Source organism: Diadema setosum, chromosome 2, assembly GCF_964275005.1.
Source record: "Diadema setosum chromosome 2, eeDiaSeto1, whole genome shotgun sequence".
NCBI classification, from domain to species: Eukaryota; Metazoa; Echinodermata; class Echinoidea; order Diadematoida; family Diadematidae; genus Diadema; species Diadema setosum.
In genome coordinates this window covers 13,014,008-13,086,096 of record NC_092686.1, presented here as the reverse complement: position 1 = coordinate 13,086,096, position 72,089 = coordinate 13,014,008, and the positions used below count along the sequence as shown (strand labels likewise).

The 72,089-nt window shown below is 37.0% G+C and overlaps 1 protein-coding gene and 1 pseudogene across 1 annotated transcript; both read right to left on the bottom strand.

Annotated features, from left to right (window-relative positions):
• Positions 1-24,956: 24,956 nt before the first annotated feature.
• LOC140238504 (uncharacterized) lies at positions 24,957-32,248 on the bottom strand (annotated as a pseudogene).
• Positions 32,249-34,545: 2,297 nt separating this feature from the next.
• On the bottom strand, positions 34,546-55,251 carry LOC140238495 (folylpolyglutamate synthase, mitochondrial-like). Its single transcript, XM_072318404.1, has 12 exons — positions 55,201-55,251; positions 54,328-54,441; positions 43,562-43,677; positions 42,893-43,100; positions 41,516-41,577; positions 40,864-40,966; positions 39,372-39,539; positions 38,857-39,019; positions 38,207-38,284; positions 36,830-37,056; positions 35,662-35,731; positions 34,546-34,862 (listed from the first exon to the last, which is right to left on the bottom strand). Exons 1-12 carry the CDS (start codon positions 55,249-55,251, stop codon positions 34,546-34,548), a joined length of 1,677 nt encoding a protein of 558 aa, XP_072174505.1.
• Between the last annotated feature and the right edge of the window lie 16,838 nt (positions 55,252-72,089).

Sequence of the window (72,089 nt, the reverse complement as noted above, 5' to 3'; positions counted from 1 at the left end):
TTTTTTTTTCCAAGGTACGCTATTAGGAAAGGTGATAGTGATGATCATTATTCTAAGGACTCATTGGGTGTTATTCTGTATTATTCGTTTATTATTATTCGTTATTTCGGTTACAGCTCGTTATTCCGAAGGTTCGTTATTCCGAAGGCTCTTTATTCCTAAGATTCGTTATTCCGAAGGTTCATTGTTCCGAATTTCATTTTCGGATTAACCAATCTTCGGAATAACGAACCTTCGGAATAACGCCACAAATTTTCGGATCAACGAACCTGTAGGTATAGGGAATTTGCGTGTTTCGGATTAGCGACCCTTCGGAATAACGAACCTTCGGAATAGCGAACCTTCGGAATAACGAACAGCACCCGTTATTTCTAAGATCAAAGTAGGTGCCTAGACATAAAATCCTTTGACACTACGAACCTTGACTCTTTTTTTTTCAGAATAACAAACTTCTGTAAGAGCTTAAAACTTAAAAAAACAAACAGAAAACAGAAAAAAATTCCTAACTTTTCTCTTCACTGATGTACCGGTTGTAACATTGCAGCTTTCACATAATCCCTGTGCACATTTTGGTTTGATTGTCCTTTAAACATTAGTATAAACATGAATAGACATTATGTACATGTATGCACAATTTCATCTTGTTGTGCAGACGCGAAAAGGACGATGCTTCCGAAAAGATGCTTTGTGTGGCTGTGAATTAATCACGAAAAGCACTAAGTTACCATAAAACTACCTGTACTCAGTCATTAAAAGAATGAACATTTTGTACAGGTGTGATGCATAACTTAACACACACACTCACACGCACAAACACACACACACACACACACACACACACACACACGCACACACATACGCCTACATACCAACGCTGCTGATTACTTCTTATATAAGCCGTTGTTCAATGTAATTTGTTAAAAAGTCGTGTTTATGGCCGCAGCTGATGGAGCAAGACCAGGAACTGGCCATTAAGTGATTACTAGTACATTGCTTCACGCAATTGATTTACTCCCGGTATCAGTATATCAGTTGGAAACAACAATTCGCCAGTTGTTTTATGAAGAGCATAAAATAATCCAAGATCAACAAATTCAAAGTATCGTTTTCTTTTCAGTTCAGCCTTTGTATGCTAAGAAATCGGGCAAAGTGTGCACATTTCTTATACTGCATCAATTTTACCACGAAGTCGCGACAATGGTAAGTCATCGCCTTTGTTAGAACGTCCTGGAGGCCGATTGTAAGATTAAAATTTGGGTTTATAATTTGTGTTTGTTTGTTTGTTTGTTTGTTTGTTTGTTTGTTTGTTTGTTTATTTGTTGTTGGTTTTTTGTATTTAGAGAACGTACTTTCCATAATGGAATTTGAATTGTCATCTTGATGATTCGGTAATACATGTATTATGTTAAACGATCTCCCCATTCCATCTTTAACAGCAACCTGCGTCATAGTTGAAATAAAAGAACAAAATGTCTAGCACAATTAGTTACCTTTACAAGTAAACTGGAGACAGTTTTTTTTTTTTTTTGTATTTCTATGAAGAAATCCTGTGTTTGTCATTATAAAAATGTGTGAGAAAAATGATGCTGTGAACAGGTGGACACGGTAGGCAAACAAACAACAACCTTCTACTTCGTACTGTTGTCGTTATTTCTGTACCACTAATCCTAACAGTGTACTGTATGCTGCAACACATTATTTTCAGTCACTGCTCTTTGCAGATATTGTCTATTTATTTGTTTTCTTTATTCCAGCGGACCACCCTTACATTTGTCATGCTGTTTGTCAACGCCATGTTGGGTATTTATGTCTATGATATATTTTACGTATACTAATTCTTATAAACGCCGTTACGTCTTTTTATAATTACTATGACATTAAAACCAAACTAAAAACCTTAAAAAAAAACCAAAAAAAATGGGCATGACTGGAAGCATTTAGCCTAATGAATGTGACACTTACATGTTTTCAGTTCATGTCACGATATTGTCATGGAATTGCATTTTTCATTTCAGAACTGCATTTGTTTTTCCTGTATAGAGTTGATTTACTTAAAGTGTGCTTTAACCAGTTGAGGACGGGCTGATTTTGCTATACAACATGCATTTCCCATAGACACCTGCCCGACTGCACTTGGGACTCGTCCTCAACGGGTTAAGCAATTTACTTCCTACATGATACACCGGAAACCTTACCTCATATGCTAAGTTTACTTTGTTGGAAATTATCTCATTTACAATGCTATTTGTTTCATTTAACAATTTTGACAGTGCATCACAAAACCACCAAAAAGTTGCACGCCCCGTTTTTACACGAGAACTCAAAAATAGATTAACCATGTCACACTTGTCAGTCTTGTATATTTCTGCTGAATTTTTAAAGAGCGATTCTTCTTTTATAACTCACGATTCTAAAGTGTTTGGGATTATGAGACGAATTGGAAATTGTGTGGGGTTTTTTTTTCGGTTTTTAAAACGTTGTCTGTTTGTTTTTAGAACACAATGTAGTTTCATTACGTATCTTGTTGAGAGGCGCCTTTTTATTTTTTTAAACCCCTTTACACACTCTTCAGTTTCAACTCTAATAACTTTTCAACAGATGAATGAGATGCAACGAAGAGATACGAGCACTACCGACTTTGTTCAAAGTGAAGATGAGAAAGAGGACAGAGAAAAGAGTGGTCCGAGTAATGATAGCTTATCAAAAATCATTTGGAGAATAAACGGAAGAGGTTGTTGCACTGTTAGTGTGTATACTGAGCAAAAGTTACTACTTTTTTTGACACTTCCTGTACTACGTTTCTCTCCTCCCAATTAGATGTCTTCAAAAAGTGTTCACTATTGATTTATACATCAACATTTCCATCCAAATAACTATGGCACCAGTAACTGCTTACAGACGCACTTTCTTGTAATTTTTCTACTGCCCGCTATCAGTAAATGATAAATAGGTCTGGACCTGGTTACATTCGGCTTAATGTGTGAAAATAATCCATGAGTGAGTGAATAAAACCAGTTTCCTAAAGATTCGGTGCACGTGGGGATTCATGGAGTGGGGTGGCTGGCGCGATTCGGAAATATTTAAAGGGCCCCTGAAATCCAAATGCATGTTAATCAATATTTGTGTTGATTTGTGATACCCTCAACGTCACTTTTGGAGTGAAACGAATATCTAGAAACATTCCATATATTTTTAACGATTTTTTTTCTATTTTTCTTCAGATTACTTGGGAACGCCCACAAAAAAATCCTTCCAAACCAATATTCCTCAGATGAACTCATCTGTCAATCATTGCTAAAGTACTGAAATGTTTCTAGATATTCGTTTCACCGCAAAAGTATAATGTTGAGGGCATCATAAATCAGCACAAATCAACATCCATTTGGATTTCAGGGGCCCTTTGATAACCCCCATAATGAATTGTGTGCACCTTTATAACTGATCTACAATTGTATGTGTAAGTGCGCACACAGCCACAGAACCTTTTAGTCCATGGGCCAAGAGGCGAAAAATTGGTTATTGGTACCATCTCAGGTGGCAATACCTTTTTGGTGTCATTTTGTTTGTTAGGCATAGATATGCTTATCAAGCTATGATAGCATTTCCAAATGAGTAGCTTAGTCCTAATAAATGAATTTTTAACCAATTTGGTCTCGTTTTTATATCCCTGTACTTCTGAATCGAGGCTAACCGCTATAGAAACAAGAGCACGGTCTTCTGTATGTCCATGGAGCTCATGGTATGTCCACAGGTGTTCTGTTGTAAACGCGGTGCGCTTAGTATTTATTCAAGGCGGCGAAGGGAATATCCAAAGGGTGGTGCTGTCCAGAGCTAAACGCGGTGCGTTTAGTCTTTATTCAAGACGGCGAAGGGAATATCCAAAGCCTATGATACAGTGTATATCCCTTTATCTAAAAAACAAACAAAAAAGCAATTCCTCGTGGATTTTGCCGTATTTTTGATTATTCATCATTTTCCGGTGAAAACGCTGAGGTGAAAACACTAATGCCACGCCAATGTAGCTTTATTTCTATTAAACAATGAACCGGTACACTACAATACGTAATAATAAATACTATTGTAAATGAACAGGTACACTACAATACGTAATAATAAATACTATTGTAAATGAACAGAGTGATTTTTGTTAAAAACTGATGTATTTGTTGAGAGGGTAGTATAAAAACAGTATAGATAATTCCTTTTATTAGTAACTTTAGATATGATAACGGTACATTGTTTTGTTTTGTTGGGGTTTTTTTGCAGTGTTTACCAGAACTGATATTGTTGTTAATCAGACAAAAACACACACACACACACACACACACACAGAGAGAGAGACACGGAAACAATTGTCATACAATTTGTCCATGGGCCAAGACCCGAAAAATGGGTTACTGGTACCACCTGAGGTGGCAAGTTCTAGTTGTGCATTTTATATCTAAGGAATATTATTTTGCTATAAAAGTATAATAGCATTTCCAGAGTAGTAGCTTAGTCATAGATTTCAGCCATCAACCCGACCAATGCCACATATTTTTGACGCTCTTTGACCAAAGACAGGCAGAGTGTGACCTTTGAAAATTTCCACTAGGAATTGTTGTTGTTTTTTTTTTTTTTTTTTTTTTTTTTTTTTTGCTTTTTAGATAAAGGGATATACACTGTATCATTAGCTTTGGATATTCCCTTCGCCGTCTAGAATAAAGACTAAGCGCTGTGGACATCATAACCCTTGGATATTCCCTTCGCTGCCTTGAATAAAGACTAAGCGCACCGCGTTTACAACAGAACACCTGTGGACATACAGAAGACAGTGCTCTTCTTTCTATAGCGGTTAGTTTCGATTCAGAAGTAAAGGGATATAACAGCGAAACCAAACGGGTTAAAAATTCATTCATTAGGACTAAGCTACTCATTTGGAAATGCTATCATAGCTTGATAAGCATATCTATGCCTGACAAACAAAATGACACCAAAAAGGTTTTGCCACCTCAGATGGTACCAATATCTGGCCTGGCCCATGGACTATTTATGGAGTCGACCGTTGGCAAGGAGCGTGGCGCCATGAGCTTCGCTGCTATTCGTGGTTTTTGAATGCACCTTGTGGGGCCATGCTATATGAATCCCCATGATACCGATCCTGAAAAGAAGGCGGTTTGATGATAAAAAAAGAATAAATAACCATTCTTAACGCATTATGATAAATTTTCATTTCATTAAATCATTTTTAATTTATTCATTTCATTTTTTTTTACTTTATCCATAATTATAAAAAGAAATGATGTGCAAGAAGGAACAAACAGACTGAGAGCCTTGATAGTTATGTGTGTGCGTGTATGTGTGTGTACAATGTATTTTTTTTTTTTTTTACGAATACAATTTTAAGGGAACAATCTCGTTGCTTTATTTACAGTGTATGGTGAATACTCAAACAAGTACGATGTGAAGAATACCTTCCCAAAGTTCACGCACTGCGAGATCATATCATTCGACGGCGCCAAAATCCAACTAATCCCAAAGCTAATTGATCTACCAGCTACTGTCTCCCCCAAGTGTTACTATGGAAATCCAGGGATGTGCACCGAACCTGAACAATGGACTTGTCGCATTCCAGGTAATGTTTACGGTTGGAAGGTTTTCTTAGTGTTTTCCTGTAGTCATGGGAATCATGGGAATGTTCAGCTCGTCCGCTATTTTTTTTTTTTTGTTCAAATTCAAATTTAAATTCAAATTGTATTTTCACTTTTTATCAACAGAATATACAAAGAAATATGAAAAATCTGACTTGCGTGTCGTTGAGAATATACCATTATAGCCAGCAAGGAATAACAACATGTTCATGTCTTCGTGATCATTACAAAAAGAGACATACAATCGTATTTATACACTCTGCGAAAAAAGTGGAGGTACCCACTCAAAATTGTATTATGTGAGTACCTCTGAGGGAAGGGGGAAGGAGGGGGGAGGTGAAAACCTAACAACTATTTTTTTTTTTAGTAGTCTCCTCTTAATCCCACGAAAAAAAGAAATGTAACGTATTCTCCGCATACCACTTTCTGCTGTAATTTTCAACGTCCACCTGGCCTTGAGGTGTTGTAGTTTTCAATGAAATAATTCGTATTTGCATAAAACAACAACAAAAAACAAACAAACAGGCGTAATCTCGTTTTACTACAGACTGGATCACTTCTATGCTCCTTGATGATTGTGAATAAAGGTCCACATCTGCTTCCGTACTTTCAATTCTGTTGACATTCTATTGGTATTGCAATCATGTTTCTTTGAGGGTTGAAATGCATTAAAAAAAAGTTAACATAAATTACATCAACGTTACTGCACAAGCACAATTTGTATTGATATTTTAATGAAACTGCGTTGTCTTCATGGTTTATAAGTTGTGGATGCAATTTTCATCATAATAACTAGTATATTGTGCCGTGATAATTGCAATTTCAAAACGTTTTCATGCTCTATAAGTTTTCATATTCAAAGCGCTAAAAGCGAAGACACTTTTAAATAAATCCTCAAATCTCATTTTATCAAGTCAATCGTAATTGTATATGTTTTGCTTTAAACATATGAGAATGTTCGTTATCATATTCTATATCTTAACTCAACTTTTTGGTTTGTAGCTGAATATGAATTATCGTTATGATTATTACCGCTTCGTTTGTTACTTTTTAACATTACACTAATCTTTTTTTATGTGTACCTTCCCTACGAATCTCGCTTTTCATCATGCACTATGTGAAGGTTTTGTATTCATTGAAAAAATTTGCTTCATTTCATTTGATGTGCTTGACGATTCAAGATTCATTCTGAATATCCATCATATGAATATGCATATTGTACCCCGCCACTACTTACTAATTCATCATATTGCGTATAGCGAAAACTTTTTTGTAACCTTTTACTAAAGTGTGATATATGTAACAGACAAGATGAAATGATACGTGCTTTGATTTGATTTGATTTATTCTCTGCATGCCATTTCTTTTCAAGTACATTAAGTTTAATTCTCTCATTCTGCATTTGGAATCTGTAAGATCCATTCCGAATAGTATTTTGCTTTGATTTGGGTAATTGTATTTGAAAATGAACTTAGAATTGATTTGTATGGGTAAAGCAGCTTAACAAAACGACAGGCTTGATTTTGATTTTTCCAATAACGTTTATTCATGTATAAGATTACCGTAATGTTGTAGTTTTGGGCACAAAATGATTAGTGTGATTTTTCTTTCTTATTTTGGGTGGAGCATATCTATATGGACAGACAGACAGACAGACACACACACACACACACATATAATGTACTAGGAAAGGAGGCTGTGAAGTACAGGGTTTATTCAAGCGCAATCTTACCAAGCCGTGTTCTGTGCAATGAATGGAAAAAAAAAAAAAACCGGCATGCCCATCTCCATACAACCATAAAGAGAGTACACGATTAAGATGAAATATATTAAGCTGATGTTCTATTAACACATTATACCCATGACTACTACCAACTTTCAAAGTACTGGCTTTATCTTTTCAACAATTATTAGAGTTGAAAGTGAAGAGTGTGTAATGGGTTTTTCGGAAATGAAAGGGGGCCTCTCAGACAAACTTAATGCACCATTCTACAAAAGAGTGTCCTAGAAAGCTGCTAAAAACACAATTTTCCCGTTCGTTTCATGATCCCAAACTATAGAGTAGTATAGAAGAACTAGTCCTTCAGAAATATGAATATGTAAAAACTGACTAAGTTGGCCCATTTCACCTATTTTGAGTCCTCAAATAAAATCAGGGCGTGCGAATTTTTGTTGGTTTAGTGATACGATCGCTTATAATACATGGGTGTATACATTTTTTTTTTCAATTTTGAATTTTTACTTTAAGGGAAATAGGTGCTTTGTAAATTGAGGAGTTCATTTGGGAAGATTTTAGCTGGAAGTTTGACATGTTTGATGCCGTATTTGTATGCCGTATTTGTCATAAAAGACATTACAATTTTCCATTAATTTTGACAATACAAACTGTATGTGTATTCCAATGACTATTTACACTTGCACTGCAAATTTAATGAAATAAACAAAATACAATGAAGTGGCATTTCCTGGCTGCTGATATATCTCGAGTGTAAATATTTGGCTCGACCAATCAACACACTTTTCTGGGTTGATCGCCGGTATGCATTGCGACCTGTTCAGTTAAATGTGCTTTCCATTCTTCTGTGGTTATGCCTGCTCTTTCAACAGCTGGACGGTCGTCAACGCTACTCTTCAGTAAACTTATTAAGAACTACAAATTTGATTGCTTAAAAATGCTCTTCTACACATTAGGACTAACTGAACTTCAATTTGCATTGCATCTTGTAAACGCGTAAGACTTTTACAGAAATACTAAAGTGAATGATCAAACAAAATTGATATTACGGACCCAACTCCATGGGCTATTTTTTTTTCCTCACTCTAAATAGCCGGATTATCGATTTAAATGACATATACCGGTATAGGAGGAAAAACAGTTATTGTTAATATCAATTATTACCTATACGAGGTAGTTTTGCGAGGCAATTACAGTTGTTATTTTGCAGGGTCGGGAGTTCAGCGGGCGATATTAGAGCATATTACGAGCATCCGGGGTTTTACATATACAGTGGGATCCCGTTATAATGAAATCCTCGGGACCGGCAGTTATTCTTTCGTCATATCGGAATTTTGTTATAACCGAACAAATAAACGATAGAAATACATAGAGTGGATGACATTGCAGCCCAAATTTTTACTTCGTTATAACCAGAATTTTGTTATAACCGCGTGTTCGTTATAACGGGAGTGCATTGTAAAACAGGGAGGTGGGAAGAGAGATTCCACTCCTTCTCTTCCACTCCTTCTCTTCCCACCTCATGTAAACATTCGACCACGAAGAGAAAACATTCAAGGACGTCGCTGCGTGTCGATTACACGCACCGCAGAAGAACGCCGATAAATCAACTCATACAAGGTCGACCACTTCCACTAGTTCCAGCAGCACGACGCGTCAAACAATGACTAACTTGCACAGTGACCATCAGTTATTACAACTCTCCAAATTGAAACAGAAGCAAAAATAAAGTGTAAAAGCGTTCAGATGTTTGAAGTTCGCCTGTTACAACTACATATGTATCTTTGAAGTTGGAGTTGAATGATATACAATGATGAACAATTTTTCAATTATTCGACATGTTGGTGATGATCTACAGGTAGTCAAATGTGGCTTGATCTATATCATAGTGTATAGCTGTATTCACATATTTTCTTAATTTACCTAGGGGATAGGTAATAATTATGATATTGACTGGCCTTAAGGGAGATACCAGATAAATATTGCCCGCACTGAAAGAATATTGCCCTCGTCTTCGACTCGGGCAATATTCTTTCAGTTTGGGCAATATTTTCTGGTATCTCCCTCGAGGCCAGTCAATATTATATAAATATTGTGAGTTAAATTTTGTGATATCATTGCTATCATTTACATGTCTAATAAAAACAAAATCCAGAATATGCACACAATTGGGGTACACGTACTTTACTTAAAGTGCACAGTTTAATCCTGTAATATGGACGGTGTTTAGTCAAAATATTTGTTGGTGTATTATTCATGCTTGAATCTAATGGGGAATCAATTTAATCCCACAGATTGCTTGAAAGAGCCATGCCAGAATGGGATATGCGAGGAAACCAAGACTAATTTCGAGTGCCACTGTACTGAGGGGTTTGCCGGTGACTTCTGTGAATTTGGTAAGAATAAACGAAACTCTTTCCTTCCATCTTGAGATACAACTGTATGTGGTCGATGTTGTTTACATCTGAATTAATCATTATCTTGATCTATAATACTAAGTCTTGCCATACAAGAGGCGCAAAGGGGAAAACAAGGATCATCTTCCCCAAGTCCTATTTGCAGTTAATACAGAAAAATGCTAGTATTCCCTGTTGTTTTGTGCTCTACATGGGTATTCAGTTAAATCAAGCTCTGCAAGCACCTTGGCAGCCTTGGACAATAGGTATCTTTATCAGTCTAATGAGCATATTCAGCTAATAAGCGTATAATGTAATATGTTGCTAATTTTGCTCCAGCAGCCTGGAAACATATACAATGTATAAAACGGTTTCTTTGAAGTTCTTTGACGTATAGCACTGGGTGGGGGTCGAACTCGGGTTCTCCGATTGGGAGGCGGGAGTCTTATCCACTATACGCCCCACAACTATATGTGACCTACAGATGAAACTTAGATGAAATATAGATGAACATTTAGATCATTTTTTTTTTTTCAATAAATAATTAACATACGCCGGTTGTCTGTTTCCTTTGAACCGAAACAAACGATAAAATTCTACAACTGTAATCTTACTGTTAAATTCATTGACCAAATCATTCGAATCTCTCATGTCTAAGAAAAGCGAACAGCAGATGGAGGGAGCTTTTCGTATATTGTTGGAATTTATATTCAATCTTAAATCTTAAAACTTCAAGCATTAGTTACTTAAATGTCCATTTAAAACTCAATTCAGCAAAAACCTTGTACCTATAGTGATGGTATAGTATTGGCAGAGGTAAAAATTGGGCTTTAAAGTTTTTGGGAGATACCAAGGAACCACTTATGAAATGATACAGAACATACCATACTAAGAGATATTCAAAGTTTATTAGATGAAAATCAGTTTTGAAATGGCTATGAAATCAAAACACAAAGTAAAACAAAGCGATACTAATAAAAGGTGGGTCCCGACTTGTATTAGAATTGTTCTATTTTAGATATCTCAGCCATTTCGAAACCGATTTTCATCAGAGAAACATGGAATCCATCCCGGAATTACACACTCATTCATTTTCATTAGAGGTTTCTCATTATCTCACCAAAGAATGTTAGAAGCATGCAGGAAGTTAAGTCTCAATCAAAATTATACGATCCCTTCAACATCTTTTCAAGGTCATGACTATATTTCATATGGTACCTTTATATCCTGACCATTGTACCTTTGCAAATTAGCTCATTAGGCTAGTGACATTTTAGACACTCCCATCATTTCCAATTGCAAGTCGGCGTTATACAAGTGGAAATTTGTCCTTCTTGAAAACTTCAAAATGTCATATTATCGCTGCTTTCAGGTTTCCTGAATTTACTAGCAACATGTTGCATATTACTCTAATTTACATGATACACATCACTCTAATATGCTAATTAGGTTGATAAAGATAACTGTCCAAGGTTGCTAAGGTGGCAGCCAAGCTTGATCTACTTCAATACACTTATATGGACCATGAGTCATTAAAAAATCTTTCTCTAAAGAACCTTTCTGTGCCTTGTAGTCAAGCACATCTTCCGGATTATTGGCTATAAATATGTATGCAACTGAGCTAATAATGCTAGTTAAGATATTCCAGAAATGACTTTGTGAAATGGTAAAAGGCCTACAATTATGAGAGGAATTCACATTTTATTTAATGAAAATCGATTTTGAAATGGCTGAGATATCCATAAACAAAGTGAAACAACAATCCTAATAAAAGGTGGGTCCCACCTTTTATTGGGATAGCTTTGTTTTGGATATTGCAACCATTTCAAAACCAATATTCTTCAAATAAACTTTGAATTCCTATGAGATTTACATGCTCTTCCATATTTCACAAGAGGTTTCTCATTATCTCAAAATATCACCATCAAAAATGCTGGAAACCTCAAACCCCATCTCAACTAAAACTGTACCATCCCTCTAGGACACTTGCATCATTTCACAAGGGAAACTGTCGTTATAATGGATTCCTGTTCATAGAAGACCCTTGAAAAGTTGTCCCCTCGACTCAGCATAACTTGCATGTTTCTATGATATTAATGTGACTAACAAAGGACATGACGAGGGAACATGCAAGTTATGCTGGGTCGAGGGGAAGGTGCATTCCAATGTCTTTTGTTAAACATTTCAGCACTTTAGTAATGATTGACAGATGAGGTCATCTGAGGAATATTGGTTTGGAAGGATTTTTTGTGGGCGTTCCCAAGTAATCTGAAGAAAAATAGAAGAAAAATCGTTAAAAATATATGGAATGTTTCTAGATATTCGTTTCACCGCAAAAGTGATGTTGAGGGCATAATAAATCAACACAAATCAACATGCATTTGGATTTCAGGGGCCCTTTAATATAATAGTAGATGTTGTAATTGTCTTCCATGGCAAGAAGTCCCTTTTGTTGTGGTTTGTGCCTTCTTCTCATTCTTTTTACAGGTATATAAATGAAACAGTATAGTTTATGCTATCATGGTAGAATGCGGATTTGTTTTACAATTTACTGCTACAAGAATTTGCCCACAAGCATACATGACGGCACCTAACCTTCAAAAGACAAACCTACCCTGTGATGAGTGACTTCTTGATTTTTTTTTTCCACCAAGATACACCACCAAATATCTTGGAAGAGTCAACTAGTGAATGGTCACCTGAGATCACTGATGAACGGAGCACCTCTTCTCAAACTCAAACTGTTGCAACTCCGACAGCTGAAGCTCTTCTCGAACCAACTGCTAGAACGGTGTCTGGAACAATACCTGGGAGCCAGCTAAGTACTCACTTCGGGTCGACGACGAAGTGGACGTCGACGATTCAGACAACCCCGAAGGAGACCGTTACCTCTAGTACAGGGTGCGCTGATACATCTGCGGCTGTTGCAACGTCTCATGTGTCAGCAGGTATGAGTTAAATTATCAACACTCTGAATGTTCTTTTCTCTTGAGATTTCAAAATTTTCTCTCGTTTCTATTTAAACGCTAAGTAAAAATCAGTTCCACTTATATAACTTCTCAGTGTTCAGTCAATAATTATATTTCTACATAACTCTACCGAAAAAAAAAAGAGAGAGAAATGGGAAATGGAATAGGTCTTGTCAACATTGGATTAACGGAGAGAAATGTTCAAACACAATATTATGATATCATAACCAATGAAAGGGGATTGCAAATGATTCTTTATAGCTATGGTTTAATAGCTCTCTATGTGGATTTTTAACGAGTAGGTAGGGAGTAAATCTTTAAGCCATGCAGTTCCCCTGGCACCTGGTATATCAATGGTGAAACAAGTAGTCAAAATCACGTGAACGATGAATATGTTAAAAAAAAACACAACTCTATTTCTTCTCTTTTTTGTGTATGAAATGAGTTCATGTCCAATTTGTGCTTCCTGCAGTTTTGTTATTAATGAAGGTAACAAGTTACAGAAAAAAAAAGGGTGAAACGATTAATAAGAACAGTTGATGTTTCTAGGTAAACCCTGCAGGAACTGCAAGGCGTTTTATAAACTACTGCATATTTCGTACGTATATTTTCGTATCTGATGTGCACAAGTTCATTTCATGTACTTTCCTGTGTACATCAGATAGTACGAAATATATGGTAGCTTATAAAAAACGCATATTTACAACAGATACTCACTTGATGAAAGTTATTTGACTCGTTTGCAACTGTAACAGTCAGGGATGGTAAAGCTACCGTCCTTATTCCAAACGGGTATGTGTTCATTTTGTGTCATTTCTAATTACTTGAAAGGTTGAAATCAATTTGGAACTTATTTAAAGTTAAAATGAAGATATACAAAAGGATAGCCGATTACTCAAATTTAACTCACAAACAAATTTACGCGGTGTCGGATATGTGAGAAGCTTGTATCAGAGTTAGTTGAGAAAAATAAGAGAAAAGTGTCACGGGCACATTCATGCATTTTGGTAAATCAGATAAAAAAGTGCAGCGTAATATGTATTTTCACTGTTACAGGAACATCGGCACATTCGGTCTTTTTTTTTTTTTAATAATAGTAATTTAGAAATGACACAAAATGAAGACATACCCCTTTGGAATAAGGAAGGTAGCTATAAAACATCCCTGACTGTTACATTGAATATATATTGACTCACAATAATGTAATGTCCTGCCAATCCTTACTCGAAATACGCGTATTTTGAAAACTTGATAAAATGTTATAAAAAAAAGGTCTTTTTAAATTAATGATATCAATTTAATCTCTCCATGCACCATAAATATGATGCATTTACATGTATGCTAGAATCGCATTTGTGTTTTTAGTGTTTCTAACTATACAATGTTTAATGTATGTGCCTCCGAATTCTGCCTGTTATGATAATAAGAACGACATAAGGCTCAAAGCCAGTCAAAACAAAGAAATAAATGCGTTCATGTTTACTCTCTCGCTGTCAACGACTCACAATAATGTAATGTCCTGCTAATTCTTACTCGCAATACGCGTATTTTGAAAACTTGATAGAATGTTATGAAAAAGAAAAGGTCTAAATCTACGATCACGTTTTAATCTTCAATCATTGCTATTTCTATTTGGTATGTGTGTTTGTATTGTTCATCTCTTGGGGCAGACTCCATTGAAATCACATGCAAAAAACAGAATAGGGCCCATTCGAAATGTCCTGCAGGGAAAGCCTGGCCAATCCCTGTCAGCAAGTCTTACGTCCTTGACATACTGAATGCAGTGAGAGATCGGTGTAGTGATCACGACCTCATCTGGTTGGACTGCTCGTGTTGCTGGCCGTCGGATCAGACATCATGGACCTGGGGGGACTTTGGAGGACGAGGTGACTGGCGATGCGCCGGGCATCCTCCTAGCCGCAACAGTGTTCTGTTAAGCAGTCTCATTGGTAAGTGCACTTGTTCATATTGGAGGCCTATAATATTTTCACGCTCAAAGCGAAAGTGTCAAATTTGTTCTTGCAGGTATGGGGAGATTAGGTTGAAACTTATTAGACCTCTCAAATGCGAGACTGTATGATAGAAGGTATAATATATTACAGACTATAGCTTCACATCCTTAAAGAAGCCGATGTGCAGCTAATATCTATAAGTTCTGAAGGACATTATTAGTAAGTGTTTTCAAGTTGTTTATGCTTTTAAAACAAACTGCGCGTTGCTATTCATGAACTATGGTATCGCAGGTCTTTTAACACTGGTTGTTTCGAAAACTATGCGTTTGGATGTAATCATAAGATCAATCTCAAGTAAGATTTCTATGTGGTCTATTCATAAAGCTGGGGGATGCAATTTTTCTGAGTGTGATCACACTATAGGACCTACCGCTGCCACCAATGTTTTATATCATTCGGATAAGACTCGTTAATAACTGTTCCCAATAATCTTTATTATTATGTTATCTGAATGGATAGTGATTGGATTAAAGTCATTACTACTTCTTATTTATCCGTGTATTTATTTTTCAACATATCGTTGGAAATTTTGCTAACTGCATCCGCCAAAGAGATTGCCTTTTTGCCACCGTGGAATGTGATGTTTGACTGTTTGCAAAATAGTTCAAACAGAATGAACAGTTTGGATAAGTACTATTCTAAGGGAATGCTGAGAATGACACAAATATAGATAATCAAAATATTGGTAGTGATCTGGATCACCGTCTGGGTTGAGGATTTTTTTCATTTTTATTCTGTTGTTTGTTTGTGTGTGTGTTTCTCTTTTTTTTGGGGGGGGGGGTGGAGTTCATAAACATGATACTGTATTGGTAGACTCTGAGTCCATCATGAACGCGAGATGGCGCTCTTGCTTTTGCGACCGTCATAGGAATTGCACTTTTGGCCAGAGAGTTGAGCAGAGACGGCTGGTCGGCCAATGCCGCAGTGACAGTGTATTTTGATGGTCACGACATCGAATTATGCAGATGAAATGAATCCAGGACTATGATACACGATGAAAATAACAATATGGGGTGAAAATGATCTGCAGCTACGGGCGGTCAAATTCTGAGCTCAAAGTACTTTTCAATTTCAGATGGTTTTGCTTTTTGTTTGACTTTTTAAGTTATCATCATGCCGTAATTGCGCAGAGTTAGAGAGTGCGTCTTTCATACGACATTGAGCTCGGACCGGTAATTTAATGTCATAATCCTGTTGTGGGCTTGAGTGTACATGCTTTTTGCGTTCCGTAGGATGGTGAGATGGGAAGTTCACTGTTTGTGGGTGCCTCCGGAGCCATGACTGTTCTCCGTGCTCTTGAGTACCTCTCGAGAGCGTGTGATTTGTAAATGCTTATGTGTGTATATATCTGCTTGAATGTGTATGTAGAAACAATGAAGAGCTTGCTTTCAAAATGCTCTAAATCCATTGAAAATTAATGATGGATTTAGGGCCCTTTGAACGCAAGCTCTTTTCATATATAGGCCTACACTCGGCAAAAAAGGGAACACTATTTTAATTCTATTTTTCTCATAGAATCTTTGGCTATATTTCAATGTATTATACATCATATTATGAAAGCTAATTAAATTGGCTATCAACTTGGAAAGTAAATAAAAAGGAAAACTTTACGCATCAGTGAACACATTGAATTTTGTTTTTTCTCTACCAAGGCCCAGAAACAACAATTGCAAAAATGAGCAAAGCTGTCATTCCTGCGTAAATGCTCTTCCATGTAACAATAATGAGAGAAAAAAAAAGACAAATTTAAAGATAATAAAAAGTTTTGGTACCTCAAAAGTTTCCCTGAATTTCCTTGTCTTAGTTTGTGTTTCAGGTTAAAGTACCTTTCATATAACTAACACTGTGAGACTTACTCGCCCCAAAGTGCTCTCTTGTCTTAGTAATCATGCAATTAACTGCGACCAGCAGCCCCATACGCATAGCGACCAGCAGCCCCATACGCATAGCGTAATCGGGCTTCGCATTGTAGCATTTAGGATCATGACAGATTTAGTATCGCGGGTACATGTCAAGTTAAAATCCCAAAATTTTTTTTCAATTTGAAGACTTACCAATCAAGTTGAAGTATTGAAAACAGGCTTAGGGCAACGTTTGGTTCTGCCAATAGTCCCTTTCTGTTCGAATTGATGACTGAATGTCACTCGGTCGAGAGGACCTTGGGAGAACTACGTACACTGAATACTACAGCCAGTGCATGAGAACACATCACATGCATGCACACAGATTTCAAATCCATGAACGGATAAGATGTTTGTGTGCGCATGCGCTGGCCGTAGTATTCGGTGTATGTAGCTCTCTCAAGGTCCTCTCGACCGAGTCACATTTAGTCATCAATTCGAACAGAAAGGGACTATTGGCAGAACCAAACGTTTTCCGAAGCCCGTTTTCAATACTTCAACTTAGTTGGTAAGTCTTCAAATGAAGAAATTTTTGGATTTTAAATTGACTGTTACCCGCGATACTAATTCTTTCATGATCCTGAATGCTACAATGCGAAGCCCCATTACGCTATGCGTATGGGGCTGCTGGTCGCTGTTAGCTATGCGTATGGGGCTGCACGGTGCTGGTCGTAGTCAGTGGTTTCGTACAATAGACATACATTGTACATGTACTATAATTTTCGCTGCGGTACCACGACGGCTCTTGTTTTAGCATTAGTGAGGTAAATAAAAAAAAAAAAACGAAAATTGATGCCTTTCAATAGTGTCTTCTGTTCCCATACAGAAGAATACTTTTGAATATATGGCGTTTGTGAGGTGAACTGAAAAAAAAAAGGAAAATGATTAATCTGTATTGAAGTTAGGCATTAATGTTATCCTTTTAATGGTTTCTTCTGTTCTTATTCGAGAGGTAGTATTTTTTCCATTTTTTTTTTTTAATTTTCATAATCTTTTCATATGTCCTCCTCCATCAGACTGGGGCAGCCAAGTTAACAAGAGATGTCTGGCCGTAGAGCTGGTTGATGGCGCCCCACGGTTCTTTGCTCTCAAATGTCGCAGAAAAGATGGAAATGGAAAAGCTCGTAAAGTTTGCATGTGATCAAGGAGGCTCAAGAGAATGGTGTCTTATTGTCTTACTGTCTTATTCTGTCTTACTGTCTTACTGTCTTATTCTAAACATTTTCACATGATACAGCTCTGATTTACACTTTCGCACAAATTTCTGGACGGGGTTGACTTTTGTTTTACATGCTTTATCATTAAGTGAAATTCCATTAAAAAAATAAACATAAGCAAAATATGGCCAATGTTATGATAACGTTCAAAATGAATCTTCAGATTGCTCAGCAACTAGAAGACGGCGGCGTCGAACATCGATCATCAAAGGCACAAGTGCTCTTGTGGAATTCTTTTGTACATCAATAGAAATATGACAACTGTTTGAATAATTACAGCTAGTTGGAACTCCATGTATAAAACCTCCTTGGCCAAACCACTATGACCCCTTTACAGTGCGAGGTGCGAGCCAGCCTTCATTTCAGTGTAAACGCGCAAAAGGCCAAATGCGGGGCCAAAATTGGCCGTGCATTTGGCCACGCTGTGGAGGTGGTCTCGGCTGCGGCCGAGCCCCGCCTTTTCTCAGTGTAAACGCAAACTGGGCCAAATGCGCGGCCAATATTAGTCTGGCTTCCAAACCCTTTGCGCGTACTATTTCGTTATTCAGGATATTAACACCCTCAATGTCGAAAACTAGTATAGTTTAAGGTGGTTTTGTGCTGCAAAGGAATTTTCCTTCGGCAATGGCCTTTGCCATAACGGCGACTTCGGGGCTCGTCCGGAACGCCCTAGCCCCGCAATTTTGTCCGTTTACACTGCCGGGCTCGGCCGCGCTTTTAGTAGTAATTCAAACCTTTCAATATTTTGTCGTAGTGGCGCTCTACTTGTAAACAAACAGACGACGTCGCCGTTCTGTCAAAGGCCTTTGCCGAAGGAAAAATCCTTTGTAGGACAAAACCACCTTAAACTATACTAGTTTTTGACGTTGAGGATAGCGAAATAGTACGGGCAGAGGGTCTGGAAGCCAGACTAAAATTGGCCGCGCATTTGGCCCAGTTTGCGTTTACACCAAGAAGAGGCTGGGCTCGGCGGCGGCTCTGCCGCGTCCGAGACCACCTCCAGAGCGTGGCTTTTGGCCTTTTGCGCGTTTACACAGAAATGAAGGCGGGCTCGGCCGCGGCCGAGCCTCGCATTGTAAACGGGGTCTCAAGGCCGTGTCACACCTTTCCGGGCAAGCTATGCATTCTGTTGCGTGTAGGGATTTTCCAGCATACCGAGAATTTCTGAGGGCGAACAAGGATTTGGGCGGGTCAGTGCATGTGACTTACTTGCTGGGCGCGTTCTATTTAAATTCTACTTGCGGGTATACTGTGTGACCTTTGTACCAGTCGCGTGGGGGCTGACAACTCAGTGATGAAGGAATTCCTCTGAAGGAATGACTGACGTCCCAAGGAATGTCATTATCTTGGCTGCATACGGGAACTGCGAAGTACCTGCGTGGGAGTTGCCTGCGAAGTGCTGCCGCTAAGGGCTTCCTACTGGCGCTCTGCGTGGACCTCTCCGGGCATTCCCGCGACTCACCCGGAAAAAGTTTTGGTCATGCTCAAAACTTGGCTGCGGTTAAATCGGACTTGCGTGAGCACCTCCGGGCAAGTGCAGGCGAGATACGCGCTAGGTACTGTCAGGGGCGGACCAACTGCGGAGAGCTCCAGGGATCAAATTTGTTTCCCCGCAAGTCAAGCCGCAAAACTTCCCCAGATGCGGTATAACAAGGCCTTGAGCATGCTCAAAACTTGTTCCGAGTGAGTCGTGGGGGTTCACTCGCAGAGGTCCACGCAGAACACCAGTAGGAGACCCTTACCGGCAGCACCTCGCAGGAATTGGCTCTCACTCAGGTCACACGGAATGCACGCAAGTAGAAGCTAAGTAGCACGCGTGCATGCGCTAAACGTTCGTGAGAATGTCTCACAAGGTACGCGACCAGTTTGCGATTACGTCGTAAAATGATCGGAAAAACTTCGCAGATTTCGCGAAACATATGCGAGACATTCTCCAAAGTTTCGGGTTCTGGTTGGGGTTTCACGAACATTTTGCGAACATCTCGCGTATCTTGCGAATGTCTTGCGCATATGACGAGGCTTTAAAGACACTTTCGAGAACAAATCACGAGCAAATCACGACCAAGTGTGCGGAAAAAAAAATCTCAAAAAAATTCAGTTTTTTTTTTTTTAATTCTCGCCGAAGTAAAAACGACATTCGCGAACAATTGACGATGCTTCCGAACCTCACTTTCGTTTGGCGGTCTTTTGCAGATTAAAATACGAATGCTGGATTTTGCCATTCGCGTCCTTCGCAAATCGTTCGCGTGGTCCGTGAAATCCCACCCTTACCTGACGATATACGTCCGATTATCTTTGAGTTTGCTCACCACGTCGCGATTTGGAGAGGAGCGAAATGTTCATTAGTGACTATGATACATGACAACAATTTTGATGTTATCTTTTACCATGATACATGATGCGTCCGTGAGATGTTTCTTTTTGAGTGTGTCTGACAAGATAAAGGGCTAAAAAGCCCGAATGATTATTACTCTTTTTGTAGCGTTTGGAGGAGGTTGAGTGAAGATCTTGTGTGTTCAATAATACGATTGCTCAAAGTTAAACTCTCAATGATATATCACGAGGGGGATGTCCAGTGGCGGTGGGCTTACCGCTAGGACCATATAAGTGGGAGTATATGTTAATGGAGTGACGTACCAGTGTGTAGTTATAGTTATAAATTTGTTTGTTTTTTTGCGCACACGTCTTCTCCTTCCTTCATATTTTTTGGTTCATGTATGTGACTGGGTAGTGCAGAACCGTCAAATAAGTACTAGAAATTCCTGATAGGAAAATTCCTACGGTATCCAGGGAAGAATTGAATTCCCATGTGAGATGTTGCTCGTATTATACTTGTCACTAGTTGTTGTTGTTTTTTTTTTGTAATTCCCTTAAAATGTCTCAGTTCTCTGCTCATTTGATAGTATTCTTTGATGAATTTAGCGATAGTGATTTAACGATTTTAACATATCCTTTCTCGAGTGATTGATCATGTATATAGGTGTCTGCTGCCTGAGATTTTCTCATTGGTCACTCGTCGGAAGCAAAGTTTTCTGCTTACGACCACCCACCGAAGTGGATCTGATGAATCTGACTTGTGTTGGTCGACCATCAGGTTAGTGTTAGACATGCCGGGCGTTATCCGGTGATGTTCATTCGCGACATGTCTAACGCTGACCCTATAGTCGGCCAACACAAGTCGGATTCATCAGACTGCGATCCGATAAACTTGGTGGGTGGCCGGAAGCCACAAACTCTTGTGCGTCCGACGAGTGACCGGTTGGAAGAAATTTCTGTGAAATGGGGTATAATAAGATGAAGATAGCAACATCTCGTTCATGTTCTTGTGATACAACATGTTTTCTTTAACAGTATTTAATGTATCATGTTCTGCGTGTTTCACTTAAGTTACTAGTGCAGTACCTCAGACCCTGCGCAGCGGCCATGCATACAAGTACATTCCTTTCACAATTCACTGTTCTTGATGATTATTATGCAATGGGCCTACCACTGTCTGTGGTAATGCCCAAATTTCCTAAATCATGCAACTACATCAGTCATCCGTCTATATATTTCAATTTAAATCTTAAAATGTAAGTTCATTTTAAGAATATCATAAAAAGAATACTGATTGAAATCGGGCTTACATTTGAATATTAAAAACACAAGAAGCAAATTTCTTTATTCATTCAGTTATTCATTTATTTTCCATCTCCAACAACACATGTAAATACTATTCTTTTTAACAGAAGATAAATGCATATACTGACATGACATAGTATGATAACTGAAATTCATAAGTATGTCATTAATACGGAAAGTGAAAAGAAAAGCAACCAGAAACATTTTGAAAATATTTTAATGCTGGAGATGGGAAAGAATACTTAAAACAGCCTTGCTTGTACGGTGTATTCAAACATGATTAAAGACATTTTAATTGGCCTGCAATTTCTATCAAAGAAAATCCAATCCAAATCCAGAATCCAAATGTAACTAGCCTTAAACAAATACCCAGACTAATCCTACCACTAAGTCGCTGTCATGCAGAAAAGAAAATAGGAAAAAGAAGAGGAAGGTTGGGAAGAGAAAGACACAATGATAATCTATGTCTATGACCAATAACATATCTCATGACATATCTTCAATCTCATGACATATCTTAAATCCAAGGCACACGCTCATAAAATCTGGGGGAAAAAATTTCCAACATACAGTATTGGAGTGAGGCACATCACATGTCATGTACAGCCATCAGATTTTTTTTCTATACTTCATGTCATCATAGAAATGCCCAAAATATCTTGACTTCTTACATCTTTACCATTTTTTAATTGTTCCTAAAAACATTGCTGATGCAGTAACCTGGTTGCAAAAAATAAAAAAATAAAACAAAATAAAACAAATTAATGTATTTACATGGACCTGGATTTGACTTTAATATCAATAACAGGGAAGTTAAACAGGTTGGCTTCAATTGTGTGTACAACATAAATAAAATACAAAATATTAATAAACATACCTGAGATTCTATATTGCATAAGCATTTGACGATCATTTTACCAACATTAGTCATGAACTGTCAAACAAAATAAGGTCGATGACAACTAAACTGGTTCATTCGTTCTTCTTTAATATGAATGCAAACAGTGTTTTTTCGTTCAAAACAAATGAAAATAAAATATTTGATAAGATAATTTATCACGATAAGATAACCAACAATCTATCAAACATTTTGGGGCGTGTTTTTTTTTAATTAGTAGAATCGTGATAAATTTATTACCTCTGCAAAGTAGAAAAATAAAAATTAGAGTGATACACATTAAGTGGAGGAGAAAAAAGTATATAGGAGTAAGAGAAAGAAACATTTGATCAGAGAAAGGGAAAAAGTGGAGAAAATCCATAGACAAACATACATGATACATGATTAGGCAGGTTAGAAAGCACATCGACGGAATTATACACAAAAACAAAATTAATAATTTTATGATGAATTACATCATATCATTTTCACAAGCTTTGTCAATGATGTGCTAACAATTTCCAACTCTTTTACTGATGCATTGCCAAACGTGTGTACAAATTACAATAACCAAATCATAAAGCGCTTACACAGGAAGCCTTTGCTGCTCTTTAAAAAAAAAAAAAAAAAAGTGAAATTTTTATGTGGGTTGGTTGATTGCTTAATTTTTGCATTTTCAAACACAAAGGAAATAATGTATACAGATAATACTGCAACATGATACTTGAATAACATGGCATACACCTAAAACATAAGGTACATTACATTATATAATGAATTTTGGCTTAACGAAATAGTAAACAAATGTCTATATAATTTCTTACAAAAAAAAAACTTTTTACGATACTGTCATTAACGATTTGAAAACGATTCACAGAAAAATACGAAAGACCGTCATCAGATGTAGAGGCAGGCTGATTTCAATGGTCTCCTTGAAAAACAAATTGTATGACCTTAGGGTGGATAAGAGGAAATGAGCAAAGAGTAAGATGTAAGCAAGTAAAAAGAGTAGAGAGCAAGATACATAGAGAGCGAGCTGAAGAAATTTAGGTGCATTTCAACATTATTTTTTAATTTGTGGAAACAAGAGAATAATGTGTCTGCAGTTGTCAGTGATTAGTGCATGAAATAAGGAATGATTACTTGTATAGAGCAGAGAAAAGGAACAAGGAAAGAATGACTTAAATGTATGTACACATATATGTATTTATATATACTTATAAACATAGGAACAGAACATACAGCATACGTGATGCAGCAGCTTGGTTTGAAATTATGTATTGTATACATGTTCAGTTGTTAATTAACACTCATTTTCATCGTACAGTCAAGCGATGTACTCAGGATCGTTTTTTAAACTTATGATGTTCTGTAGAAGAAAAAAATCTTGGAATAAACTGAATCGTAATGAATTGTAATTTTATTGACATAATTCATTATCACTGTTGTTCATAGCGCCAATTTCATATTCAACACTAGCTAGACTATATACCACACATTAATCTTGTCGCATCTTGAAGTTACTTAAGTTACTTATATATACATTCAGCAAAAAAAAAAAAAGAAAGAAAGTAGACACTTTTTCAAGTTAATATTTCTCATAGTAGAATATTTGGCTAAAAGTTATATACCATGGTCAATGAAAAGTCAATCTTTATCATGAGTAAGCACCTTCGTTTTTCTCTTCAAAGTCACAAAAGTAAAAATTGCAAAAATTAGCAAGTTGTCGGTAATGTGTGCTCTTCGTAAGTGCTTTTCCATGAAACAATAAGAAAGAGAACGATAAACACAATAAAACACATTAATTAAGTTGCAAAATTAAAGCTATGAACTCTATGATATCTTTGAAGTCCAAAAAATTTGATAAAGGCTAAAATAACTTAGGAAAATGAAGAATCTTCTGCCAAATCCAAATTCAAAGCAAATAAGAGAAGAAGTAATATGAAAAAAAAAATGGTAGGAATTTCAATTGAGATCTCTCAAATTATAAAAAAGCGTAAATAATCTATTTTTGAATTTGTCTCATGAATTCTTGAATTACTAAATCAAAAGAATTAAATAAAGACATTCTGCTCATTTAATCATCTTTGACAGAAAACTCGTATTTTCCCCTTTAGTTTCCAATTGATTTTGTTGGAGGTTATAAAGAGATAAGAGAACGAATACTTAATTTTGCAAAATTTAATTCATGTCTTCCATTGTGGTAAACTGGTCTTTAGTTATCATTATCATCTTGAAGGGCATTTCCAAAGGAAAGACAACAGTGTCAATTTTTGCAAATATTACATTTGTGACTTGGAAAACAAAAACGAATGTGTTCACTCATGCGTAAAATTTACCTTTATATTGACCTAGTAGTCTGATAGTCAATTAAATTACCTTTAATATGGTATATAATTCATTGATTTTCATCAAAATCTTCTATGAAAAATATGAACTTGAAAAAATGTTTACTTTCTTTCTTTTTTTTCTTTCTTTTTGTTGTTGTTGTTGTTGTTGTTGTTGAGTGTATAATATGCTGAGAACAGATTTCGGTCAAGTTGTACACTCAGTTTTAATCAGGAGTTGTCGACAAGCCCGTCGTGTTCAAAGAGAACACTAATAAGTCAGAGCTACGAATCGCAGCACGATGGACCCAACAACTAGAATGATGCACACGACGACACCTAGTGTAGAACACGCCCGAGACGTGCTCGCAGCCTTGTTCGCTCCTTCTGTGTCGCCTTCCATGTATAAACGCCTAGCCTGTGGAGTTCCACAAATCCAGCGATTTGGGGAGGGGATGATTATGATAAGGGGGGAAAAAACATTGTGAACGAAAAGAGTGATAATCTTGAGATGACTGGAATAATGATGATGTACGAAATGGAGGGAAATATTTCCAATGAAAACTACTTTCTCTCTGGCATTCCTAAACCTTTGGTAATTTTTCTCTTGAAAGATGTGATACCCATGAAAACTTGTGTTCGCGCGTTTTCGAGTACATGCGCATATCTATTTGTATGCTCTTTGTTATCAGTGTACTTGGATTCATTGAGTAGTGAAGTCATGCAAGCAATAGCGGTAATATCGGAACGTTTTGATTTCTCCCCTCCAGTCAGTGCTGGAAGAAAACTGTTTAAACTCAGTTTGTAATGTTTAATCAGAAATACATAAAATCGTACTTACACGTTGTACTATAATACTTTATAACTTGTACTTCTGTCACCTTCTGTACTCTTTTATACTTGTATACTTCGAATCATGTAAGGCCTTTTGTTCGATTAACATAAAGTGAAAGAAGAACTGAAATAATTTCTATCAAATCCCATAGGCGTACACTCTAAATTCATTGGATTAAAAAGTAATCTAATAGACCATGAGAAAATCCAAATAAGATTACTAATTTCAAATCTAATGGATTTAATTTCTAAATCAATTAGACTAAAAATTATAATCTTATGTGGATTTGTCCCTCCTCATAGTCTTATTAGATTACTTTTTAATCCAAAGAATTTAGAATGTATTTGACTTGGTTGCTGAAGCATAATACAGTCGTAATACAATTTGCTCAGATCCAACATGACTGACAGGAAATTACATTGGAAAAGCACAATGTGACCCTAAAAAATTACAATAGATTTTAAATAACAAATAAGATATTCTTTTTTTTGGGGGGGGGGGGGTTATCACTCCAATATTGGGATGCATACTGTACATTAATTTATTTCAGTCGCCCACCGTTCTAGCATTCCTGACGCTTTGATAAATCTACTCATGTTTATGTTTCAGCATATTATAAGAAAAGCATGTAGTTGAACAGGTTACGGGGAAGTCCATTTTGATGTAGACATAAGACCATTAAAAACAAAAATTAGATTAATAGATTTTTAAAAAAAAAATCTTACCTCTTGAGACTTTATAATGGCTATCAGACCAAACAAGAAGCAGCAGCAAATGGTAACAGTTATGGCGCACTGCAAGTTATCATTTGGCATCGGCTGCACTTGCCTTATGATTGTCGTACCTTCCGGCGTGGTCTAATAATGTCAAACAACCAACAAGAAAAAGAAGAAGAATAGGCCGGTGACGAAGACCACATTAAGATAGAGAGTCAATAACACCGCACCATTTTGATTTCCAAAGAATGGGTAATCAATGAATGGACCTCAGCTTACAACTATCAATATCAAAAGGAAATGTAACGCACCCCCCCCCCCCCCCCCCCCGGCGTATAAATGAACCCTACGTACTCTGAATCAAGAAACTATACATAGCCGGCGGAACGTTTTCAAACAAAGTGGGGGGCACTTCCGGGTTTCTTCAGCTCACAAGAAGAAAAAAAGAGGTCTTCAACGCAAACTTGTGATTGATGCCACTTCCGGGTTTCTTCACCTGACAAGAAAAAAAAAATCTTCAGCGCAAAAACAAAGGCCTTACCGCGCTCACACTTCAAGGTTTCATTCTGTTTCTAGTGCCACTTCCGGGGTAAAAAAAAAAGGGGGGGCGCCCAAAGTGGTGACATCCTATGTATGGTGCAAACACCCCCCCCCCCCCCCTCTTTTCCGCCGGCCCTGCTATACGGACTTAGTGCCCTTTAATACTGTTGGAGAGGTGAAGAAAATACGCGAAGTTTCTGAGGAATTATTTGTTGAGTTTTTCTTTTTATGACTTCTCTTAAATCTGGAAACAAAATCAAAACAAACATATCTAATTGATTCGCTGATATAGCACATAAGTTGATTGAAATAAAAAGGGTTATGTTTCCTCATGTATTATTGCGTTTGACCGCGATTAAACAATATTGCCTTGCCAATTACCTTATTCATGACAATGGCCGATTCGGTATGTAAATCAATTAAGGGTTAATAATTATGTTGCTGCGTAAAGTAACATGCTTACAATAACAGCGTCCTTCGTTCCAGGTGGAATATTCATATTAGCATGACTCGTTTGAACTGTATATTGCACATGAGCAGTGTTAGTTCCGACAGGCATGGTGGGGTATGGAGCAGGTGGGTACGGGGCTGGTTTCTCGGACCCCGAAGGATATGGCAACTGGCCATGTTGTGGATTCGGGACTGGTGGCTGAACAGCCATGGATGTTGCAGTGATAGTAGCCACACCACCATCGAGCGCTTGGTCATAAGACGGCGGGGCTGAATTCGGGAAGCCGGGCATGAAATAGAATAAGAAACTTACATGTAAGTTTAAAAAAACAAACAAACTAATGATCAATTAAAAAAAAAAATGTGTAAAGTACTTTTGTAAAATGAGAAAGAATTACCTTATTTTCATTGAAGTTTTTTTTTTAAATAACATGAATTTATATGAAATCTCTAATGATTACAACTACAGTGGAGAACAATTCTGAGATTCAACCTTATCCAAAGGGAGAGTGGCAAGAATGGCGTTATAAGAAAGAAAAATGAAGAGCGAAAAGAATAAAAGGCCGCTTGAACAGTGTTTTAAGATATTCAATTCAGTGAAATTCAAATTCTATTTTCTTTTTAAAGAACATAGACATTTCACTTTCTTTGGTAACAGAGAATAAGGTTTCATATGCAAAACAAAGTAAACTGAGAAAAGTATGAAATAATTGTTGAACCGTATAGTAATCATACGTTGTCATGAAAACTGAAGTGATGAAAATGAAATAATGATACGCAAACTTCGAAAAATGGAGGGACCCACTAAAAATACAGATATTGTAAGTATTCAAGCTACTTGACTTCTGACGACGAAAAAGAATGCATGTTTTTGGTATAGGAGGTAAATCGTTGTGACACGATTGACCAAAAACAACAACAAAATCAAACTGTTGATGCCTCTCTTATAGAGTAGACAGTTTTTTTTTTTTTTTTAAAGTTCATGATGAAACTAAAAAGTTTTCAGTCAGACCAGTTTTCCCCCTTACTCTGATGCTTTATAATGTTTGACGGTAATCAGGAACTGGAGTCAATTTTGATAACGGGACAGGCGGAAATTTACAAAGTAGGCTCAAATTCCTTGTCATAAATCAGACCGGAGTCCACAGACACAATAGATGTGCTTGTTTCCTAATCCATCCCGCTCCGTTATCAGCAAGCAATATTTTTTTTAATCGCTTTTTTTTTTCATTTTGTCCTTGTGCACATGTGATTGAGACTATCATTCTTTTCTTGAAACTGCAAATCTATCCAACAATTTCTGTTTTCCTCTCTGTTTCTTGAAGAACATTCCTTTGATTTTCCTGATCGAAGTGCATTTCTTTTCTTTCTCCTTCGGCCGAATAAAAATCAAAGAAACCTACGATTCACGGACACAAACCTGAAACTCTTTTTTACAGTAGAGTTGATTTGTCTACAATGTATTTAACATCACAAGCAATATCAGGCCATCATTTAAGTCTGCATTTCCAATCTCAGAATGACGGTTATAGTCCGTGCCGATACTACTTTATCTAGATCACAATGTGATGAAGAGAGAATGAAAGAGTAATTGGGTCATATATAAAATAACGGCATGACTAAATGTCCGTATAACAGTGTATATAAAGTGGCACTATTGCCCTTTGTCTTGTGGAAATTTGTATCTTTTTGATTCGCAGTATGGATTATCATTCTGTGTCAAAAACTTCGACATTTTCATTCTGAAATCCCATTACCCTAGCTTCTTATAGGTCATCCTTTCCCACTGATCAATCTTATTACTGTCAGGCACCTGATGTGCCCCGCAGGAAATCAATGAGAAGTTATTAATCAACTCATAGGTTCAGAAGGCTCAAAAGTGCTGAGAGGTTTTTTGTTTTTTGTTTTCTTCCTTTAACAAAAATAACTAACTGTTGTCTACCTGCTAACACGATGGACCTCAAACATTAGCCTATGTTGATCATAATCATGTTTGTTTAAGTAGTCAATCAGACCAGCAGGTGCGGGACTTCGTCCTGCGAGATGTTCTGCACATATTGTGCTGAGGTAAATTTGAGTATATTTTATTATTTTCATATTTCCATTGTAGTTTCATATTTCCACGATATTTCCTTTTCCAGTTTTGTCAGAGGCAAGGTGTGAAAAATACATTCTATACAGCAAATTAAATCCTAAAACGGGGAAAAGGCAAATAATATGTAGGAACTATGACTATAACCTTCATCCAAACTTTTCCCATGATAATGAAATGGTTGACCGTCATTGTCTGCTAATTATGCATTGATCAGCTGCCAATAGTCAAATTGTTAAATTTGAATTAATCTCAAACTTAGAGATTGATTGATAAATCCATAGTCTTTCTGTCATGTATTGATAATTAAATGATAATAAATTGAATAATAATAATTGTAATAAAGATAGTGATAATCATTATAAATGTAATAATACATGGTGGTTATAATCCGCCGATTCTACAGATTGTGAACACTTATGTCTCAGAGTGTGTTTCCTCTAAAATATGCTGCAATTACTTTTTTCTTGTGTCACATTTCAACCTTCTGTTGTAGTTTTTTTTTTCTTATTCATTGCACGAAGGATCGTGGAAAAAGGAATCCACTGTTGAATCAAGCCGAAAAAGTTGATAATGCTCCTCGTGTGCAACGAAAAACTGCGGTCTGCCTGTCGTAGCAAAAATATTCACCTTATCGAAAATATGAACTTGAATACTCTACTGTAAAACCCCAAGTTGACTAAGAGTGGGCAATTTAGATTTTATTATTCGTTTCTCTTATTCTTTGCAAGATAAGTAATTTGAGTTAAGTAATGATAATTCCCTCCGCAATATCAAGCTGAATGAATGAATTGTTATTTCCTTACTAACACTATAGTTTCTTGGAAAGCTGTGACTCTTACCTGACATGACTGACAAAAACCGTTGATAACTCTCCGACAAAATGGACAGTCCAAACGATTTGTAATGTTGTCAAAAAGTCATTCAATAGAGTGACTGTTCCGGTTGATCTGCTTTTGGAGTGCCCGATTCTGAGCAGGAAGAAGACTACCGTAACAAATTTAAAAAATGAACTCGAGAAACACTAACTCACAAATTTATAGTTCCATTAAAACATGGAAAAGGCGTGGTGAGCACTTGGCTTGATTTTAACATGCAGGTTCCCTCCACTTTTAACATACTATTTTGCTCACCCCTGAGCTGGTTCCGCATAAACACCTGACGGATCTAAATTGTGTTGAATTAGGAACCCCTATGCCTTTATGCACTGTGTGTGTATGTGTAGAGTGAATGTGTGTGAGAGTTTTATTGGCTTGTGTTGTGTGCTTTTTATCGTTGCGAAGGGACGTCGCAATGAGGGCAAATTTGTTCCTTGAACTTCAAATTTGACTAACCATTGGTCTGTTTGTTGATTCCTTTTTTTTTCTCCGAAATTTTGGCCTCAGAATAAAAAAGGGACGTTCCCTTTGTGTCTTAACAATGTCTCTTTTTCTTCTTTTCGGTATACCCTATGTAATCTACATTTTTGGCCAATCATGCACCCTGTTACTAGTATATAAAGATTTTTTTTTTTAATTGCGATAACCATAAAAAGCTGAAACCACAAGATCAAATTATTGTCCAAAGTTCGTGTCGCTATTTCTGCATATGACGCAGTATATACATGATGGGGAGCTATATACCCAAAATGATACCCACATGACACTATTGTTCAAGTTTGATCTATATGTTTTGTATTTCTATTCATATGTCTGTATGTGTGTGTATATATATATATATATTTATATATATACATATATATATATATATATACATACATACATATATATATATATATATATACGCTTGATAGTTTAGGTATACTCACTTAAAAAAAAAAATGGTCTATAAACTCACTCCTTGGATTTTACCTGAAATCATATGTATAAGCTTCTTTGTTAACCAGTCTTTCTAATCGTGCGAAAATGTTGGTGTATCATTAACTCGTTACTCACATAAACTGCTTGCAGAAACGATGCGCCATGCAATCAATATAAACAAGCTTAATTCTGCATTGCTACAAGCGGAACATTCACGTCATTTGTATAATACTGTTTTGGCATGGGTAAAAATCAGTCCTTTTGACGGTGCAACTTAGGCAGGCAGGGAAATGATTATGTTTTGATTGATTGGTTGATTTTGATTTATTTCTGAATTTCTTTTTCATACATAAATGTAATACAAAGTCAACTGAACGAACTAATTGAGCACAGTGTAATTCGAATCTGACAGTTAATACAGATATTACTCATTCAAATATTCAACATTTTTCTAACACGAAGCAAAATGAAAACAAACAGGCATCATTTCATGCATATATGCAAACAAAGGTTCCCATGTATCTGCCGTTCAAAAGACAAATAAAGCAACTCCGGATATAACAGAAATACAGGAGACCATCATCATACTAGTAAGCAAACGCTTGACGAGGATAATTGCCTCAGAAATTATTGTCTAAACAATACGACATACTAAGAATATTCGTCGAAAATTTGGTCTGAATAGATAGCACTGTTGGAGTGTCAAAATGCATTACCACTCTACTTCGTCATCTCTTATATATATATATATATATATATATATATATATATATATATCATTATTCGTATGATAAATGCGGGAGTTGATCCTGACCAAAACGTACGCAGTGTCTCATTGTGAAGCATAGAGGGCAACGTCCGTCTCTTATATCTGTATATATACATGTATATATATATATGACACCATCACCAAAAAAAAAAAAAGTAATTCTCCCAGCAAAATTTTCTGTCTGTCATTTTTACACTGGCTTAAGATTTGCTTAAAGGGGAAATCAAGGAGATTTGTATATTACAATATGTAGTAGCATCGAATTTGTGGAATTTATGCATGCTTTCTTCTTTTGTTCTGCTCCCTTGAGTACCCACTCATGCATCTTATGGTGCAGTTACCAGATCAACATCCTTGTTCATTGTGATTTGTTATATATTTTAAAAAAAAAAGCATTCCTATTCCTCATCCCAATCACTATAAATTGTGACAACAAAACAAAGAAAACAAAGTGACAAGAACATTTCATTGATAAAAAAAAAAAAACATTATCACGCATGAAGGTACCACCAAATAGGAAACCAAGTAAAAACCCAAAGAGAAATATGGATTGAGTGAAAGCAGCAATATTAGTACAACACATCAGTGAGAGTTTGAGGAAAATCTGACAATCGATGCAAAAGTCAGGAATTTTTAATGTTTTGGTGTTGGAACCGCTGTATAAGGAGACTACTCGAGTTTATGTCATCATGTGTATACAACAATTATAAAGAAAATATAGAGAAAATTCAAAATGCTTTCAGTTACAGCATGGCCCTACCTTCTGCAAGCTCATTAAAATGTACATTGTTTGTACACGCGTGCACCCATGCATTATATGATTTTTCTGCCCTTGTTCTTCCCTTATTTTGGAGTATTTGTGGGTTTTGAGGGGGTTTTCGCTTCAGTTTTTGTTTCTGCAATGGTCATTAAGTACTCGATAAAGAACCTAAATTTGGCAAATCTTGGATACAGTGTACATACGCAAATTATTATCACTCAATATAGATTAAAATGATTGCATGATGTTTTTAGTAACAGTGTAAAAAACACACCTTAATCATGTCAGGATTAATGATATCGAATAACATCAAGTTAATTTCTCAACATTTTGCGGGCTTCTCATTACATTTTAACCTTTACTACTTACCCTAATACAAAACGAAACCACAACAAATCAATACAAAGGAATACTCACGTTAGCAAAGGAAAACTAATAAATGTGTCTCTATATTGAAATGTAGCCCAGTTTACTCTTCCTGTCTCTCTACTTGTACCTGTTATATTTTCTTTCCCTCGGACTGGAAATCCCTTGACGTATAATCATTATATCAAGGCTTTGAAATAAAACTATCGGAGTTTCGTCCTCAGCATTACTAACAAACAAATACAGTGTACTGTTATTCTACAACAAGAAAGTAATTTTTCCAGTGAAAAAAAGGGGGGGGGGAGTAAACTTATACAACTTTCAGAACTCCTTTCATAACATACTAAATGTAACAGGGTGGGGTTTTTTTTGTGTGTGTGTGTGATGTGCGTATTTCTTTTTTTTTTCATCTCTAATGTAAAGCATCAGATAGACAATTTACAAAAAAAAAAAAATCCCTCATAAAGTGACATAATAAATCGTTCTTTTTGCTGTTTACATAGTCACTTTATCAATATTTCATGAAAGTAAACATACTGCTATCAAGACAGTCGTGATTAGCATTTACGAGCAGAATCACTGAAAAACCAGCAAAGAAAATTTATAAATTACGTGATCCTTTTGCCTACAGACAACCAATGTCAGTGTTTCAGTAGTGGAGATGCACAATCTCGCCTGCAGGGTCCATGCAAGCACAACATGGGCTGGTCAGTTTTTAACAGGCTGAATTCTAACTGTACTGCAAATATTCACTCCTCCAGTCAATGGAGAGGAAGAATTAAATAAAAATGCAATACAACTTAAACTCATACAACGTCTCTAACTGAGGGCAATGGACTTTGGATGGCTTTGAGTTTATGGTCCAACTAAATGTTGTTTTATGCTCGGTCGTTTAACATGTTTCACTACAGGGCCTTTAGTCGCCAGTTGCAAGTTGCACATCGTTCTCTTAAACCGTATGGATTTTTGAATTCTTTCCAAGAACCCGTCAAATTTCATTTATGGCTTTAACAACTCACCTACCATTTATAACGTCTTCAGTGGACTAAGTAAGAATTACTGATAATCAGCAAAGAACATGTGTATGATTATCACAACTACTGAAACAAATTGATCAATGTGCATTATGCATTTTTGTCTGAAATCCTCGCTAATAATAGTTGATGCTCTATCACTGCAGACACTGTTGGCAGTCTATACCATGAAAGCATCCTTTTGACTATTTGTGCAATTTGTACGACAGAATAGATTTCTTTCTTTGTGAGAAGTAGATGCTCTTAAATCCATGTCTAAATGTAGCAATCCAAGAGCATGTGAACTATATTACCCCATATCACGTTAATAGATACTGAATTGTCTTCAAGGATTTCACAATATTAACTTGCAATACCTTAGTACGCACTAGTGCCGCTGTGGTAGAAGCATTTCTACTAAGAGGATCATGCTAAAAACGATTCGCCAGGAAGCCTAATCACCTCTGTTTATTCTCATGTAACAGTAAGCTTCTTGAAATTGGTTCATTTATCACTAAGTTCAAAAGCGGGATCCATGGTGCACGATTTGACCAACGATGTAGAAATTCCCGGTCACCATCACCTGCACGTGGCCTGCTACGTCGAGTCGTCCTTCGTCATCGGATTCGCAGTCCTGCAATGGGGGCAGATCCCGAAGGTCCTCGACGGTGCCCACGGCCCATCGGAGGGCGGCCGGTATCGAAGAGGCCGTCTTCACTATAGGGCGCTTTTTCTTTCCCAGTTTATCCAAGGCTTCCTCGTAGTAGGTCTTCAGTTTTTCAGTGTTTTTCATTTCTCCCTCAAAAGTAAACTTCGTATTGGCGGCGTAGAAAGCAGCTAGAAAAAAAAAAAAGCAAGCACGATCTCATTTTTGCGGGACATTATGTGATTTTTCATTACTTCATCCTTCATAAGGGCTAACAAAGCATCATCCAATATTCAGACAAATAAACATAGTACGGTGTTTTGTAATACTTTGTAATACTATACCCTCTTAACCAACAAACGTTGTTTTGGCGAGATTTTCATAGACAATTTTTCCCATATTCAATTTTTACGGATAGCTATACGCACATTGAAAGTAAACTCTCCTAAAAGTGTGATATTAGTAACATCATTTCTTGAAACCTTGGTGTTATAAACAGAGTTAAGTTCTACGTCCCAATTTTTTCCTGTATACATGTATCTTCACGCTGTTAAACCTTCCTTCAAACGTATATTCAAATAACTTGTCAATAAGTTTTTTTTTTCTTGTAAGGAGTTTATATGTGACGGAAGTTTATACAGAAAACAACCAGAAATGGTGTGTGACGGCAGTTTTACTAAACAGTCGTTGAATGAAAATATAACCGAAGTATTTGACAATATAGGTTAGAATCTGTATAATCATATTACGCATGGAAGGTATGTGAGAAGAGTTTAACACTTCATGGAATCCTGATTACCACTTTTCTTTTTATGTGTTATCTTGAATCACGCTTAGTAGCCAAACATGTAGCGGTTAGGTTTTTAAAGAAATAAGGAAGCACATGCAATTTCATACAATGTGGGATTTGGTTTGTTGTAAAATTCATGTGATTGATGAAGATTCATTTTAAGAATGAGTTACGTCAGTAGAGTTTTTTCAACAACTTACGATGAGCTTCAGGCAGCGTCCCAGCTATCATCCAACTTGGACAGAATATGGTAGCGTCGAAGTCATAATCCTGTAAAACATACAACAATAACATAACACCCAGTTTAGGGCCGGCGCGAAGAGGAGGGGGGGGGGGGTATTGGGTTGCATCTCGGTCGGTCACAAATTTGGTTCTTAAACAGAAAAATTAAAATAACAAGCTCACAAGAACACGCATTACATATGCCGTGGAAAATTAATATCTATACCGAGTGTCTCTTTACCTTTTCGAATGTTCTACCAATAGAAGAATCCAAGAAAATTAACTGACATCAATGAATAAATGAAATCTGCCTTGAAAACGTTAACAGTTTCAGGAAACAATAAGCTCTGTGTGATTACATTATGTAAATTCTAGAGTATTTCCTTTTATTAAGTGCATCCCATGGGCACAATCATACGCTCTGTGTTAAGGACTAAAGAAGCGTTTCTATAGTTTTTATTAAATCATTGTTATTACTACATTTGTATATTATTGTATTATCATTAAACATACATAAACATGCACGCATAATTATGTACATGTGTTTTTTCATCTAGTTAAATAGTTACATCGCGCCTGTTTTAAATCTGATTATACAAGAGGTAGGAATAACCTTTGACAATAGCAAATTATCCTAAAGGGATGGTATAGTATTGGTGGAGATGAGGATCGGGGTTTTAATTTTTTGCAATATACAAAGAAACCATTTATGAAATAGTAGAGAGCATACCATTCTAAGAGGAATTCAAAGTTTATTTCATGAAAATCAGTTTTGGAATGGCTGAGACATCCAAAAACAAAGTACAACAAAGCAATCTTAATAAAAGGTGGGTCCCACCTTTTATTAGGATCGCTCTGCTATGGATATCTCAGTCATTTCATAACCAATTTTCATCGAATAAACGTTGAATTTCTTTTGAAATTACGTGCTCTTTCAAATTTCATAAGAGGCTTTTCATTATCTCACCGAAAAGAATGTGAGAAACCTGAAGTTAGGTCTTAACCGAAACTATACGATCCCTTTAATAAGAATGAATGAATCGTTTTAATTTCCATATCATGTCTGCCTAATTTTCTTGACATAATCTCTACGACAACTCCCCATCTCAGACCCGTTTGCTAATTTGTTTCTTCTTTTCATCTTACTGCAAGTTTTGTTAGGACGCCTTGGGTCTTGTCCTTGGCTCTCATGCTGAACATGAGCACGCGGGTCACGGGTACACCCAGCCTCTCCCTTTCTTCTTCCGCAGCTAAATGGAACCATTCTTTGCACGAAGCAACGCTCATCTCATTGCTCGCGGTGTCGCAGTAGAAGGTCACGTGGTTCCAACGCACAACTTGGTGGCGGCCCGGTAACGAGCAGTTCTTTAACCCTGAGGAGATGTAAACACCCAACTTTTTGCAGTAATACGCACGTCATAGCGTGAAAATTGCATGAGAGCCAGGATCACTCCTTTTGAGTTTTAAACGCGTGATCACATATGAGATGTTAATACTGTCCGTGATCATTAGAATTTTATTCCACATGTTGGTTCTGTTACACAAAAGATAAAGAGGAGAGATCGGCTAGTGCATTTCAGTGTTAATGTCCAATTAATAAATTGTCTTTTAACGTCTGAAGAAGACCGTGATACATCGACGTTTCGATGCAGTCAATGAAATACGTTGACTATTAGTGATATATTAATACTGAACTCTTCTTGCAAATGATTGGCAGTTTTTTCTATCCTCTAGACCTCTTTCTTATATTCATAATTTAATCTTTTTCCTGTCATCTTACATTATAGTTATAGGCCTATGGGTATTATGTAGCAAGATCGCATCGTTTTGAAGAAAGCGTTCACGAAGACCTCAGCATTAACCGCTGCCCTAGAAAGCGCTGATTGCGTCCGACATTATGTATTAAATTAATGACGAAAGAGAAATATTGGCCTCAAATAGATATGAACATAATGATAATAACAACATTTTTCAAATTCAATGTAGGATAGATTTAACTACAAAAGATTTGTATAGATAATCTACGTAGTATTAGCTATGTTGGTTTATGGCCCTTGTAAGTTTACTCATTTTTTTTTTATTTAAGTGAAATCAAGGAAAGCTTTTCTTAAGTCCCCTTTCTCCTCTGCACCCTTGCCTTCGCCTTCCCACCCCCTTTGGGAGTAAATCCATGAAAATAGCTTTCTAGTCGTTTTATTAGGAAAATGCTGTCATTTTGTCAACGATCATTGCGTATGTTTATTGTGACGGCCCCTGTGACGTGGAATATGTTATGAAAGTAAAAAAAAAAAAAATGGAATAATTCACTACACTTTTTATGTCTAAATGATACATTGAATTTGTTTGAACATTTGATTTTCCGTTGAAACTGTTATTTTATAAAGAAAACAATGTTATAGCACTTTTGTTTGTACGTTGCATTCTTGAAAAAAAATAATAAGTTGTAGAAATTACATAATAAAAATGAAATTGGAAAAGAAATGAAATGAAACAATGATATCACCATTGATGATGTGGTCCTACCTTGTTCAAATGGATCGGGCAACACAAATGGCTTCACGACAGGAATACCTTCATCCGCAGAAGATCTTGCCGGAAGGTCTTCATAACAAATCGAAAGAGAACAGACGAAGAAATCAATACATTTGACATACTGCATGTACAACGCGATGCTCACTGCAGCTCTTGAGTTTGTGCTCCCGAAACAAGACAGACATGATCACTGGCCATGTGATTAATGTTTACTCCCCCGTACAAGTATGATATTTATGAATATATCCAAAGGTAAAAGTCATTGCTCTTGACTTTGTCCTTGAGGTTTGACAGTTTTAAACACACATCTGCCCAAAGGGATATTTCCCATTTGATCGGAGGGATTGAAAAGTATAAGTATAGCTAGGTAGGCCTACATATGCAGACGCACATACGAATAAATGAATACATACAAAAATCAATAAATAAGTTTATCGATTGAGTTCATATCAAATTACATATTATGTCTGATGCCAAGCCTCACAGAGCCATACTGGACATTACAGATCGTGATCAATGGTACCTATAGGAAAACATTTATCCACATTTCGTTTGACAGACTGATTTGCAACCAATGATAGCGGCACCTTCGCGGTGCCGGTACATTCCAAGAAACAATATCAAAGAAATATGAAGCCAACCTTTAAAGTCATAGCGACCAGGATGTTTCTCTTCGATCCAGCGCCTCGCCAACTGAACAGCCAAGGCTGCGTTGTCGCGTTGAAAGTCACCATGAAGACCGAGTTCGAACGCTTTGCCATCGGTCTCGTAAGCAGAGAGTGGAGGGCAAACGTAAGGGGTCGCCTGGCAAGATGAATACAAATACTTACTTAAATTTGGCCTATATCAGATAATATCTGTCATGTATACGTGAACTTTACAGTGGAACCCACTTGAATGTGAAAGTACACTGCATTGACATTCATTCATGATTTATATCTAAACGAATAGATAACCAATAGAAACGAACGAAATGAAACTGAGTGATTAACACTTTAGCAACATCGACACATGACAAATCAGATGCGACTAGTACTTATTAACGCTTTAAAAATGATGAAGTTTAGATAATGATCTGGCAGCAACATACCGGTACGTTCTCTGTGACCTGCAGCTCATTATGTTTGATTCGTGCGTGCGTGCGTGTGTGTGTGTGTGTGTGTGTGTATGTGTGTAGGCGGTGTGAAATTGTTCGCGTTTGTCGACTTATTCGCTGCAATTGGCTATACCAAGTAGAGAAGCTTACTTCAATTTCCATCGTGCGCAGTGCAATCACTTTCAGAGGTCCTTTTGGCTGGCTGAGGGTGAGGAAAGGGCGGTCTTTCTGCAAGTGAATCGCAGCACATCATTAGGGAAAGACATTTATCGTTTGTTGGTTATGTAAGAACAAAACATCAACCAAACTATTAACTCTGTTGTAAAAAATGACGCAGATCAACAGCTATCAAAGAATATCCGTCAAGCCATATTCAGGTTAATTATAGGAACCAAAATAGGCCCCATCTGTCCAAACGTGTTGGTAGGTGTTTTCATCTCGTACATAAAACCTTGCATGGTCACGAGAAAAGAAATATACATGTACTTTATTTCTACAGTTGTATTGGATGTACTGTATACATAAAGTTGTAAGAGCGTGTGAAGATGTAGTATAATATATGTACTTCCAATTAAAGAGAACATACGTAGAAAGTTGTGTCTGAGGAGGAAAAAAGAAGAAGGATGAAGTGGGGATTAAAATATGATATGATATATATATATATATATATATATATATACATATATGCGGAAGGTGTGGCATGTTACATAAAGAAAGAACTTAAGTCATCATTGTTAATTTGACAAGACAGAATCCGCTTAAAAACCATTGAGGGGAGCAGGTATGATGACAAAACATAGAAAATAACCAAACGGCTCATATTAGTATTTTTGGAGGTTTGTTAATCCGAAAATGAAATAAGGTTCGTTATTTCAAAACACACAATACCTAGAGGTTCGTTAATCCCACAATGAAAGAGGATTCTTTAATTCGAACATATGTGGGGTTATATGCTGAAGGTTCCTTTATTAATCCAAAAACGAAAACCGTTTCATTACTCCAAAGGTTCCGAAGAAAATTACAAAATCCTTTTTGTACGAACGTGCCTTCGTACATAACGAACCTTATTTCATTTTCAGATTTCATCTTCAGTATAAAGAACTTTTTTTTTTATTATTATGGATTAACTCATTTCATCTTCGGAATAACGATCCTAATATCTACTAATTGTCTCATTTTCGGATAAACGACAACCTTCGGAATGACGAACAGTAACCAATCCAAACATAACATGATGTCCAAATAATAACGTATTACGGATAACAGCTACTCCACAATCAATACACACATAAATACTCTATAGCCATAACGCATTATTCACGAAAAAGTTGAATTCAACCTCTTATAATGTTACTGCCAATAATAGTCCGCACATTTGCTGGCGAAAACTACACGAAAAATCAGACCGCTCTGTGCTCCATTTTTGTTTGTCCTAATTGATGTATTTTTGTATTAATTGCTAAAAGAGGAAGGGTCAGTTAATCTAAGCAGACATGGGGCGTGATAACATGTACGTTTACATTGTCCCGAGTCAACGACAAGTAATTCTTACCTTAGCGATGCCCGATTTGTGCCAGGCGATGCTCTCCAGTGTGTTTCCAAGATATTCGGTGTGGTCTATGCCGAGAGTCGTGAGGCCAACAACAGTTGGAACCCTAGGTAGTGAAGTGCGAAGTAAGGTCATTGGAATCACAAATGGAATTTTTCAAATTAAAGTTAAAAAAAAATAGTCAACTTTTCTCAGCAAGTGATCAAAATATCATCAGCCGGTGTAATGAAAGCCATAACAGTGACATATACCTGACATGCCTACCTATCATCCATTGTTTATAGCGTCTTGAAATCATCCTTGAAACCGTGTTTGCAATGAGCGGGAAAAAGATGATATTTCAAAGTTCAAAGTTCAAATTTATTTTTGTTGTTGATTTCGAGGTTTCCCATCGCAAGTCTTTTTCAGATATAATAGTTTTGAGTATAGAATCATAATTATAGATTCATATGAAAATTTTGGCATTGCACCTGCAACACACGCATTGATATAAAATAACATACATGCAATGACTCATCCATGCATTAGCGTTATCATGAATATGACATTTTTCCCTGCCTGTGTTAATAGTTTAGTTCTTGCCAAGACAGACTAATTCAAAATTGAAAATATGACTACAGAGGTTGCAATCATGCTAAATTGCTATTGAACTTACCGAAAAACATTTGAGTAGTCAGTTTCTCCGCCAACGAACACTTCAAATATGACGACATCAACCTAGGACGAAATCATATTGACATGACTAGTGTGCATAACATACAAGAGACAGTGCATCAATAGATTTGGCAAAAAAGCTTTCATGAATATTGTCGATAATGCATACTGAAAAGAAAAATATATGTACACTGCATGAGACTGCCACGCGTCGTATTGCCATGTTTACGTCTCATAATGAATTTAAAACAATACAGACTGTTAAGGCTTTCAACCTAGGATGAAATCATATTGACATGTGTGCATAACATACAAGAGACAGTGCATCGATAGATTTGGCAAAAAAGCTTTCATGAATATTGTCGATAATGCATACTGAAAAGAAAAATACACTGCATGAGACTGCCACGCGTCGCATTGCCATGTTTACGTCTCATAGTGAATTTAAAACAATACAGACTGTTAAGGCTTTCATGATGTCACGATTTTTCCTGTGCCATAACCGTTGCCTGTGAAGGAAACGGCTCTGTATATATAACTGTATGACACAGCATCCTCTTTAGGACAACCAATGCAGACAAAAGACCAAGGATCAAAATTTCCCCCAAAACACAGCACACATGGCAAAGCAGACTCATACTTTGCCATGAAATATCTCGACACAACTGGGCATCATTTATATTTCTTACTTTCCCTAATATTATTGTTAATAATAATAATAATGATAATGTCTTATTTACCCAGGGTAGCCTCTTCAGTGTTGCCACTGCTCTACCAGAGGGCCCTGCTATTATTATTATCCTAGCGTTGCCAGGTACCCATTTATACACCTGGGTCGAGAGGGACACAGTGGGTAAAAACATCTTGTCCAAGGACGTAAGCACTGGGCGGGATTCGAACTCGGGTCCTCCGATCGGGAGTCGGGAGTGGCTTATCCACTATAATTGTTAATTATAATGTTAAAATTGTTGCTGTACGTACCATTCACATGACCTCGGTACAGGTTTTTTTTTTTCTTTTTTTTTATTACAGAGCAGCGAAAATCAATACCTACAGATAATGGGAATGGTATTAATCTTCAATTTGCAAACATTGTATACCCTCATACATCGTAAGGATTTTTTTGTTTTGTTTACAGCGAAATCTCAGTGCTACCTACCATCAAAGCAATGCTAAAAGAAGACAGAGAAACAAATCGAACATCTACAGCTTCCTTCTGATTCATAGCAGATTTGTTTTTCTTGTTCCTTTTCTCTTGTTTCTTTTCTCCACTACTGCAAGAACTGAGGGAGGCTCCTATCAGAAAAGGGATTCATGGTCATAACACACTTCTTGTCACTAGAACATTCATGGAATCCTATTTACAGCGCTGGTTCACCTTTTCTTTGAGAAATATGTAGAGCCCCAGTATCATCATGTACTGGAAAAGATTTGGGCGGCGTTTGTCCTCTTCCAATTCGTTGAAATTCTCCTCCACTTTTTCCAACATCTGTAAAACCTCTAGGCCGTAGGTTGCAAACATTCGGCGCGGAACCACTTTACCATTCAAACGTATTCGTTCTCTTGTCTCTGTCAGCGGGGGCGAGCTGGTGGGGAGAAAAAGCAGCAAATCTGGTGACAGGGATATTTGGAGTATAACGTTATATTCCCAGACGTTTGACAAATACATCATCCCGATGGATGAACACTAGTAAAAATACTATAAGCTTCAGAGCACACTCTCAGTACAGTTGCCTTTATAAAAAAAAAAAAAAAAATGTTCCTGTAGTATTTTCATTATTTGTACATGGTATTCTTGAATGAAAAGGTTGCAGAAATGAATTGAAATTGACATAGAAATCGAAATATATAATCATAAATACATGTATGTATGTATTAGAGAGAACCGAAATCTTATTTTTCTTCTCCGTTCACAATGATGCGATAACACGGGGAAGCATAGCTCCTGAAACCGGACCCTTGGATCAACCTTGAATCACCGTATAGTCTAAAATGTAAAGACAAAACTGATTATCAAGCATTGTTTCCTTTAACAATTACAACTTACCATATCATCCCCGTTTTAAATCCACACGTCTGAAGGATCTTTTCTGTGAAGAAGCACGTGGAACCTTTGCCTTTTGTTCCAGTCACGTGAATCACAGACAACTGGTCCAGATCGTCCTGTGGAATAAAGTCACATGATTCTGCTCAAGCAAGCTTCAACAATTTATTGTAACTCGGTGTCGAGCTCAATGCAAGCATATCATCCGAGTGCAGACAAAAAAAAAAACGAAATATTTCCCGTCTCTCCTTTGTGTAAAAAAAAAACCCACAAACACAAACAACAAACAAAAAACCCGCTGTCCCATGTCACATAAACTGTATTAGCGTTAGGTTGTTTGATAATATATCAACTGCACTAACAACAACTGCACTAACAGACTGTTCTTTCACAGTAAAAACAATCTTCCGCTGGACTCCCAAGGACAAATTGCAGGTACTAGTAAACTATTATGCTATGGTATCTTACTAATAAAATTGTCAGACAAAATTCTGCTGACCCTACAACCCTATCACACCAATGATAATAATGAAAATTATAATAATAAAATCTTATTTACCCAGGGTAGCCTCCTTAGTGTTGCCACTGCTCTACCAGAGGGCCCTGCTATCATTATTATGTATTACCCTAGCGTTGTCAGCTACCCATTTATACACCTGGGTCGAGAGGGACATGGTGGGTAAAATCATCTTGTCCAAGGACGTATGCACTGGGCGGGATTCGAACTCGGGTCCTCCAATTGGGAGTCTAGAGTCTTATCCACAGTGCCACAGCGCCCCCACTACCAACCGCTACCGCACAGTGTGTACAAAAAAAAAGTAATCAATCTTTCGAGGGTTAAAAAAAATGTAGGTTGTGAGGAAAATGTTGGTTGTGAGGAAAGGAAAACTCTTCTTTTTTCAGTAATGGTACCTAATTATGTTGTTAAATGTCATGCATGACAACAATGACAAATTGCACTTTTTCCAAGTTTCTTATAATGAAGTAACCGCAGCAGCGACCCCATACGGACAAATACGTACCGTAAAGGGGTCGCACAGCAAGCCTATACCTGTCACAGAAGCACCTGATATGGCTTAGCATTTCGGTGACCAGAGACCAAAATACAGGGTTTTACACTGAAATTAGTAGCCTTACTCTAGATAAGATACTTACAATCACAGCAGGCGAAGTCGATTTACAATATGATCTGTTTTGAGAGCCCAGTGAAAGAGTTTATCCGAGGGTTTTTATAGTCCTACCGCATTTCGTATTGTGGTACGACTTACACAGCGCATGCGCGAATATGGATAAAACGTAGCACATACTATAATACGCAATGTATGCGTGTGGAAAAAAACCGGACGGCTCGCTGAGAACTGAAATGAATATTCATGAGACGTAACAAAAAAGAATGCATGCTGGGCGCTGATTTACTATCGGGCCTACCGGCACTTATTAATTTCGTTTTTAAAGCACATTTCGAATGTGTGGTTCATTATTTATTTGCAATAAATGAAGTGCACACATAATGAACATCTGGAGATATGACGGATTAAGAAAATAACAGGTGATTTTCATGATAGAGGGTACGTTTGTTTCTTTGTTTGTTTCTTTGTTTGTTTGTTTTTTCCCAGTCTGCAGGGGCAATGTCCCAGATGTCTCATCTATAAATCAAGTTTCCTTTCACACTGTAAAATGTTGTACATTCACAATGGGCTCCACTCACAAGCTCTGCTTCTTGGGGACTCATATTCATTTTTGCTTCACGTTTATTATCTGCTGTGATTTGAATTGAATACACTTCTGTTACATACATGTCTTGTTTATTTTCAATGTTTCAGGATTGTTTGATTATTTATTAAAGAGACCTTTCTTTTTTCAAAGACTTCCACCGTATGGGAATCCTTTCCTGTCTTTTTCTTTCGGGCATTTCACTTGCTGTTTGATTGTGTGTGTGTGTCTGCACGCATGTGTGTTTAATGATTATTTGTGTGTAACAAGTTGGATGAACTGGAAGCTAAATTTCTATGTACTGTGATATAGAGATCAATAAAGTTGACTCTGAGTAGTCCTTCATTTTCTTCATTCATTCATTCATTCATTCATAGCAACGGGACAAGAAGTGTCTTCCGACATTTTTATATCAGAATGTCATAACTTCCTTTTTTTTAAATCTGATTTTATCATTTTTGCAGTGTTCTCCTGGATTTTTTTTTTCATTCTCATGAAATATAGATGAAGTTTTAGACTGGCTTTCATCTTAAAGGTATGATGGATTGGTTAATGAAAAACTAGAAATTAACCCTTTCAGATCCATCCATATGGTCATGGGGATTGTATTCCACTGCTCCCTATGTCATTTTCAAAACATTTAGTGTCTTTTTTTTTTTGCACTATTATCGACACTATATCTAATAACACTATACACTCAATTATAGTTTCATATTGATATTGTTATTTATACATACGAGTGTGTGATTACACCTTTTATGTATTAGTGATGGTAATGTACAAGCATATTCATACACTTATTCTCTTCCTTCTCATTCGCATTAGGAATAAAATAAGCACTAAATTATTATGTCATGTCCCTAGTACTCATTCTCATGAATAGTTAAACTTGTCAAATTGTTAAACTGTAAGATGATAAATGTCTAATCAGTAGGCCTATTCCTATGAAAGATAAATTGTAGACCCCATTCACACATTTTTATTCTTTTGATGCTGTCTTGCTTGATCCGGCAATGGCTTTTTTAAGCCTATCTATTCGTGTTCAATCAATAATCATTTTTCCTTATCTCATAACCATGCTTGCTTTAATTGATCAATATTTTGATATTATTAATATGTCATCAGAACCTGCCTTGCTTGATAAATTATATAAGATTATGATAATGATATAATGATTATTATCATCATGATTTGAAATATCTAATCATTACTAGTACCCTGTATGGCTTCAGTTTGCTACTTTCACTGTACTTATTGATGCCATTGTATACTCACTTTATCCAAGATTTGGTGATGGAAACCAAAACAAACGCTCTTGCCAAACCCAGTTGGCAATATCATTAAGGTGTCCTTCTGTTTCACTGTGCTTTCCATTATTTCTACCTGCTCCTCTTTAAACTTAATTCCAGCCTCCTCCTCTAATTCCTTGAGAGCATCTTTGAACTCCATGATGATGATACTGATAGCTATGAATGGTCCGAGAACTACGAGCAACATTGTACATGTACATATATGGCACTTGACGTAAACATGAATATTCATTTGCGCATGCCCAGATCAATTTACTTACGTGATATTTTCAAAATGGCCAGCGGCAGTGTCGATAGTGTCGAGTGGGGTTCCAGCAAAGATGATAGCGATTTCTCTTGTTTTCGGAGGTAATGGTGAGTAATACATAGTCGGCTATAATATTCAACATTATGGTATTACAACATGTGGCTTTTTGTTGCGAATCCATGTGTCGTTTTGAACGGTGAGTTTGTGACAGAATTGTACGCGTCGCAGTACTTCCTAAAAATCGCATGCGATGCTTCGGGGCGCTGTTACTGTGTTACAGCGCCCCGCGACGGGGTTAGTATGTACACTGCATGTATGTATGCAGGTATTGTCGCTTTTCTGGTTTCGCCGTCACTATTATGTTTGAAAGGTCATGTCTGAATAGTCTTGCTGAAGGTCTCCTTTGTGTTTGCGAGATCTTATTCATTATGTCTCAACACGTATCCCGACCGACAAATGATCAAATTATACATCATACAAACATATAGACCGGGGGCCCAGAAGATTTATTCAGCTGAAAAGGGTCACACTTTTTAATAGTCTCATCATATAGGGATGTGTCCAAGGGTCAATAAAATGCATTGCTGGCAAGTCACATCCTGTACCGTAAGCCTAGGGACCACAAAAAGGGACCCCGAAAAGTGGATTTATTCAGCCGAAGGGGGTCACGGACAAAAGTTGGTGGATGTTGTTCCTTTGGGTGTACTTATCATGAAAACAGCAATGCCAGCTATTTTATCCTGTACGGGGCCCCAGACAGTAGCCCCAAAGGGCCCCAGAAATATGGTGTTATTCAGCTGAAAAGGGTCACGGCTAATTTCTTTTGCAATGATAGTAGTTCCCATCAGAGATATCCAAAACACCAATGCCAGCTATTTTATCCTGTACGGGGCCCTAGACAGTAGCCCCAAAGGGCCCCACCCCCCATAGGCCTACGTACAAACACACACAAACATTGATTTTATTCAGTTGAAAAGAGTCACGGCTAATTTCTTTTGCAATTGAAGTAGTTCCCATCAGAGATATTCAAAACACCAATACCAGCTATTTTATCCTGTACGGGGCCCCAGACAGTAGCCCCAAAGTGCCCCACCCCCCATAGGCCTACGTACAAACACACACAAACATTGATTTTATTCAGTTGAAAAGAGTCACGGCTAATTTCTTTTGCAATTGAAGTAGTTCCCATCAGAGATATTCAAAACACCAATACCAGCTATTTTATCCTGTACGGGGCCCCAGACAGTAGTCCCAAAGTGCCCCACCCCCATAGGCCATACGTACAAACACACACAAACACTGATTTCATTCGTGCAGCTGAGAAGAGTCACGGCTAATTTCATTTGCAATGGAAGGAGTACCCATCAGAGATATCAAAAACACCAAAGTCAGCTATGTTATCCAGTACGGGGCCCCGGACAGTAGCCCCAAAGGAGCTCCCCCCCCCCCCCCCCCGACACACACACCCACACTAGTTTCATTCAGCTGAAAAGAGTCACGGCTAATTTCTTTTGCAATGGAAGTAGTACCCATCAGAGATATCCAAAATACCAAAGCCACCTATTTTATCCTGCACGGGGCCCCAGTCAGTAGCCCCAAATTGCTCCCTCCCCCCCCCCCCCCCCACACACATTGATTTTGTTCAGCTGAAAGGGTCATGGCTACTTTCTTTTGCAATTGGTAGTAGGCATACTCATCAGAGATATCCAAAACACTAAAGCCAGTTATTTTATCCTGTACGGGGTCCCAGACAGTAGCCCCGAAGTGCACCCCCCAACACACACACACACACACACACACACACACACACACACGCACGCACACACACACACACATTAGTTTCATTCAGCCAAAATGGGTCAAGGCTAATTTCTTTTGCAATGGAAGTATACCCATCAGAGATATCCAAAGCACCAAAGCCAGTTATTTTATCCTGAACGGGGCCCCAGACAGTAGCCCCAAAGTGCCCCCCTCTCTCCACACACACACACACACACACACACACACACACACACACACACACACACACACACACTAGTTTCATTCAGCTGAAAAGGGTCACGGCTAATTTCTTTTGCAATGGAAGTGGTACCCATCAGAGATATCCAAAATACCAAAGCCAGTTATTTTATCCTGTATGGGGCCCCGCACAGTATAGCCCCAAACACGGGTAATTTCTTTTGCACTGGAAGAAGTACCTATCAGAGATATTCAACACACCAAGGCTAGTTATTTCATCCTGCACAGAGCCCTAGACAGTAGCTCCACAGTGTCCCATCCATTATACATGTACTGTGAATCAGCTGAAAATGGTCTTACAAATTCTTTTGTAACGTTAATATCAGGGCCTACTGAACAGAGATATCACAAACACTAAAGCAAGTCATCTTATCCTGAATACGGGGTCCCATAGGTTACAGTAGCAAAACACTCAAGAAATTTGCAAAGGAAGCATACTTCTGTATAGTGCACAACCAAGATGACCATATTACGAAAACCAGTCATTTCATCTTGTACTGGGCCCAGGTTACAGTAGCTATAAAGTGCCCCTCCCCCACATAATTATTATGACATCATTCCTTAGCTGAAAAGAGTCATAGTTGTTTTTCTTTTACAATTGAAGTAGGCCTTAGTTTACATCATAGATACCCAAAACATCAAAGCCAGTTAGGTTTTCCCAGCCAATTTCGCACTTTTGTTGGTTCATTAATTTTGATAGAAGGTTCGAATTCGTAAAATGGGTATTCAAATTGGCTGGTACCCTACGTTCATTCAAATTCGCCTTGACTTGCCGAAAAGTGTATTTCAGTCATTAAATTTCGCGAAAGACAGTCAAATTCCAAACGTGTTCATTCAAATTCAAATCATGCTATTTCTTTGTTTCAGATCTTTTTAACATGTCTTTCTATGTGTGTTTTCGTTTCATCTATAAATTACTGTTATAAAGCAGTAAAAGTGTCATATTTCTTATCTAGTATAACTGGATTTGGTTGTTCTGTAACCAGACTGGTAACGCTCCTTCTCTTTCATATACATGTCATTATAGGCCTATACGTGTACCAGTAATGCAGCTTAACTTCATATTTTATAGTCATGACAGCACAATATATACAGACGTATATCTCTAGAAGACATAGAAAGAATTATAAAAAAAAACAACAACAAACATTTGAGGATCATAACCATGACTTCTTGTTACTGGCCGACCGCTCGTAATAAAGCGCTCGTAACGGCCAGATAATTTGTGGCTTCTTACTTCTTTGGATTCAAAAAGCACGTTAAAAAATGGTGTCAAAGTCTCTTAAACGAATACGAAAACATGAAATGCTATGATGCTTACAAAACAATAACTACGACGAAAGAAAATAAGGAAAGAGGCCAAGCATGAACATATCTGTTTAATTGACTGCAGAACATGTTAAATTAGATGGCCAGAAATCAATTTGAATGAACGAGCGCAGCATGTAATCACGTGACTATATCATTATGAATTTATGAATGAACGGATAGTGGAATGGTACTTGTCTTATGTATGGATTTTAGTTGAAAAAGTGTTATTTAGAATAAGGTTAGAGGTAATGTGAATGTTTCAAAATAAATTTGAACGAAGAGATTAATATGACATTGAACTACCATGTCATCTAGGCGAAATTTTTGCTAAATTTAATTCAACATTAAAGAATTCGATTAAAAGAGGTGCGATATTGGCCCGGATACAGGGCCCTTGACAGGTATAGCCCCAAGGTATTCCCACCCCATATGAATTAATTGTTTTTAGGTGAAAACAGTCATGTGTGCCTATTTTCCTTGGCAGTGGAATTAACAGCTGAGATACGTAAAACACAAACCCATCCAGTTAAGGGGCCCCCAGCCAGTAGCTGGAAAGTGCTCCGTATTGTTTTGTTCTAAGTGAAAAGAATCATTGCTATAATTTCTTTTGCAATGGAAGTAGTACTCAAGGAGGTATCAAAAACACCGAAACCAGTTATATAGCTGTACGGGGCCCCACGGAGTGTTCCTAAAGTGTCCCCACATGTAATTCCACTATCAAGATCTGCATCCCGATCTATTCAATCTGTCAGATCGGGAGAGAGCGGCAAAAGTGTACGGGGACCGGGAGCATCGTAGCAGCAGCGTTTGGGTGATGGGGTTGGATCTGGCAATTTTACAGATCGGGAAGAAATTTTGAACTGGTTCAAAATTTCTTCCTCATCTCCCCATCAAGATTGACCTATTTTGAATCGTAGCTCAAACGGGGAGAGAGCAGTGACAGTGTAAATACCGCGGGATGGGCGTAACAATTCCAGGTTTTTCTGACCGTAGTAACAGCGGCACAAGAACGGGAAATATAGTCTAAACTAGACACCGACGACATGGTCCCGCTGCTACGCCGCTTTCTTGATCAAAGCACGACCTTCCCGCTTTAACGACGCTCTCATAGTTCTCTACTCTCGTATAAAATCAAGGCCTGTTCCTACGACGCTTCATTCCTGCTTCGATAACGCTGTTGGCCGCTTTAGCTTCGCTGTTCCTACGCTTTCCCGGACTCAATTATGCACGTCTTCCGCTCTCGCCGCTCTAAAATCGAACGTATGGCCGATACGCTGGAAAATGTTTGCCAGAACAGCAAAACTGATGATGATGAGGAGGACGCGTTGTCGTTGTCGCGAAAATGAAGACGAAGGAGCGCATATCTAAGAAGAAGAGATGCACACAACAAAGAGAATAAAGCAAAACACTTTGGAGCTACTGTACGGGACCCCGTGCAGGATAAGATATCTGACTTTGGTATTTTGATATCCGATGGATACTACTTCCATTGCAAAAGAAATTAGCCGTGACCCTTTTCGGCTGAATGAAACCAATATATATGTGTGTGTGTGTGTGTGTGTGTGTGTGTGTGTGTGTGTGTGTGTGTGTAGGGGGCACTTTGGGGCTACTGTCTGGGGCCCCGTACAGGATGAAATAACTGGCTTTAGTGCTTTGGATATTATTCTCTGATGAGTACTACTTCCGATTGCAAAGAAAGTAGCCGTGACCCTTTTCAGCTGAATAAAATCAATGTGTGTGTGTGTGGGAGGGGGGGGGAGGGGAGGGGGAGGGGGTAAGGGGGCAATTTGGGGCTACTATCTGGGCTACTGTCTGGGGCCCCATGCAGGATAAAATAACTGGCTTTGTAATTTTGGATTTCTCTGATGGGTACTAATTCCATTGCAAAAGAAATTAGCCGTGACCCTTTTTCAGGTGAATGAAACTATTGTGTGAGTATGTGTGTTGGGGGGGGGGGGGGCACTTTGGGGCTACTGTCTAGGGCCCCGTACAGGACAAAATAACTGGCTTTGGTGTTTTGTATGTCTCTGATGGGTACTACTTCCATTGCAAATGATATTAGCCGTTACTCTTATCAGCTGAATAAAGTCAATGTGTGTGTGTGTTTGTACGTAGGGCTTATAGGGGGTGGGGCACTTTGGGGCAACTGTCTGGGGCCCCGTGCAGGATAAAATAGCTGGCTTTGGTGTTTTGGATATCTCTGATTGGTATTCCTTCCATTGCAAAAGAAATTAGCCTGACTCTTTTTAATTGAATAAAATCAATGTTTGTGTGTGTTTATACGTAGGCCTATGGGGGGTGGGGCCCTTTGGGGCTACTGTCTAGGGCCCCGTACAGGATAAAATAGCTGGCATTGGTGTTTTGGATATCTCTGATGGAAACTACTTCCATTGCAAAAGAAATTAGCCGTGACCCTTTTCAGCTGAATAACACCATATTTCTGGGGCCCTTTGGGGCTACTGTCTGGGGCCCCGTACAGGATAAAATAGCTGGCATTGCTGTTTTCATGATAAGTACACCCAAAGGAACAATATCCACCAACTTTTGTCCGTGACCCCCTTCGGCTGAATAAATCCATTTTTCGGGGTCCCTTTTTGTGGTCCCTAGGCTTACGGTACAGGATGTGACTTGCCAGCAATTCATTTTATTGACCCTTGGCCACATCCTTACATGATGAGACCATCAAAAAGTGTGACCCTTTTCAGCTGAATAAATGCTCTGGGCCCCCGGTCTAATAGTTAATTAATTGCGTGTAGTGCATTAATGGAGCCTCTTATGGCAGAAGGAGAAAATTACGGCAATGTGTACATCCTGTGATTTATGTCGCTAGTGTATGCATATAACTGGAAAAAAAAAATGTGTAAATTATTTTTTTTTCAGTGCATCCTGTAAGAAGATTTACATTAGATAAACAACAAAAAGACATTTCAAAAACATTTCAAAGAGGAATTACAGGCCGGTTATAAGTTAGTATACGACAACAATGAAAATTTGATCGAAATCGGATGAAAATTAGGTAAGTTATGAAGTTGTGAAGCACAAAAATTGTTTTCGTCCTTCGAAGTAAAAAAAAAAAAATGTGGAAGCCCATTTCGTGCAACTGCGCATTCTATTTCATCGAATGCAGATACATTTTCGATAGTGGCTATTCAAATTAGTCTCAACCCGTCTTCGGTATTCCAAATAAAAGTGTATTCAAATTCGCATGTATAGGCAAACAAGTTTATTATAGGAGCGTCTCATTAAATCCGTAAGGTGTCCATCAGAAAGGTACATAACATGTTTTTTTTTTTCTAATGAATGATAAAAAGGGATGTGGATCAGGCATAATGATGACGATGAATATGCAAAATATTATGATCATCATGAAAATAAAGATGTCAGGTGTAGATTTTAAACACGTCATTATAATGATCACGATGAAAAGAAGTATCTATATATTGGAGTTCAGTGATGTGTTGAGCAAATTGAAGATGTCAGATTCAAATTATAAAAAAAAAAAAATCCTGACCACGATGATGAAATTAAAGGTAAAAACTGAAAGTCATATTAAATGATTAAATGAAAAAAAAAATATCATTCTTGCTTATGATATGTATGTGTATTGAACACTAAGTTGTGAAAGTCTTTTAAGTGCTTACCCAGCCTACAGCAATAATTTGAATGCACAATATTGGCTATTCATGCATGCCCAGACGAATGCTTGCATCTGAATTTGAACTTTCTGACCAGTGATTTGGGTTCCTATAAACAAATTTGAAAGTTTGTCATTGCATTCAATACAACAACAACGACAACAACAACAACAACAAAATACTAAATCTGATCACCATGGCCTTATACGCATGCTCATTATACTTTCTTCCAACATGATATCCGTAAATTGCTTAATTGCGTAAGCTTGCCCGTCGAGCAAGTTAATGAATTATGTCGCTATGAATGTGTGTGGGAGTGCCTGACTAATGACAAATAAATGAAGTAAGTTTGTAAATGTTCCCGTGAGCTAATTCCGAAGTGGCTTTTTAATCTAAATCTATTGCTTCGAACCTTTTATAGTTGAGTCTTTTAAGTTGAATGGTCGTCTACACAGTCCTCCTTCATTTTGATTGACAATACCTATAAACATACCGAACACACACACACACACACATTTACATAATTTTACTCACGTCTATTCCAAGTTGTTTGAGAAATTTCTTTGTCGTGCTCCTCCTGATACCTGAGAGGTCGTTTTCGAAATTATGTCGATACTTCAAGTTCCGTCGAAATTCATCTTGCCAAAGCTGTGAGCAAAGGTATAATAACAACATGACATGAAAACAGAAAAGTAGTTGTCTATTATTGCCTCCCTTACGCGTCTTTTAGTATCAACTAAATCATGGGTGGGCTTGACAAGAGACTTGAGACAAAACTTTTAACAGAACAGATCGTTATGGATGAAGAGAATTAATTGTGGCCACTTGTTGTTTGTAATGAGTTTTATACAGAAGGAACATGCGATCTTACCTGAAATAACACTTTAAAAAAATCCATGGATATCTTTTTAGTTTAAAAAATTACCGAATCTTAGACACAATTTTGTCCTTATATAGCATGAATAGTGTAACAACTTTAAGATCTCTCTCACTCTCTCTCTCTCTCTCTCTCTCTCTCTCATCTGTTGTGTAATATATGGGTTTTATATCGGTTTGTAGCTTCGTTCATTATTCGCTGTTCTTTGTATTTTCTGAGGGTCCCGTATCATACAACCTTTGCTTTTTAGTGGGACTCTCTATTCTTGATTTGCTTGTACTATAATATTATGCATATCTAGGCCTTTATTCAATATCTAAAGAAAAAAAATGTGTTTTCTTCATTATTACTAATTTTCACATGTATTTTTACGTTTCTGCATTTTTTACAAATATGTTCTGCTCATATATTGTATATAATTTCTCTGTTTATTTTATGGAAATGAAAATGACTTTGAATCATTGAATTTTAACATATTTTAATATCATATCCCAGACTTCCATGATAGTAAACTATGAAGTTAAACTTACCTTGAAGAGGTCATCATCACTAAGTGCGCTCCAATCCTTCTTGTAGTCCATGTTGTTCCTTCCTTATGCTTCTATTAGAGAAATTGCGATACGACATACATGTATAACATACAGTCCACGGGGACAGGTGGTAAACAAACGCTGACATTATTTCTTTAAGATAGCAATAAAGTCTTCTTTATTCAGGGATACATATCATCTTAAATGTTGTGTCTGCGTACACTATGCCAGAGGCCTGACAATCAGGCCACTCTATGACGTTGTCAAAATACACAATTTTCTACATATGTCGAGAGGGACAAGGTGGGAGAAACATAAAATCCAATGACAAATAGTTTGTGGGAATGCATACTTATGAAATAGAATAATCAGCGATCGAGTATATGACTTTTCAATTCAGGTGTGGCGGTCCTTTGTACAGATTAATAGACCAAAAAGTCATGAAGGACCCAATATCCGTAAATTTCATGTATCTACTGGTGATTATACCATCGAAAGAGATGCATTTTTACAAATGTAGAGAAATCTGATCGAAATCTAATCTGCTCCAATGTGGATCTGAGGAAAATTCAACAATCATGATGACTCTTAAAGAACATGCGTCCCTTCAAAACGAAGTCAAAAGCGAAATTCGTGATTCAGAGACACCAACGCTCCAGATTTTGGGGGGAGATCTCACGCTTCGCAGCAACTTTTGCAAAGAATTTCCCGCTCTCCTTTAGCCCATATTTCCTTTATAATAACATGATCTAGCTGACTGGATGACATATAGTGCCACTAATCTTTGGCTCGAAAAGAAACAGAGAATGTCTAAACTACGAAAGCATAATCCATCTATGTGTGACACGTCACAATAATCTTGAAGTGCAAATATTATTTTACTGCATCCGCAAATAACAAAATAAAAAAAAGAATGTATGTGGAAAGTATAGATATTTCTTTGGGCCGGCGATTAGTTTGCAACCCGATGGCGACGCAAGTTTCAATGGAATCTGCCAAGTCTCCGGGAGTGACAAGAAAATCGCACAAGTTCCATTTTTCAGAGATTTTTTTTTTTTAAGACTCCTGCTATACAGTCTCGGAAACGTCTCCCTAGTCGCAGCCGAGTCCTGGAGACTAAATTTGTCCGTGAGCTCTCCCGGACGTCTCCGCGACACTGCGAAGACCAATTGACGACCTACCTTTAGATGTCTCGTCCAGTGAGATAGGCTTGACCTGACACCCAGACTGCACGGATTCTGAAGGTGTAGCTTTCAGACGGGTGATACGATGGATAATGACAAAAATCCCACTATCGCGTCTGTTGAAAGAAAACAGTAGCACACACACACACACACACACACACACACAGGCATCGCACAACATATTTCGGACGGCTTCATTGATTTCCGAAGGACGGAGCGTATGATAGTCATCACGCGGAACGTCTCATCGCCATAACTGCACTACAACACTCAGCGAAGTGGGAACCCTCCGTAAGTTTCAAAGTGGTTTTACATTCGCACAATTGTGTTCCTAGTCAAATTTTAATGCGATTAAAAAAGATTGTAAATGCTTCCTAAAACACAAAGTAATTATCCTATACTATTACCTGACGACTGTGCAATTTTTCATCAAAATTTGATCGGGTCAAGAAAAGCATGTGACTTATTCCTTTTGTTCTATTGTGGTTGCTCTATGATTATACATCAGAATATAAAACATGATGCATTTATTATGTTCAGTGGAATTTCCCCATTCTGCTAAATAAAATATGTATATTATGTAGGTTTCAATAGTTTCCTGGGCTGCCACGTTTTCAAGCATTTGGTTTTAATGGCAGTCCTTTTTCCGCATAATTTATCAGGTTATTATTTGAAAATTTGGTAATACGATATATATATATTGTTAATGGAATTGATTACACATTTGTTTTTCTTCGTCGAATCATGTAAACTGTAATCTGCATACTGATATTCTATGTGACTTTACTAAAAAAGAATCTTGATTTACGTATGAAATTATGTTAGAGGACAAACAAAACAAACAAACAAACAAACAAATAAACATCATTACTGAGGATTTCACCGAATTTTAAGTTCTCAACATCCCTTTTGAAAAAAAAAAATGTATAAAAATGCTCCATAACTTCCTAACAACAATAAAATAATTCTTTCCCTTCGATACACGCGCTGAAAATAATGTGCAACGAATATTCAACGAATGAAGACGTGATCTTGTATGTCTATCATACGTTATAATATATGTACACACACATACACACACACACACACACACACACATATGTACAGAGCGTATCAAAAAAAAAGGCAATCCAACTTTGGAGGGCTGCCATTTCTTAATTGTCAGTTATGAAGAGCACAATGTTGGCTGTAAGAAAAGAAGAACTCTTCTTCTTTCCATTGATACCTATTAAATTATGTTGACAATATTGTCATGCGTGACCGAGCACATGGACCTTAAAGACGACAATGACACATTACACTTTTTCCAAGTTTGCGTGTTATTGTGAAGGAACAATGCATGTCTGACTGCATGGATGAGATCTGTCAGTGAAAGTGGTCAAATTATCAGGCCAGCCTGTACGACTGCAGATTCGTGTTTTAGGGTTTCTTTTAACCATGGTTCATAACCTTCAACATGGCCACGTTGTCGATATTTGGTCCTTCCCATTAAGGCGAAACCATTATCCATTTTACTCTCTTCATATTCAAGACGTGGTTTGCCACTGGGAGCTATGTGTTGAATATGAACAGAGAAAAATAGATTGTGTGGGTTGGCCTCTGTGGGAGCAACCAAGTTTTCGGACAAAACGCCATGTTAAAGCTTATGGACCACAAAATGTTAGGAGAAAACCTAAGCACAAACCTGCATTCGTACAGGCTGGTCTATTTGGCAACTTCCATTGACAGATCTCATCCATGCAGTGAGACATGCATTGTTCCTTCACAATAACACGCAAACTTGGAAAAAGTGCAATTTGTCATTGTCGTCTTTAAGGTCCATGTGCTCAGTCATGCATGACAATTGTCAACATAATTATGTATCAATTGAAAGAGGAAGAGTTCCCCTTTCCTTACAACCAATATTGTGTTCTTCATAACTGACAATTAAGAAATGCCAGCTCTCCAAAGTTGGATTACCTTTTTTTGATACGCTCTGTATATATATTATATATCTTGTCTTTGGGACATCGAATCAGGATTGATTAAATCTTGCAGTACTGCATTTTCATTCTTAACATGATGCTTGTGTAGCCAATACAGAAAAGAATCACCCTTGTCTTAAAACTTCGTTATGAGAAGTTTGGAACTTAAAATACAGTGAAATCCTTATTAATCATAGAGCAAAACAAATAAATAAAGTCACTGTTCTTCAAGGAAAGTTCAAAAAATGTTGAAAAGAAAGTTGAAGTATTTTTTCATAGGTCAAATTTTGATCTATATACAGGACAATTTTTGTCTTGGCTATATCGATTTGGTCATATTTCTGCGGCAAAAGGTGTTCTTGTGTTAGTGTTCTTCTGTACGCATAAAGGTCACAATGCATTATTTTGAGCTCAACTTTCTCATGATTGCACAGTAAGAGCATATTCGATCCGTTTTAAGCTATCTGTTAAGGTCAATTCTAGAGAATTTATATAATTTCACATCATGTGGTACAACTGTATAAACCGATAATGCCACGTATAGATTTGTGGAATTTATTGTGGCCCTTGAGCAGACAAACTAATGCTCTTAAACTCCCAAAACATATGACACTGAGCAAGGATGATGACATAGAGGCTCACATGATCCGGTGTACTGCGAGGTACTTCTCCAGTACAGTACCATTTTTTTTTTTTTTTTTTTTTTTTGGGGGGGGGGGGGGGGGAAGTTCCCTGCATTCCCAACCCTGTGTAGAATTTAGTTACACGACATTCTTTCTTGCGACAGTTGCTCTGGTCTCATTTTCACCAAGGACTTAGGGTTGGGGTTGTGATAGGGTTACGTGTTTAGTTTGATGTGGGGATTAAGAATACAGTACCGTAGGGTTATGTCTATTGGAAAAAGTTATGTTTGGCTTAGCGTGCAGATATTTCATGGGAGCGATTGTCGCACTAGCAAATATCATGGAAACCGTAAAATTTATGCAAGCCCTTTTCGTTTGTTCTGCTTCCACAAGCAACCGGTCATGCATTCTTGTGTGAATCCTCTATGTACTTGTCCATCATGATTTGCTACGAATTACTTTAAATCTGAAACTCTTTCCCCAGTATAACTAATTTATACATGTTCAAATGCAAAAGTCTGAGAATCATCTTGAGGTATTTTGTCTCAAACGCGGGTTAGCAAAGTTGAAGTTATTGAAGAGTAATATCTATTTCTCCTCGAGCGTCGCTATGGTCGAGGACGTCAGTTCTGGCTCACAATGGAAAATTAATTGACCGTATAGACGCTGGTTGTTGAGAAAATACAAGGTTTAACACAATATGTAATCGTTCACTCGCTTCCCTGTGGTTTCATATTCAAACGGTTCATACATGTTATTGTGGTATATCAGGCGCCGCATTCTTTCAATGCAAGGTGACTGCTGTGCCCACTCGGGTGCAAAGGACGAGAGAGAAGATGTCGCGCCACCTTAATGGTGCATATAACTAATAGTAGAGCACATGAGCCGAAAAATTGTGCAAAATTTGACTAAAGCATGAAACTTTCACCAGTGTTAGTACATGTTATAAGATTCATTTTAAGATCGGGAGGTAAGTCTGAATTGACCTCTGATGACCTCCAAATTTGATAAAAATCGATATTTTGCGTCATTGATGAATGTTAAAATTGTAATGATGTACTAAAAACTCATTTTTTGTTACAGTGGAATTGTCTTCATGTTCCATAGAACCCTGACAGGTTTCAACCTTTGACCTCTGATGACCTCCAGAGGTCAATGACCTCAAAATATCAGAATATTGCTATTTTGTCATTGATTAATGATAAACATGGCAATGATGTACTAAAACCATGTTTGTTTGTTTGTTTTTTTTTGTGTGTGTTTTTTTACAGTGGAATTGCCTCAATGTTCCACCGATCCTTGACAGGTTTCTACCTTTGACCTCTGATGACCTCCAGAGGTCAATGACCTCAAAATATCAGAATTTTGATATTTGGTGCAATTGGTTGATGATAAACATAACGATTGTCTTCTTTATACTCGATACTCCTTAACAATTGGGCCAGGCCAAGAGTTGTGCCCCCATGCCCAAATATTGTTTGTTTCCAATATGGCCGCCATCTGGTTTGCATCCAATGTGTGAATCAGGGTAATATGGCAGCGGGTAATATCATCCGTTTAAAACTCTCTGCCAGCAAGTGATGATTCAGTGTAACCTCCTGCTGAAATTGGTCTAGATGTACACCCTCGATCTCTTTCAAGACAGGGCAGCATCTGCGTCTTCAGTGAAGCACGCGATTGAGCTTACATTGCACGGACCGGCACACAGATCCATCCTGAGGTCAGACCAGCGTTCTTCCAGGTGCACAGCCACTGTATGCGATCATCAGAGTCTTCCATTGGCAATATCTAAACAGTTTGGGTGAAGGCAAGCTTGTCTCTATGACGGGTGCATTGCGCATAGAGTACAGGATGCACGAGATGATAAGAAAGCTTCTTTTTGACTCGCGGGATAGGCTACAATCCTTTCTCAGGCAAAGGTTCGGAATTATCGGATCGTGCTCAGTCTGCACACTTTAGGCGTTTTCACATCAGCCCGATAAAAATCCAAGCTCGAAATATTTTCCGCGATTGCGAATTAGAGCGCTATTTCATTTCTTATTGACATCAGCCCGAAGAGGGGGTAGCCCGAATAGTTAAAAATTTTAGAATAGCTAATTCGACAGCTGAGTATGTGCAAACAGCATCAGTAATGTGAGTGCCTTCTCAAAAATTCCTCATGATTTGTGTGCATTGTTGCCTCGATCGATCGGGTCACACACGCTAGGCATGATGGGATTCATCGCGCTAATTTCTCGAGTCGTTTTCACATTATCAAATAGCGCGCTACTATCCCGCTATTTCAGAAATTTCCCGAGTTGGAGTCGAGAAATTTTCTCGATCAGAGCGATACAATTAGCGCGCTAATTTGTGTTCACATTATCAAATAGCGCGCTATTTCGCTATCGGGAAAATTTCCCAAGTCAGAAAATAGCGCGCTATTTCGAAACATCGGGCTGAAGTGAAAACGCCTAGTAAGCTGAACACCATATTATCAAGTATACGTGTGCAATGATTGTGTGTAATGATATGGGAAAATGCATGGAGAAATCAAAATACATATTATGTTCATGTTTATGTATTTTACGTGGAATCAGTTCCCGTCTGTTGTCTTCATCAATCTTGCAATGTTGTTGTTTATTATTTTCCCTCTCCATCACGAGTATGATGTGGAACGTGTTGATTATTTCACGTGAAGTTGTTGTAATGTCGGAAAATGCGAGGCTGTATTGCAGGTGGCCTATTGCAGGTAGCCTATTGCAGGAGGCCTTCAATTTGTTTTTCACATTATATTGACATGTTTAACAGACTGTAACTCACCAAGATGCCTATTGAAATCTTTTGAAAAAACTTCTGCTTGATTTCACACGAGCGGATGATTATCAATTGTCGTTCTGCTATCATTGTGAGTGAAACAAAGTATTGTTTCTCTTCAAAAGATAGCGTGCCAATCTGCAATTACTGTTGGTGCTCTATACAAGACATTCCAACCCACCTCCAGTTTAGACATCCGTAGGCGTTGTGGTGTAGAGCGGGATCTGAACATCTCTCATGAAGCGAGACTTTTTTTTGTTTTCTTTTCTTTTCTTTTCTTTTCTTTTCTTTTCTTTTCTTTTCTTTTCTTTTCTTTTCCCCACTAACAATGTCAAACAAAGTATTGTTTCTCTTCAAAAGAGAGGGTGCCAATTAATCTGTACTTAGGTTGGTGCTCTAAACAATTTGACACTCCAACCCACCTTCAGCTTAGATATCCGTAGGCGTTGTGGTGTAGACATGGTACAGCCGCAGCGAGACTTTTCTTTTCTTTTCTTTTCCCCACTAACAACTAAGTTTAGTAAGAAACATAGAAGCATTCGCACATACTGTTTACATTTCCCATCACATGCTTTGAACATCAGAATTTTGCCAAGAACTTTTCAACACAATACATGTTCAAAAGAAACCATTTGGTTCATACATAATTTGATTAAAGGGGCCTACTTATCACCGTCGACGTACTCGAACAGTTTTCGCTATAAATAAATAAAATAATAAAATAATAATAAAATAAAATAATCTCTTGAAATGTCTTCAGACGTAAATTGAAGTCATTCCTCTTGAACGCTTTCTCTCTCTTATATATATATATATATATATATTTATATATATATATATATATATATATATATATATATATATATATATATATGTAAGTTCCCAAAAGCTCCTTACGACTTTCTCCAAGCTGGCGACTATATTATTGTACAGATACATAGATATTGGATTTGTCATTACATTTACAGCTTACCATTCTAACTAATTTCTAGGCTCAAACATGTTTTTGGTTTTTTTTTTATAAGTAATTTGGTAACAAACTTCCTTTCCCTAGAGCATTTTATTGGCTCAATCTTATATTGGGGTGTGGTGTTCACTAGAAATGAATTCCTTATAGGTGGGGCTATCTTTAAATGTCTTCAAATGTATATCAAATTAGTCATTCCTATTCATGATTTCAAGAATAAGAATGTCATGAGAAAGCAAACTGCCCATTTCAAAAGTCTCCGACTTTCTTAAATTCAGGTCTGACTTCGTTGAAACTCCTCCCAATTTATTTTTCTTACAATACTCGATTGCAATCCAGTTGAATATTATGGAACTGGACGATTATTAACAAGATGTAAATATCAACGTATAAATAAAAGATATCAAACATGCAACTTATTCTCTCATTCATTCATGTACGTACCTATCATCTTTTTATTAAAGATGGGATTGATGTCTTGAAGACAACTTTAAAGGAGCTTTACTTCATAGCAGCTTTCAACGCACATCGTTGTCTTTACTGCGGCTTCTCAGCATTTAAGTTCACTAGGTAACATCAAAATCTCGTTAGGTCTTTTTATTGTAAGGAGATATCTCTACACACTCAGGGTAAAAAAAAAAAAAAAAAAAAAAAAAACACTTGCTCTAATTCAAATCAAAACATGCAAACTTCTTCTAACAAGCACTTTCCTATACGATTGCTGTGTACAGCTGATGCCCTTCTACATTACTGTAGGAAATGCATGCAGAAAAAATTTCTGCGGTCCCAATAGCTTTCGTTTGCTCTGTAATACCCCTTACCATACTGCACTGTCATTGTTATCCGCTATCACTTCGTTAATATGAGAAATGATTCCCTACCTCAAGCATTGTAGGTCTTAAAGATGTGATGGTGTTATGACGCCATAATCATTAGTATAATCACTTTAATCATCAGTATAATCTTTCATTTACTATTAACTTCGAAAAACCATGGTGCCGATTGAGGAACGGGGGGGGGGAGGGGAGCGGGAAGGGGCTGGAGTCTGCAGTCCCGCAAAAGTAAAGTGACAGCATAGTTTTGGTTGAGATGGGGAAGTAAGATTTTGCCTTTTTGCGAGATAATTAGAAACCATTTACAAAAATAAAAGCGTATACAATTCTAAAAGGACTTCAAAGTTGACAAGGTTGATGTGATGAAAATCTGTTATGAAATGCCTGAGATATTAAAAAAAAAAGATACAAACGAATTGAAACGAAGCGGTCCTAATAAAAGGGTGTTCCCATCTTTTATTAGGACCTCTTTGTTTTCATCCAATAGAACGGAATTCCTCTTAGAATTGTACGCACTTTCATATTTCATAAGAAGTTTCTTATTATCTCACAACAAGCTGAAACCTGAAGTCCATCTCAGTCAAAACTATATCGTCCCTTTAAGAAACACAAACAAACAAGCAAATCAAGAGAAACCTGGGAAAATCGAAAATAAAAAAGGGCAACAAAACTTGGAAAAAAAAAACAATTAATCGCCCCTGCAAACGCATTTTCATTAACTGTTTGAACGTGAGATTTGGAAGGTCATGTTTATCTATACCACTCAGTGGTATACCAGCCATCACAGCGAGGGTGCCAACTGTTGATCACGTAGTTATTTTTGTAATCAAACACGCACACGGAGTAGAATCTGTTATAAATCTTTCTGGGCATTCTTTCACCCTGCATATCAGTTCAAGGAAAAAGAGAAGCGACTGACTGAATGCATATCTATTCGGCGCTGGCCCACCTCTTGCGCACTATGCGTGGAGAGCAATGATATTTCATCATTCACATTTCTTGTCAAATAAAGAACAAAATGGAAACAATGGGCTTTCTACAAGGCATATTTATGATTATTGGACGGCGTCCAGTCAGATATAATTTGCTTCAAATTGAAATCTACATCAACTTTGCGACATTATTATGCTGCATAATTTATGCACATGTGTTGCCACCAATGTGGCTTTTTGTACACCGCTCTCCTCCCCCTCCCTCCCCCACCACCACCAAGAAAAAAAAAAGTAATAGTAGACCTATTGCAATTTCAGGATTTTTTATTCCATAACATTCTTAACCTAGTAAAAAAAAAAAAATGATGGAACCTCTGTACCACAACTTTAGTTTTGACCGCTTCAAACTATTAATGGCATAATTTACCATTTACAGATGAAACAAAAACCCAGCATTAGTGCTTCAAAGTAGTTCTTACATCTGCGTTAGGGATAGAAACAACCAAAGTAAAAATTCGAACCAGTATAATCTATGTTAAGTATTCTTTAACATACAAAATGTCAACAATAGTTATAATAAAAATGTTTTCAGACTAAACAGTCTACCTAAAGTTATAGTTTAATGAGAAAAATCGTGATATCTCCTTATACTTTAAACTTCACTGCAAAAACTTCGTATGGTAGGAAGTCTTGTGATACGACTGACCTACACATATATGCATCAAACTGTGACTCCTCTTGTAAAGGTTCATTGATGAACTGATGAGTGGCCTTTGGCCATGAATGGGTGACTACACCCGTGTAATTTTCATCAACCTTCGGAGAGTGTTTGACACTGTCGATCACAAAGTATTGATATGAGTAATAGCTGAATAGTGTACAATTTAGTTGGAGGTGATTTGAATATGAAAACCTAGATCAGTTTCATGAAATCCATGATTAATTTCAAAGTTAGGTTCCAGATTTTGGTCAAATTTTAACCCTCTGTACAAAACCTGAAGTTTACACAGGAACTAATGATGTGTATGTGAGTGTGTACTTACAATGACCCTGAACATGGACCTGGATACCACCTGTACAGAGCTCTGCTCCAAGGCACGTGAATGCTTTATTAATTACTCGTGATGGATTGCCTGGGCATTGCTAGTCTGAATTTCTAGCAAAGGATGAAATGCATGCACATGAAAAAAGTAAGCACATGTTTCCACGTGCTTGCATACACCACATTTCAGAATGAATAAAGACTAGCTGTGATAGTGGAATTTCTCATGAATAAATAATGAGCATTCAAATCTTGGTCATTGTCCAGGACCATTGTCTGAGTGTCAACTACACACTCCCATACACACCAATTGACTTCTGTGCAAAGTTGATGTTTTGTACAGAGGGTTGAAAATAGAGCAAAATCTGAAACCTTACTGACAAAATTAATGTTTAATTTAAAAAAACTGAATTATGCTGTCATTTTGAAATTGCCTCCAACAAAATTGTACACTATTCAGCTATTGCTCATATCTATGTCAGTGTTGTCTGATACATAGTTTTTGAAATATTAAGGTTCAAAATTGGGAAATGTTTTTTGTAACTTCTAGTATATACACCATGCCACTCTTGGTTTTCATTACGTGTGAAAGGTTCTTCTCACAGAAGAATCACTTGGAACCTTTTGCTTAGGCCACTAGCGTGGATCACGCTGGTTCAGGCAATCCTTCTCAGACAGATAATGCGTCATGGGAGACTGCTAAGCAGAATAGGAGGCCAAAGAATGACGTCATAGGGGTGGGGCTCTATGGGGGAATATGACGTACGGTGGCATCAATGTTTACCTTTTTATTTTATATATTCGCATTCAGGAATCTTATTTCACAAAATGATTTTGATATTCTGGAAGGAAACAACTACAAAAATACTGAAGTATATAATTAGAATCACCACAAAGTGTCATGGATTTTGTCATTAAAAATATAATGATTTGCGATCCACACTGCAATATATATTCCTTGCACACACAAAAAAATGACAAAACGATATAACTTGTGTATGCTTTGTATATTGTTGAACTCGTTTGTAGGATGAAAATAAATGAAAATCAAATTGAATTGGTTAAGAACAATTAAATCCGACATTATTTTGTTTGACTAGTGTAAGTCTTTTTTTTTTTGTAGACAAATGTTGTTTCGTTGTTACTTCTGAAAAACTTAACAAGCATTATTCAAAAACAAACTACAGGTATCATACACCACTACAAAATATACCAGTTTATAGGCTTTGTGACGCACTTGGGGATTCCATTTACGGTAAGTCTTATTGGTGTGACGCCATATAGGGGCGCAAAATGGACGCGTCGAGATAATATCACTGAACTCAGAGTTCAGTATAGAGTTCAGTGGATAATACGCTGTTTAGGGTATAAAATGGACACGTGTGTTTAGACGCAGTGTTTGAACACGGAGTTTGGACGTGGAGACTTGTCCGAGAGGAAAACGTGTGCGTCATGGGTTTAGACATGGTTGACCAGCAGTTGACTGGAAGCGCTCACCGGAAACACTACAGAATCAAAAGCGCGATAGTCATGTGGCCAGGAGGTCTTGAGGATAATAGAGTTCATTGAAGATAATTATTTCAATCAGAGCGTGGCGCTATACTATCCTCCAGTGCACTCACGTGTTTCTTGAACTTTTTTTTTCTTCTACCACCTGTTTACTAAGAGTCCCTTAACCTTATAATCGCCAACTCATATGACGGGAACATGGCCTTGGTCATGTTGGTTGAAACTAAAACTCCAGGCTTAATGGACTGTTGCAGTAATAAATTGAAAACACATAAGAGGTGATTATTTGGCAAAAGCGGATTGGATAATATTTGTTGGTATTCAGTGGCGTTTGCAACCATTCATATTATTATACCTGTTATATTATTATAACTGTTCATAATATGTCTGCAGCATGTATTTTTTGTCCTATCTGTATTTGAGAAAAATATATATGTACATATTTACATGTATATATATATATATATATATGTATATATACATATATATATATAAAAAGATATATATATATATATATATATATATATATATATATATATATACATATATAAGAAAAATGAAATACAATGTTGCATCTCTGCTCCTTATCTTGGTCTTTACACCCGGTTCAAAATACATAGAGATATACATACAAAGATTGACAGGTTTGTTCTTATGTTTGTGATAATTTATTATGAATCCCAGCCGGATATTGTGTCTCACCTTACTTTATCATATTGGTGTGGGTTTGTGTTGGGTTTTTTTTTTAATGGAGAAATATGAGCATAAATTGATATCGCAGTTGATATTCTACATCGATTCCATTTTCTAAACTTCTCTAAGTAACTTGTGTTTAAAAAACCTATCAATCCAGTGACTTGTGATGAATTGTATGTATTGTTTCTTATTTCACTGTCTGTTTTAAGAATTTTGTATTGCCAAGATGAGGAAAGTCATACTTTTTGTTTGCTTGTCTGTTAGTTGGTTGGTTTTGTATCAAGAGTGCATGTACATCACATCCTTTGCAGCATTGCTCTAGTTTTGGTGCATGATAAGATTGCAACTTGCATAGGGCCTATATCAGAATGTCTACCTCTGATATCTCCAATTCTTCCTGCAGTCGTAACAGGGCAAATATCATGCTGACTTGCCAAGCTAAAGAAACATTAGCTCCATACATCACAAACTCTACTTCACCTAGCTCATTTCGGTAACAAAATCTATAAGCCACTTTTCATTAGTTTCATTGTGAAAGAAGAATTATCTTGTCAAATTTTACTGCGTGACTTTTCATGGCAATATACTTTGCTTCAAATTGACATTGATTGACTGACACTACAATGTATGTATAATTTTCTCCAACGCTAACAGACAAAAAAACCCAACAACAACCACATTTGCAGCCTCGGGAAGGTGAACAGTGACCAACGTTCAGTCCATGGGAGATGTAGCGACTCCCCATCCCCGTATAGCGGCCACATCCTACGTTGGGCGGGACGCACTCCTTCTACACCGGGTGTCAGGTTTATTCGCTCTTTAACGGATGTGGTTTTAGTGCTTAGGCAGAGTGATAGTCATGGAAAATGACCATTATGCTTTGTGACTCAGGAAGACAGTGAAAAAAGGGAACTTCGGTTTGAAAAGATAATTACTGCAGCGGTGACGTTTTACGACATTTTCGACTTTTTCGGGCGGTGCATGCCACAAAATAAATCTTCCTCTCAGTATACGTATACGCGATTTTCGGCCACGCACCTTGCAACTTATTTAGAGATTAATGTTTTATTACGACAATCATAAAAAAAGCTGATACTGCAAGATCAGAATATTGACCAACGTTTATGTCTTCATTCCTGTAGCCAATATAACACAGCGTAAACCACGGGACAGCGACGTGATATGCACGCCGATATCGGCATGATACCCTCGTTGAAGTTTGTATTATAGGTTTGGCACGTATACTCTCTCCCTCCCTCTCTCTCTCTCTCTCTCTCTCTTCTCTATATATATATATATATATATATATATTATAATATACATATATATATATATATATTATAATATACATATATATATATATATATATATATGTATACATAGAAATAATATGTATATATACATATACATATTGTACTTGCTTTATTAAAACATCCTACCATATAAAATTTCGCAATAAAGCCTGTGAGATTAGGAGATATCATTATTTTTCTTCATAAAAGACGATCTATTCTAGAAATAATTTTACCAGAACTGTTGCTCACATTAAACGATACTTAACATTGATTACAATGATGAACATTTAAACATTGCTTGTTTCTTTCCCTAACTCACATTTTATAACTATTTCGAAGCGCAAAAGCTGATTATTTGTTTCATCTCCAAATGGTAATACATTGTAATATGCCTTATCATGATATATTTGCATATATTTGTATTTTGATTTATAATTGCATTTCTTTTAATATTGATATTAATGCTCATATTCATATATATATATTTGTATTTGTATCTATACTTGTAATTGCATTTATATTTACATTCATATCTAAGAAGCCTTGATAAGAAAGAGAGCTTAGACAAGAACACAGACGTGCTTGTACAAGAGGCTGTGCTCATAGGCATTTTATGCCTTCTGCTTTGTTCATTCATTGCCGATATGATTATAAAGATACAAATTGTATTTCAGCTGAAGTCTGTAAAGTAGATTAAAAATTGACTGTAGAGATTAAAAACATGTTGGTGTCTCATACCTCATCGAGAAGGACACTGCAGTTTGTTATCAAATCATTTCAAAAGTATGTAAACTAAAAGCGGACCAATAATTCCCCTGAAAATAATATGCTATTAAAAGCAAATATTTTAAATGACTTAATCTCAAAGTTGTGCTTGTTTATGTAGGTGGTTATGATTTATCGGGTCATTTAGCGAGTCATATCTTTCCAGGAAAAGATAAATAATTATCAGGACTGCACTTAAACATGCTCTTCGAAGACTGGTGGCCTTGTCTGAATGATAAGGTAAGAAAGATAAAGTAACCATTATCCTTTGCAGACATGGCAGAGGAAGTTTTGTGCTTCAAAATACATGTAGTTCTAAAATTTGAGCCTCGGATAGAAACAAACCACAAAATAATGTTAATCAGTATAATCAATGTGAAATATTGTTAGATATACAATATGTGAACGAAATCTTTATCAAAAATATTTCTAGAATAAACCATCTGTAGTTAATCTTCATTGAGAATATCAGTGATATCTCCTTATATTTGAGACTTTGTTGACAAATGTTTTTATCATATCATGTTTGTATGGTGTGATATTACGTGATATAACTGAACAATACATCATTTATCAGATGTGATAATTCGAACATCTTTTAATCTCTGCTCCCAGTGGTGGACAGTGGTTTTAACCAAGAATCTCACTTTCTTTACCCAAAATAAATCGCAGAGAGTAATCCGCCAGAGTCAACCCCGTTGAGATTTCACTACTTTTAAGAATTAGTACTACGTTTTAAAAATTGCTCTAGGCATGCCTGAGCTGTAGAGCTCAATTTCTATTACACAATTTATGCATGTATGTGTAATGCAATGTATACCGATAGTTATACAAATTCATTATGTGCGTATGAGTGCACATACGCTTATATAATATGTATAATTATATATGACATATTTATGATTATGAGATAAAAAAATAATAGAAAAAGGTGAATGGCTTTGTATCATTGTTCTTACTGTTCCTTCTTCTTTTTGTCTTTTTGAAAAATTGCAAGAGTTAAAAACAAATGGACTGAGCTGGGAATATCGAACCCTGGTCCTTCTGAATGTAACGCCAACTTCATATACTTCATACCAGTTCGCGAGACCCAAGCTTGATTACCCAAATGGAGAAGTCTAAAAGCTGTATATATATATATATATATATATATATATATATATATATATATATATATATATATTCATATATACATCCGAAAAATGAAATGGTAAATTAACATTTTAATATTTGTCACTCCTTCAGGCTTTTAATAATGTTAAATCTAACGCTTTAAATGTTAGAGTTACCATATTTGAAATGGTAGTTCAACATGATGTGTTTAATTTAACATTTTTTTTAAGTATTGAATTTTACTTTTAAAAACATTTTCAATTGAGCAGCCAAAATGTTATATTTACCATTTCTGAATTTATATAGTTCAACATTCTGAGTGCTGAATTTAACATTTTACAAAAGGTTGGTGGAGTTAAAAAGTAAATTTAAAGACTTGATTTTACCATTCCGGTTTTTGGGGGGGTATATATGGGATATATATATATATATATATATATATGCTTACATACATATTATTTACAATGATATTTGTAAGCACGTAAAAATGTATACCAGAAATACTGGTTTATCTAGTTGCTGTTGTTGTTGTTCTTGTTGTTGTTCTTGTTCTTCTTGACTGTCACCCAAGAGTAAGTCGGACGGGGAAAATAAATGCAACAAAACAAAACAACTTGCTTTACATTTCAGCCTTTGTTGATTGTTCAGAGGCAAAACAACCAAACAAATATGCACATTAATATTACACTTTGATTACCTCAGCACCCATTTAACAATGTGTCGTTACTATAAGGTCTCAATTATTGTTGTTTGCATAGTACAAATTCACTTGCATCAGTGCATTATTTCTGTCACTGAAGAAAGTGAGATGCACATTATGTTACTTTGTTGTTTTGTCTACGGGCAACATATAAAATATTTGAATAGTGGTGTACAACGGTGCTAGCATGCTCCCAGCACAGCACGGGCTGTTCGGTTTTGAACATGCCGAAGCACAGCACAGCACGGGCTGTTCGGTTTTGAACTAAACTCCCTCACTTTCATGTGTCAAATCATTAAAAAAGGAATTCGGAACAACTGCAGCTAAACAAAAAATCAGCAACCCTCTCAGCCCATCAACATCACTAGACCTTCTTAATTGCGATTTCTTTCCTCCTTTTTTTTTTTTTTTTTTTTTTGCGTGATTGCCTAGTATCCGAAACAGCTTTCCGCGGAGTGTGTTATGGATTTTGG

Bases quoted from the DNA above. Each gene is read 5' to 3' on its own strand.
- LOC140238495 (XM_072318404.1), bottom strand. From the start codon at position 55,251: ATGGACTACAAGAAGGATTGGAGCGCACTTAGTGATGATGACCTCTTC. The intron at 54,442-55,200 runs GTAAGTTTAACT...CTTTGCTCACAG, and splicing joins GTGATGATGACCTCTTCAAG to CTTTGGCAAGATGAATTTCG. The intron at 38,285-38,856 runs GTTGGCTTCATA...TTTGTTATGAAG, and splicing joins TGGTCGCTATGACTTTAAAG to ACCTTCCGGCAAGATCTTCT.